The sequence below is a fragment of the Lycium barbarum genome, chromosome 4 (genome assembly GCF_019175385.1).
Source record: "Lycium barbarum isolate Lr01 chromosome 4, ASM1917538v2, whole genome shotgun sequence".
Classification (NCBI taxonomy): domain Eukaryota; kingdom Viridiplantae; phylum Streptophyta; class Magnoliopsida; order Solanales; family Solanaceae; genus Lycium; species Lycium barbarum.
The window spans coordinates 35862368-35923315 of NC_083340.1; the positions used below are offsets into that span (position 1 = coordinate 35862368).

The 60948-nt window shown below is 35.8% G+C and overlaps 2 protein-coding genes, 1 long non-coding RNA gene and 1 pseudogene across 5 annotated transcripts in view; 3 read left to right on the plus strand and 1 right to left on the minus strand.

Annotated features, from left to right (window-relative positions):
* The window catches only part of LOC132635869 (vacuolar-processing enzyme-like), a 6708-nt gene extending 651 nt beyond the window's left edge, over positions 1-6057 (minus strand). Inside the window, exons 1-8 of the mRNA XM_060352453.1 lie at positions 5747-6057; positions 4371-4535; positions 4133-4289; positions 3218-3303; positions 2890-3089; positions 2598-2646; positions 2026-2235; positions 1343-1549 (exon numbers count right to left, since the gene is read on the minus strand). Coding sequence (XP_060208436.1) covers positions 1343-1549; positions 2026-2235; positions 2598-2646; positions 2890-3089; positions 3218-3303; positions 4133-4289; positions 4371-4535; positions 5747-5926 — 1254 coding nt within the window. The 5' untranslated portion in view covers positions 5927-6057. The remainder of the gene's footprint in view (positions 1-1342; positions 1550-2025; positions 2236-2597; positions 2647-2889; positions 3090-3217; positions 3304-4132; positions 4290-4370; positions 4536-5746) is intronic.
* Positions 6058-21743: 15686 nt separating this feature from the next.
* LOC132637414 (lysine-specific demethylase JMJ25-like) lies at positions 21744-27843 on the plus strand (annotated as a pseudogene).
* Positions 27463-29604, plus strand: LOC132635870 (uncharacterized). 2 transcript variants are annotated; one of them, XM_060352455.1, is made up of 5 exons: positions 27463-27627; positions 27712-27879; positions 28001-28105; positions 28251-28412; positions 28490-29604. In XM_060352455.1, exons 3-5 carry the CDS (start codon positions 28058-28060, stop codon positions 29180-29182), a joined length of 903 nt encoding a protein of 300 aa, XP_060208438.1. In that variant the 5' UTR covers positions 27463-27627; positions 27712-27879; positions 28001-28057; the 3' UTR covers positions 29183-29604. The 2 variants fall into 2 exon arrangements, with proteins under 2 accessions (XP_060208438.1, XP_060208437.1); XM_060352454.1 differs by having other exon boundaries at positions 28001-28165; positions 28490-29596.
* Positions 29605-36837: 7233 nt separating this feature from the next.
* Positions 36838-40419, plus strand: LOC132635871 (uncharacterized). Of its 2 annotated transcripts, none has more exons than XR_009580788.1 (2): positions 36838-37665; positions 38310-40419. It is a non-coding gene; the product is annotated as an uncharacterized LOC132635871 (long non-coding RNA). The 2 variants fall into 2 exon arrangements; XR_009580787.1 differs by having other exon boundaries at positions 36838-37657.
* The last annotated feature ends 20529 nt before the right edge of the window (positions 40420-60948 follow it).

Below are 60948 nucleotides of genomic sequence, written 5' to 3' on the forward strand. Positions count from 1 at the left end.
CCCCTGGCGAACAAATATACCCCTGCCATCAACAAAAGTTTACACTTGTACCCCTATTTGGATGGAAAACCCCAAATCAAATTAAATTACCTGATTCTAAAAAATTACCCAATTTCTTCCACTACCCGACCCGGCCCCGATTTCATCTTCTTCTCCAAGAAGAATGCTCAAAATATTTGAGCCAATCTCCTTCAATTCTCAATCAAATGAGCTCAAATTTGAGATGCGACTTCCTCAAAATTCAGTGAACAAATCCCAACCACCAATTTCTTCAAACAAACATTGATTTTTATTTTTTTTTATCACCATTGAACCTTAAGCTTCACTTTACCAAAAAGAAAAAAAAAATCTCGGAATTGAGATACTTATAGAGAAGCTTAACACTGAACTCGAAATGAACTTGTAGTCTCAAGATTGCGAATTTTACCTCAAAAAGAAGTATTAGCTTTGTTGGCAAAGAAAACATTTGGAAAGTGTCGTACTGAATTTCGTCACTGAGAAAGCTTGTTAGTTTCTTTGCTGTTCTTTTGTGAATCAAAATTAGCATATATTTCCACCTACAATTCCATTTGGCATGATATGGGAACTTGATGCATTCTTAAACTCAAGAATCAGAACTGAAGAACAGAGTAGCAAATTTGTGAAATTTAGGCACTAGCAATAATGAGTTATACTCTGTGTTAATGCACTTTTGATTTATATTCCTATGCAAAGAAGTGAATTTTATGAGGTATACTTTCTGCAGCAACTTGGAAGTAGATCTTGGATCTGAAGAAAATGCTCGCATTGTCTATACTGCATTGGCTGTTGATAAGGAGGTAAAGTGTGCTACTGAGATTTTTTAGTCGTTGTAGCATCTGTTTCATTCCAACTATTGCTTCATTGTTAATTCAATGTTTTGTTTGAAGAAACTGGTGGTTGGGATTTGTTCACTGAATTTTGAGGAAGTTGCATCTAAAATTTGAGCTCATTTGATTGAGAATTGAAGGAGATTGGCGCAAATTTTTTGAGCATTCTTCTTCAAGAAGAAGATGAAATCGGGGTTGGGTCGGGGCGGGCCGGTTGTGGAAGGAATTGGGTAATTTTTTTAAAATTAGGTAATTTAATTTGATTTGGGGTTTTCCATCCAAATAGGGGTACGGGTAAACTTTGTTGACGGCAGGCGTATATTTGTTCACTTTCAATAACGGAGGATAAAGTTGGCTAATAAAATAAAATAGAGGGGTATATTTGACCCTTTTCCCTTAAAAAAAGACCTCCCTACCCCCGAAGTCATTGTTGCATTAGGTAGGTGAAGATTTGGAAGGTAAATGATTTGAATAAAGATTTAGATTATGCTTACAAAGGATTTAAGACAGTCCCAATCATCAACAAGAGGCTCGCCAGTAGGTCGGACTTTATTCAGCACCTCAGGACCTTTCTCAATCCCGAATAGAAGCTTTCCAACAAGTGCAATGCTGTCGTCTATGTGCATTCTGTGTGACATAGCTTCAGTCAGCTGCTTCTGGGCTTCAAGTTTCCTATCTGAGCCTTGAGGAGCCTTGAGGAACTACCAATATCCAGAAAAGAATTGGATATTAGTTGCATCTAATGATAAATATCCAGATGTATGATTGATCAAATGAAGTGATAGACTGATAACTACAATAGCTGTCTTCACTGATTAACAGAAATCATGAAACTAAACCAAAACTAAGCATTATTATACTATCTCTTAGATAAACTCATAAATATTTCCTCCTATCAAGTGCATCTTGATTATAAAAGTCTCTGACCCATAATAATATCTCAAACCATGCTGTTTACCTTTACTTGTTAATTAATCCAATATTCAATAGCTTATAGGGTAAAAAAAGTTGAAGCAGGGATCTTATAATAACATATAACAGAAAAATTAGCTGCACTCATACTATTATGCAGTTCCCTTGATTTAGTAACACAAGTGAAGTCAGTCAAATAACTTGAAGTTGACATTTGAAGTATTACATCAGAATATTACACTGCATAAAGGAGCTTAGTGCATACCTTGTCCCAGAAATGCAAGAGATCTGCATCACGCTGGTTAACAGGCTTTGAGGATAGCATTGAGGAATTCTCATCCAGAAAAGTGTAATTATCATTTGCGGGATTGGTCCCCAAATAAAGGGAAAGAGGATCATCCCTTAGCTTCAGATCACCATATTGCATGACATGGGAACTTGCATGCGCAAACGAGTTGGCAGTTCTCCTTTTAACCTACAAAATCAGGATGCCCGCAGAAGGATGTTCAAAGGCCTCTTTTTTTCTAATTTGTTTAATAACTGTGGTGTCATGGGCCAGCTTGTGTGCACCTCAACTAATTCCACGGGGTATAATGTTCAAAGGCCTCTTTTAAGCAATAATAGAGCAAGTGCAGATCGTAAAGGCATCTATAATATCCCCTAGTAAGGTTTGTCAGCTATTCTGCTTACCACTTAAGAAGAGCCCCTTCTCAAACCAAAATAATTGAAAAACTAAAGGAGACAGAGAAGCCCAAAATTCCTTTCAAGTCCACAAACACACTCGTCAAGAAACCTTTTCTTTTTTCTTTTTTAGTAAAGTCATCAAGAAACTCTTACCAGCTCATATTGCATTCCTAAAGTTTCTGCTTGGGGATTGTGTTTTTCACTGTTCATGTAGACAGATCATAGTTAGTCAATAGAAGGCAGAATTACATTACATAAACCATAAAAATAACCACCTAAAAGAACTGTAAATCGTAATCTTCCAAATTTATATCATCAAACCATAGGAAACAAAGACATGCCACTTGCATAGGCAAGTCGCCTGCTCACAAACTAGTAAGCTGTAAACAAAAGAGGAGAAACGGAAAGGAGGTCGGAAAGAACATCAAAAAGCCTCTGGAAATACCTGTCTTCCATCCAAGAAACAGCGTACAAGTCACCCAAGCAGGTCTGATATTCTAGAGGAGGACTTGGATAGTCTCCTGGACAGTAGGTTCCCCAACTGTCTTCTTCAGCATTTGATGCTGTTGTTGCATAGATATTAAGACCTTCAGGAAGAAGGCCCTCAAATATACTCCCAGACTCACAAGCTTCAATGTAAAAGACCTGAAGATCATTTAAGGGGCATAACAATAAGTATACTGCGTCAACCGAATTGATCACAAAAATCTGACCCTCCACGTATAGAAAATTGAAAGTGACAGAAGGAGAAAGAACTGACAAAAGTGACTTACTAAGCTCTCATATGTCCCTGACGCATGTTTCCTTTTCAAGACATCAATTAAATCCTCAGCGTAGAGATAAGGGCCACTAGGCATCCCTGGTTTGTGAAAGTATAAGAATAAGAGTTGCAGACTTATAGTAACTACCAAACCCATAAGCATAAAAAATAATAACCTACATAGTCATTGCTCTATTCCTAATAACAAGTGACCTGTCAAAATAAATATATAGTCTATTCAGTCCACAGAACTACTCCTACAGTTTGATTACTCCTACGCATGAAACTGAATACCATGGTGTGTCCAAATACCAAGCTTATTGCATAACAAGGAAATTGCCTAAAAAACTCCAAATTGAGAAGAAAAAGGGATGATAGATAGAGTGTGTTTCAACTTTCAAGCCATAGATTCTGTCACGATATGTAACTAAAATATTGAAAAATTAAACAGCAAATTCAAACTCGCTAGTAAATACTCTGTTCTATTATATATTCTGACATTTTTTCCTTTTTATTTTTTCGAAAAGTATGACAAGTTTTTAATATTGGAAGCTCCTTACTTTGAGCTTCCCATTCTACCCTTTAACGACATGCTCTTACAGTCATAGAAATGTCATCATCACCACAAGTTCTTAGGGTACTTTTAGTATGTGTCAAAAATCCTTTCTTTCTTAAACTCTAAGCTAAGTTAAATACCGCCAAATAAAATCTAACGGAGGGAGTAATATCTAAAGCAAACAAGAAACAGAGATAAAGCTAAGTATATCCTATATTTTATCCTACACAAGTGAAATAGAATAGCAACTGAACAAAAACAAAACTGCCTCCTTTCAAGTAACCACACTTTTGTTTTTGTCTAGTCTTATAGTGATAATGTAACTAACAGGCACTAATTGAGAGGTATCATAAATTCCATGCAGGAACTAACCAAGCACCCCAGGACCACCGTGATCACTGTAGAAAATGAAGATATGATCATTTGGACCACTTTCCACCACCTTCCCACTGCCTCCAGTAAGAGCGGATTTGTTCCCAAGGATAACAGCAAGGAAGTTGTTGACTGTAACATGATGCCCCGTATAATCCTGCCATAGGGAAATATTATCAGAGTAGAGTAAAAATGACAGTTTAAAGATTTTAGAGGTGATTCATGCCTGAGAACCTACCTTTGGAACTCCTTTATAAACGTCCTCACCGCTAGGGCTATTTATGATGATTCCTGGCCTAGGATTCTCAAAATTATGAGCGATGTCATCATACATAAAAACAATAATATTCTCATCCTTGAGGCCACCTTTCTTCAACAACTGATATGCGTGGCAAACATCAGCCTGGTACAAAAGATAAAAAATTGACAAGGCTTGTTAGCAAAGTAGAAACAAGAGGTCATAAAAAACAGTGCATTATTCCCATAACACCAGCATCTTCTGAGGTCCATTTTAAGTTTTCTTCCATGTCTAACCAAATAAATCAGTATATCTACTATTATGGAACAAAAATTAGTCTTTCAACTGAAGCAAAATCAGACTCGCCTAATGGGCCAGAAGGTAGTGGAATTATGGCATTCTAACTGATCTCGATACAAAGTACTATTCAAGCTTTTCCAGATAAAGACAATGTTAATTTACAGTATCCCCAGTGTACTATTTGATCAAAAGATTCTATATTCACATTAGTAATGAGCTAATTCAAAAGAAGTCAGATGTAGACACATTTGCTCATTCAGTAATTCACTTCTTCCAGTAGCAAAGTCAGCTAGCTGGCTTCAGCCACCATTAACCTATTTCCCTTGCTGCTTCTCCAGAGTCCGATCCGTCACAATTGCTACCTCATATGTTCCGATTTTTCCATGAGTCTAGTTATTTTGGTAGTGGACAGATTGCAAAGGGTATATACCTGAGCGGGCGCCATTGGAACGGGTTAAAGGTGCTGAAAGTCATTGTAGGCCTTTAAATTTCAGTTTCGACGACTTCAAGGCTAAGGAAACCTAAACTAATTCATTTTGGAAAAACTACGATTTGATAGTACAGTTCTACAGCCTATGATAATTCAGGAACTAAAATCAGAAGTAGGAGAGCAGAACTTAGAGCCATTTACCTTCACACACACACACACAAAAAAAAGGCAGGACCACACTTTTATCTTAAAAGTCCAAGCTTACAACTTAAACTGAAATTCCCAGAACTCTCAAAGATGAAAGAACTGGAAAAAGGGTTCTTCCAATAAGTATTCTATAAAATTCACAAAAATAAAGTATATAGCACATATAATTTAGGCTTTATCTTAGTTTAAGTAAATTACAAATATGTTTTTTTTCATACTACCTTCAATTAACAAACGGGTCTTACTGGTAAGTGTAACTAATAGTGACTTCAAAGCTAGTACAATCATTTTGACTTGTGTTCATCTATTTATTTGACTATTCTTGTTTGCTACTCAATCATTTTGTCTTCCAAAAAAGAAAATCCAAAAAAAAACAAAAACAAACTATATCAAGGTAAAAGCTAAACTATGGCAAGGGAATAATTTAGAGTAAGGTAACCTGGTGCCTGTAATTCCAGAAACCTCTTGATCCAGCAAGCAACACAGCCCATCTACTACCCATGGAATCATCATATCCACCACTGAAAAACTTTGATGCTTCAGATGGTAACTTCAGCACATCACGGCCGTCAACGGCGGTGACAATTGACAGTCCAATGATGAATAGAGCACCAATCATTGTCAGATACAATCAACTACTACTAGTATAATTAATGAAGAGGACCAAGAAGGTTAACAAGCTATTTTTTGAAAACGATAAGCTTATCACTAACTCTTAAATATGTCAACTACTACTTTCTAGCCAGCAGTACGAATATATTCGGAGCCCGTTTGGATTTTCAGCTTTTTTAATTTTTTTTTTTTTTTTTTTAGTGTTTGGCGGTTAGCTTAAAGTCATTTTGTGATTAAAATAAGCTCAAAAAAATAATTGGGCCTATTTAACTTAGCTTATCTAAAACAGCTGAAAATAGCTTATAAGCCAAAAAAAAATAAGTTAGAGTCTTGTTTGGATGGGCTTATGCCTATAAGCTGTTTGCAGCTTATAAGCTAAAAAAAATAAGTTGGAGTAGTCTAACTTATTTTTTTTGCTTATAAGCTGCTTTAGATAAGCTAAGTTAAATGGGCCTAATTATTTTTTTTTGAGCTTATTTTAAGCACAAAATGACTTTAAGCTGGCCAGCCAAACACTTAAAAAAGCTGAAAACAGCTTATAAGCAACTTATAAGCCAATCCAAACGGGCTCTAGACTATCCAACTTAATTTTTTTAGCTTATAAGTAAATCCATCCAAACAGGCTCTCAGTCCGCAACTTAAATGATCCAAAAGTGGAAGTGGAATTTTGATCCCAAATAACTCACCAATAAAAAGAAAAAGTAAAGTTACAAAAGTGACAAAATTAGTATTGCGCAATAATTTTGTGCGCAATAGGGGTTTAATAAATACCCAGCAATCTCTTCCCTACCCGATCAGTCCCCCATCTTTTATGCCCATTAACACCCAATTTTCGAGGTTTCAGGTTCTAAAAGTGTAATTTTCGTGTTATTTTTTAACCCAAAAATTAATATTCTCGGTATATTCAAGTCAAGAACAAGTTTCGAAGCTTGGATTTCGTACTAAAGCGTCATAGAATTCGATTTCAAAAACTCAAAAATAACCTTTAATCTAGGTATCCTAAGCGTGATTAATGTTTAATAGCCGCGGATTTCAAAAAAAAATAAGCAATTTTTTTGTGAGCAATAGGGCTTCATTTTAAATTAAAAAAAATTATTTGTTAATTATTTGATTAGTTAATTGTTAATGATTTATTAATTTTAAATTATTTGTTAATGATTTGTTAATTGTTTGATTATAGGAAAATATACTAATCTCCTAATAATATCTTTGTTTGTTAATTATCTAATTGTTAATTTATTTATTTGTAAAATTGTTTAATCCATGTTAATTATTAATGTACTAATTAGTTATCTAAATGTATGTGTTAATCTAATTTTATTTGCTAATTAGTTATATAATTTTATGTGCTAATTAGTTATATAATTTTATGTGTTAATGTGCTAATTAGTTATCTAATTAATTATCAATTGTTAATTAGAAATAGTTAATCCTTAATACTATATTTGGTAGCTAATTGTAGTTAGTATAATAATTAATTAACAATACTGTATTAATTAGAAATAGTTAATCCTTAGTTTAGCATTGAATATCCTTAGTTGGGGATTAAAAATATCATTAATATATATTAGTTAGTTAATTGTAGTTAGTATAATAATTAATTATTAATTAGAAATAGTTAATCCTAATTTAGGATTGAACATCCTTAGTTTAGGATTAAAAATATTATTAATATAATATTAGTTAGTTAATTGTAGTTAGTATAATAATTAATTAACAATTATTTAATTCGCAAATTTAGATAGTTAATATAATTTTCCGTTAGAGGATTAGTTAGTTAGTATAATTTTTCGATAAAGGATTACATAATTAATATTACATGTTATTAAAAATTATTAATACAGATACGACACCTCCATGGATCCCAACCTTCATCCAGACCTTTCGATCTATTAGTACTTCATCTACAGGATAATCATAGGTCCCAGCTATTATGGGATGAGGTTATAGATTCTAGTACGTTGTTCCGTCCCTGTAGGGTGGAACATGCGTGGAATCTTTTAAGGGCTTGGCCCCCACATCCTCACTTTTTAGATATACTTTATCGAGCCAGTATCTATCATTGCGTCGTTGCTGGTCGGATGGCTCTTGTGACGGCCATGGTTGAGCGATTGAAACCGGAGAACCACACATTTCATCTCCGCACTGGTGAGGCCACTATCACGCTTCGGAATGTGGAGGTCATGTATGGATTACAGGTAGATGGACGCCCGTTATACATTGAGGAGCCTCAGCCACCGCCGTCGTATCGGGAGGAGTTGACTAGGCTCACTGATTATGTGCCCCAAGAGGGTGAGATATGGGGACAGACTCAGATGTCGATGGTTGCCCTCTGTACTCATTTGCACCCCTTAGACATCGAGCATCCTATTACAGACAGCACACCTTAGGTGGATGTCGATCGTCGTGCCCATCTGTACTTACTCATCATATTCAAGGGTATCTTGTTCCCGAACACATCGGGTTCCCATGTGAGCTTAAAGTATTTGCTATTTCTAGAGGATCTAGGCGAGTTGGGATGTTATAGCTAAGGCGCTGCTGTTCTGGCTTACCTGTATCAAGCATTATGTCGAGCGTCTATGGGCGATTAGAGGGATTTTTCAAGATTTCACATGCTCCTCCAGGTAATATATTTAAGTGTGTATAATTTTATTCTAAATATAGCTTTTTGAAACGATGACTAATAAAATATATTTTTAATGACCCTTTCAGATATGGGTGTGGTCTAGGATGAGGCCTTTTCAGCCAGTAGCTGCGCAGCCTCAACCTGAGTTTGTTACTGAGGGCATGCCCTACACGCAGAGATGGACGGGAAGCGTAATCCGAGATGTGGATACGCACCACAGACTTTTTCATTCAGGAGGGCAGACATGGTAAGTTTTTTTGATTTTACATTATTATTTTCTTCTTCTTCTTCTTTTTTTACTATTTTTGTCCTTTATTGTTTACTAATTCACTATTTTTTTTTTTACAGTTTTTTATATGGAGGCCGTATGATAAGATTTTGGATCAGTTGCAGGAGTTTTGTAGGGCTGGTGAGCCCATGTGGAGGTCGCGATGTATGTTGATACACATGAATATCGTTGGGGATCACGCGCCCTACTGCGTCTTACGATAGTTCGAACATGTATAGGATATACCTGAGCCGAATTTTTAAGAGCACGACCAATATATGCGGGACAAGCATGCGGGCATCACTCCTGCATACTTGGTACTGACAGATCACACACAGCTTGATTGGCGATCCCAGGACGCGTCATCCAGATGGTCGAGGATATGCAGCACTCACGAGATAGTATTAGGCGTTGGTAAGTTTACCCCCACTTAAATTTATTTAATCATCTTATATATTACGTTACAAATTTATTCAATCATTAATATTTGCAAACAAATGCGGCTACGGACCGTACAGACGATACGCTGGGGGCATGGACCATATGGATTCCCCGGGACAGCGGGATTTATAGCCCGGATCGTTGAGCTAGCCGATAGTGATATGCGACAATCATAAGAGCTAGGACGTATCCATAAGCGTGTTCCAGAGATCCCGTATCAGGTGGCGGGTGGTCGTGATCATGCTCGTGGAGGCGGTGGTGATAGAGGTGGTGGTGGCAGAAGGGGGTGGTGATAGAGGTGAGGTGAGGAGACAGCTGAGGAGCCCTCTCATCAGCCCTCTCAGGAGCCCGTCGACACACATGTTTGATTTTTTACCAAAAGATAATGTATTAATTAAATCTAAATTAAAATTAATACTAATTGTTTATATGTTATTTCAGGTTCATCCTTCTGCGCCTGTGGACTCGTCTCCTGATGAGATGGACCCGTCTCCTGATGCTGATGAAATTCCGATCGTACATAGCGCACGTAAACCCCAGAAGAAACATATTATGCTCAGGGGCGCAAGGAAGTGAAAGAATGATGCTCATGACATAGAGCATCCTATTATTAAGAGAAAGAAGGGGGATGGAGATGATGGTGAGCGTGGTGGGGATCGCCTTAGGCCTAGGGTTACTCTAAAGGCTCCCACATGTGGGACTGATTAGAGATTGTGTATATGTAAATAAATTGTACATTTTATGTTAATATTATATATATAAGGATAAAAATATATATTTACATTTTATGTAAATATATATTCTTGTATTATTTTCTTAATGATAATTAGTTATCTTAGTCTTTATTATAGTTTATTAATAACTTGTGCGATGTTCTAAATTAATTATGAAAAAAATCTCGACATATTCCAAATAAAGTAATGCCTTGACTAAATAATAAAACGCTTAAATCAAAACCTAACAAAATAAAACACTTAAACCTAACGATATTAAGTTTCCAAACAAAACTTACATCGGGATACTTTACAACCCCTAAAACGACGATCCAAACGTTTAGATATGCTTGATGTATTGAGCCTACATTATTGTTCGCAGAAAAAGATATCAAGTTCTATATAAAATATTGATATTTCGGAGTTTTGAGACATGACTAATCTTTGGTTTTTAGTATGGAAAAAACGTGAATTTCAAAACTTTGAAATTATACAAAGTGTGGTGAAAATAAAACTAACCCCTATTGCGCACAAAATTAATGCGCAATAGAACTTAACTGTAGCCGTCACAGTTAACTCCTATTGCACACTAATTTGCGCAAAAGACACTTTTATAACTTTTTTTTTGTGTGAATTATTTTGGATCAAAATCCTATTTTTGGGGTCATTTAAGTTGCGGACTCAATATATTCACGACCAACAAGCTATTACCACAGCTTTACATCACATTTAAGAATCTCGGTAAAATAAAGGAGAGGAAGATATATACTCCATTTAGATTTTAAAAAAAAAACGGCGGGGGGAGGGTTAGTGACTTTATTTTCTTTATTTAATATTTGCTAGTCAATCAATGAGATGCTTTGTTGCTTGCTCTTCATGGGAGTTAATTAGTTACTCCCTCCGCTTCAAAATAAGTCCAATTTTACATAATTAAATGATGTTTTTTTTATTTTTATCCTTATATAAATAAAGAGAATTTTACATAATGAATAAACTACTACTTTACTAGTACCAAAGAGCTACATTTTTTTCAATTAATTTATTAAGGATAAGTTAGTGAAAATACATTTTACTTTCTAGGAATAAATAGTTTTCTTAAGGGGTGCCTCGAAGCTAAAAACACAATTTATTTTGAAATGGAAGGTGTACTTAGTACTCCACGCAAGCGTTCACTAGTATTTTGCACATACATAAAAAAAAAACTAAGGTTCTGTTTGGAAAGCCACCTGGTAATTGGAATTGGTGTAATTACACAACTTAGTAATTTACAGTATAGTAATTACGACAACTTGTTTGTTTGTCATAACGTAATCATTGTGTAATTATAAGTGTATTGTTCAGTTGTACAAGCGTAATTACACTATTAGAGTGAATGAAATCCTACAATTTAACTAGAAGGATTAAGTGCGAAAAAAAATCAAATACATAATTGCGAAAACCGTACAATCGTGTTTCAATTTTAATAAAGTAATCCACGGTTGAAATTAATAAAAAAATATTTATAGTACAGCTGTTTTCTCAGACGTAAGTGGAAAAACTTTAATTATAACTTTAATAAAAATACATTAGATAAAGCAATTAAAGACTTGCAGACACGTGAATAATGAAGTTTGAAACAATGATAATTTTACATACTTAATACTTTGATATATAAAATATATTACACTTAGCTCTTTTTTATTTCGACATATACGTATAAAATTTGTTACAACTAACTTTTTTTATATTGACCGCACATCGCGGATACGAAAATTAGTAAATAATAAGGTGAATTTGATAACTAGTATAAAAAGCTTTACTGTTTTATAAAATAATAAATTTTAATAATTTACCCCTTCAACTATCCAAAATAATAGAATTTATAAAAAAGAGGATAAAATCAGAGAATTGAATAAGAAAATAAGAGAGAGAGAGAGAGAGAGAGAGAGAGAGAGAGAGAGAGAGAGAGAGGAATGAAAATAAAAAATAAATAAAAGTGTGATAAACAAGAAAAATATAGCAAGAACTAAATAATTAACAAGATAAAATATAAACAGAATGATAATAGTAAGAGCAAAGTAAGACAGCTCTTTCTCGTCTCCTTTTGTGTATCCAATCATTGGGTATACTAGGCAACACAAATAAGGGGTCTTTGGGGGCATATAAAACTCCTTAAATGAATTTGATCTATAACACGATAATATAATAGTAAGTGAAAAATAAAAATTCACGTGCTATTAAGATCTTGAAATTATATAATTGACTAGCATTTAGAACAAATTAATGACGAATTAATTTAATTTGTTCTGAATGCTAGTCAATTTTATATTTCAAGTTCTTGATAACACACAAATCTTTATTTGTCACTTTAATGTTATATTATTGTGTTATAGACCAAATTTATTCGGAAGTTCTACTTGGTTATTAGAATCCAACAGATTCTTTATGTGTTCGTGAAAGGTCTTTTAGAAGCTATTGTCTCCTTTCGTTATTTCTTTCGCAGTTACAAATACTTTCATTTGATCGCCTAACCTGCTAAAATAGTCATAATTTTTTATATATAGAAAGAATAGTCCAAATAATAAATCTTTCCTCATATTTGAAATTTAGAATTCGAGCTCTACAATATTCAGTCACAAATCATAACAAAGATTCGTCAATACTGGTCATTTTAAAGCATGTGCACAGTGATTTGCAAGATCCATACACAATTATGCTTTAATATGTAATTCTGATCAGTTGAAAGAAAAATTAAAGAGAAGTTATATATAACTACAATACAGTTTAAGAAATTAAAATTGAATCAAATTCGTATGCATACCTCCCAGAGATAATCAAATCAGAAGAGGATAAAGATTGCTACCACTATTGGGAATTACATGAACACCAAAGCTCGGAAAGCTACATATGACGGCAATATTCTTGGCATTTCAAGTAGAACTTCTCATTCTTTTATTGATGTGAGGTACACGATATAGAGAACAAATAGCAATTTTTGGGAACAAGGATTAAATGGCTCAAATTTAAACAGGCAGGCAGAAGAATTTTTTTTACATCCCTGGCAAGATTGCAATTATGCTCTATTATTTCGTTCAATGGTTCGTGTTAGGCATATACGTGATGTGCATTTTTATAAGATTAATGAGCAAAATTTAACATATTAGGTAGATAGTAATCATTAGTGCTAATTGATAAAGGGAGAAAATAAAAACAATTATAAGCATTTAATAGGATTTCATTAAATCAAATACCCTTTATTCATATTTTAATTATCTATAATTCATTAGAATATTTCTAGAATTTTGCGTTATAGGAGTTGAAGAGCCCTGAAGATGCTAGAAAATATTCTTTCCAAATAGCTGTTTATTATAGGTATTATTTAGCATTTAATAGGATATATTTTAATATCCACTAATAAATTCGTTTTCGCAGTCATTAAAATCTTACTAAAGTTCATGAAATTATATTTATATTTTTTAATATCGAATAGTAAAATATAACCCAAAAATAAGTTGTGAAAACGTAAAGTTTTACACTCACATTTATTCATTATTGTATATATAGTTTAAGTGTATTTAACAATAATTGGGGCTTTTAGTTGTAAATGCACTATGAATATTTTGTTTGTTTTGAGAAAAGTACAAATACATTTTTTTCTTTAATCTCAAATTCTTGCATAATTTTTGGAACTCCACCAGTAAATAATGTTTTTATTCCTCGTACATTTAATGCTTTGACCTTTTGCTTGTATACTGTAAGTGTACAATTATTGACCTACATAATGTTCTTTAGTTTCAGTTGGTACTATCTGATTTTGTTACCTTAGAAGGTTGAAATTTATACTTTTGTAGCTAGTTTCAAATTTAACATGTCATAAATAAATGAGCAAAAAAAGAGAAACAAATATTGTTACATTAACTGTATTTATTCCATCCTGTTGAGATGCATTGAACTTTCTAAAATGATTCCTATTTCTCTCTTTCCCTTTGGTTTTGAATGGATTGAAGAACATATTTATATACTAATAATTTAATTACAATTTATCAAGCGTGTTTTTAAGGAGTCCGTATATGCATGTATACCGTATTACTTATAATCAAATGTCATATTCTTACACGAAAGTGTCATGTATCATTAGGAATTTATTAGAGAAAATTTCATCACAATACAACCCATAAATATACATTGTAACATAGTAGCCTAAATACAACATTTCAAATATGTAGCCCAAATACATTAGGCCCAGATTCGAAAAAAGGAGGTTCTTTCTTTCTTGGGATTCTTACCTGGTGTAACTAACATTTACTAGGTATTTATCATTAGTAGCTATAGTTTAAAATAATTACAATACATAGCTAACTTTGAATAGCTAATTACAATTCACATCAAATCTGAGTGTATTTACAATTCTTCCTCCTCCACCATCTTCATTTCTCATATCTGAGTATTTCCTCCTAGCTTCTGCGTCTTTACAATTCTTCCTCCTCTCCACCATCTTCATTTATGTTACTATGTTTTTCTCCATTGTTTTCTCGTTCTTTTTTTCATCCATTCATATACATGAACTCTTGTTCTATTAAGTACGGAATCAAGAAAATGACATCCAGGTTAATATAATCGGGACTTTCGTATGGAAATACAGAATTTTAAACTATTTTTATACAATGGGATCGAAGGGATTCTCTCTTTTCTTGAAAATTTTCAGGACCCATCAAAGATTTTCAATAATTGTTTGAAGTTCTTGGTTGTCATGGTTAATAGGGCGTTGAGTGTTAACTTTGGTTAAATATGTCAAGATTCTATAGATTCTGTCCATCGCGGCGGCGAACTTTGCCGTTGACTGCGGTGGAAAAGAAATGTTTGAAGGCCAGACGACGGCGCCATTGCCGGATCTGAGGGTATTTCTCATATCTGAATGTATTTCTTAGATCTGAGTATTTGTCATTGTTGTTGCTTGAGATGTATTTGTTTTTGTGTTGAATACGTAAAAGGAAATGGTTTTTGGTTGGATTCGTACCGGACGACGGTGCTGTTGCCGGCAATGGAAAATCTCCGGTGGTGTATCTCGAATCTGAGTGTATTTTTTTCTGGTATATCAAATTTGATTATATTTTTTTTTCGTGTATCTCAAATCTGAGTGTATCTTTTTTTCTTATATCTCAGATCTGAGTGTATTTCATTGTATTCATTATTTTTTTAGTATAAAATATAGTGTTTCTTTATGTATTTTTTGCTTGTATTTCGAAAGAGATTTTTACAAATGAACATAGTGAATTTTAAATACAGCTGAATATCCCTGTATTTTTTTGCATTTATGTTGTTTGAATACAACCGAATTTAAATACAATAAGTTGAATACAACGTAAAAGTAGTTACGAATGAATACCGTCAAATTGAATACATCCGAATTGAATACAGCGAAATACAACCGAATTGGAATACAATCGAATTTGAATACACGTTACTATAGCTACGAAATGTAATTAGCAAAAGTGTAGCTATGCCTTTAAAAAAATAAAAAAATAAAAAAGTTTAATCATTTGTGTAAATTTCCCTTTTTTCTTGGTCGGGCCATTTGTCCTTAGACAAAGAGTGAATACCCATTCAAGCCATTATCGTTAAGATTTAATAACAATACTCCAAACATTTATTTTTAATCTTTCTAAGGAAAAGGGCCTAAAATGCCCTCGAAGTATAAAATTTGGTATAAAAATGTCCTCCGTTTACCTTTGCGCTCTAAAATGCCCCTGCTATTGATAAGTTGGTATTTTACAAAGTTATCTCTTCTTTAAACTTTAGATTTTTGCTACGTTTGATTGAAAAAATAGTGCATTTAATATTGTTTACTTCCACTTTACATGTTTTATGTGATTTAGAAGTGATCGGGAGGAAACCAAGTGAAAACGATGCACAAAAGAGCCAAATTGAAGAAAATGACAGAAGTGGCTAGAAGCACAAAATGTGGTGAGAATTGCAAATCTGAAAAATCTGGAAATAGCGGCTGTTTTGGTCTATCAGATTTTGATGTGGGAATATTTTTAGGGTTCTTACACCACACTTGGGTGTTGAAGATTTGGTTGAGCAATTTTTTGAACCTTTACTTCATTTCTTTGTATTGAATATTTAAGTGTGTAGTATTTCATTCCAATGCTTGAAACTTGTTTATAGAAATATACATTGTTAAAGTTTTGGGTTGAAACTCTTGTTGTGCTTATGTATTGAATGATTTTTATTTCTAATGAAGTGGGTCTTTGTTTCTTTAATTAATCTTGTTCTTTAATGTTTCTTAAGGGATTAGCTAACCCTAGGACTTGCCCATTTACTTCGATTTGAGCTCGGTAGAGAAAAATTGAGGTTGGAAAAGATTAATTAACAAGGATTTGGGGCTTTAAACCTCATCTAATAACTTGAGCTAGGAATATAAAAGTTAACTTGGGATTCAATTGGTTGTGTTTAATATTACACTCTAAGGCTTGGAAAAGTATAAACTAAAATTCATTGATTTGGTTGGAAAATCGTGAAATACATTGGATCGTTACTTGAGAGCATTTTTCTCTTGTATCCATGCTTGTGGTCATAGATAATTTTATTTGCTTTCTAGGTTAGTTTATCTTTGTTAGTTTTAAATCAAAAAACAAATATTGAAAAGTGTCTGGCTTAGCTTTACTTTCTTAATCGCCTTTATATTGTTCTCCGTGGGATTCGACCCCGACTCATAGTTGGGTAAATTATATTGCAACGACTATATACACTTTCTCTTTGAGGAGTGGATTTAGACGTTATCAATTTTGAGATTCAAACTTTAACATATGAATGTTTGCATAAACAAGATTTACAGTGATGGCTAGTTAATGGTGGCTCAATGGGCCAATTGGATGTACGGTGTTACGGTGGTGATTTTAATGGAGGTTTTGGGTTGTTTCCATAGAGGAAAGGACGATGGAAATTAATGGTGGCTCACTGGCGGGGACGGATGTTGGTACATTCACCATTTTAAGTCAAGGAGGATTAGGTGGATTCAGATTTTGTGTTGGGATATAATTAGTTTAGGTTAACTTTAAAACCAACCAATTAAAACGTGCCATGTAATAAATAAAAAATATAATTATTTTTTCAGAAAAGGGCCTAAAATGCCCCTGAACTATGTGATTTGGTACTCCGTCCATCTATTGGGTTCCCTGCCGTTAAAAATAAGGGCAATTTAGGCCCAATAGGTTGACAGCAGAGGCATTTTAGAGCGTAAAGGTAAACGGAGGATATTTTTGTAAATCCCATAGCTCGAGGGCATTTTAGGCGCTTTTCCGATATTTCGAAGTTAACATACTTCTTATTTAATATACTTTTTACTGTAAAAACCTCCAATCCCTGAATCAATAAATAATTAAACAAAAACTTAAATTTGTTCCTCGAGAATTAATATGCAAACCTGATCGTCTCTGAGCAAAGTCCTAATTGCAAAACATTGCAACTGACATCACCCTTCTTGGAAACCAAAAACTAGAATTTGGCAAGCATACTAAATGGATGAGACGTATGCAACTAACCCACCAAATGGATCACTAACAAAGGGGACCAAGTAAAACTCTGCATTGATAACTAGATTCCTGCTATAGGTAATGTTAGGGGAATCGTTCAAGGACCTTTGAATAACAATGAAGAATTCACCTAAGTTAGAGACCCATGCGTAAAAGGTCATTGGAACTTGGACATCTCCTTCTCTCTCCCTAAATCTGTGAAGGACATTATCGAAGGAACCTTTGCCCCTGCTACCACCACTAATGAGGACAAGCTTGTCTAGACACTTAACAACATATGCCAAATTCAGTGCCAAGAGTGATTACACTCTCCTTGACAACAAGTCAAGAAAATACCACTACCTAAATGAGAAGAGCTTTACCTGGAAATTAAAAACTCCAAACAAGATCAAAACCTTCCTCTGACTCTCTCCATGGCAGACTTTCCTGCAGCCAACATCTCAACATAATAGGCCTGAACGTTGACCCACGATGCAAATTTTGCACTACTAATGAAGATTCCACCCTTCACATATTCTTCTTTTTCCCTAATGAAAGGAAATTTTGGCTATATCTTCATCAGAGATGCACTAACAATGCATGCAAAGCAGACATGGTTTTTAACCCCGATGATTGACAGACAACTTGGAGAAAACTTAGAAACCGAGCCTTCAATAATATACTGAACTGGGATCATATTCTCCCCTTCCGCTTCTAGTATGTTTGGATCATTAGAAACTTAACCCTTTTAACAACGAAATAGACGATGTTCATGTTAATAACACAATTTTTAAGACACTTTAATTTCACCTGTTAATGGGAACCAACGGTCAAAACACCACCAGCACAAGCCATCTCAGTGAGATGGGAGCCCCCTCTAGAGGCACCTATAAATTGAATATTGACGGGTATGCCTTAGGTAACTCTAGTGTAGAAGGCACATGGGGAGTGATGATGAATAACACGACATTGGGTAATTGGTTTTATGCAGGGATTACCTTAGTGCACTAATAACATGGCTGAAATTCATGTATTGATGCAAGGTTTGGACTTTGGATGTTACACTTTACACCACTGGAGGTGGCGACAGATTCCACTGAAGTGTTTACAATACTAAAAAATAATAACCTAATATATGAGCCAATTGCCTTTGAATATAGGTTGTCGATGACCAGAGGCGGGAATTCAGTGATCACACACATACCTTCCGCGAACAGAATAGAGCGGAGAATGTCCTAGCAAAGGAGGGAGGGATCTAGGAGAAAACTTTTTGGAAGACCAAAGATCTTTGTAGTTCCTTCGGTATTTGCTAACGGAAGTGTTTGAGCAAACATTTTAGGAACTACTTTTGAAAGAAAATTAAATATCTATAATAGTAATGTAGGAACATACGATATTGAGCAAGGCACCTCTGATCCCTAGCCTCTTTTGATCCTGGCTAGCCATAGCAGGATTGTTAATATTTATTTATTAACCAAAAAAAAGATAGTGAAGATAATTGTGGAAAAGACAACAACCTAAAGGTCGATTTCATCGAAGAAAGACATTATAAGGGGATTTGTATGTGAATGATGCGGCTATCCTCATTTAACTTTGATCGAGGGATGATGAGGAAATCTGTACTTCTATAGCTCGCGAGTTTTGAAGCCTGCTAAAGCAACGTAAAGAAATATTTGGAATTTTTAAAAAATTATACAAGTCAATGTAATATATTGCACCCACGTAATCATATTTAGTTTACATTCATGTAATCAATTTTTTCGCTACATTGTTTATACATCGGTATACAGCATTATGTACAACAACAACAACAACAACAACAACAACAACAACAACAACCCAGTGAAATCCCACATCGTAGGGTCTGGGGAGGGTAGAGTGTACGCAGACCTGACTCCTACCAAGGTAGGACGGCTGTTTCCGAAAGACCCCCGGCTCAATAAAAGCATAAAAAGAAGTCAGATACGGTTAGATAAGGTTAAGAGATTCGGATAAGAGATTTAAAGCGATATGGAAATGAAATAATGCAAGCGACACAGATAATACAGGATAATCAGAGCACAGAAAATAACCGATAATAGCAGAAATCAGAGCAGATGACACAGGATAACCAAAGCACAGGAAATAACACATAATAACAAATAATAGCAGAAATCGGAGCACAAGGAATTATATTGCAATAATGCGACTACTAATAAGAACGGATAACGAGACTATCTACTAGCCTTCTACCCTAATTTGGATCCTCACAGCATTATGTAGTATTATGTAATTACTATAAACATTGAATCAACCTTGTATAAAAATATGAAATTGTGTACAAGAGGTGTTTATATACTTTTTTACACTGTTATATAAAATTATACAAAAAATGAGTTTCATCTCCTACGAACTTCAACCCACGAAAACATCACCAAATAACTCAAATCTTCACCGAATAGCTTCAAATTTTAACCACAACTTTAAATGACATTCCAATGAACCCTGATCATTAATTGTCAACAATTTCAACAAATCACAAAAATATGTGAGTTTAGATGCTTTTAAAAACCCCAACAATAGAGTTTTTAAACTCTCACTTTAATACACCCGTCAATTTTAAATTTGTGATGATAAGCATGAATATTACTCTCAAACAGTTTCTAAGCATAAAAAAATGAAAATTATAATCACAAATTAAGAAATTGTTATCTTTATTCTATGTATCTGAAAATATCAACAAAATGGGCAACACAGTGTAAGATCTTAAAATATGAGCTCATTTTGGTTATAAGCTCAGGCCAAGTGATATAGAGTGTAAAACTCTCAAACTATTTTATAGATTGTGACGAATCAGTTTCAAACATAATACTTCATGGTTACTCTGAACCCCCTTTAACGCCCTTTACTACCATGCCAGGAGACTTACTTGTTTCAAGAGTGTTCAACATTTCATGATAGTAAGAAATAATAGAATTTGACGTGAATATTATTTTCGGCGAAGGGTGTCCGCTCGAACGCCCTTGAATGACTGTAGCTGCTCCGTCACACTCTTCTATTGGTTCACGTGAAAGGAAAATATATATTTTCTTAAGAAACTGTAAAATGAGCAAGTTGAGTGCATTCATACATGCTACCATTACTCCATCACTCTCTTCTATTGGTTCACGTGAAAGGAAAATATATATTTTCTTAAGAAACTGTAAAATGAGCAGTTGAGTGCATTCATACATGCTACCATTACTCGGTATCTGCCATTGGAAAACTCTTACACATCGTCCTTTGATCAACTTATAAACAACACAATAAAAAAGAAATATTATAGATAATTTCGTCGAAATTGATAATCATAAATCCGATAATGATTCAAAAAATTGAATAAGCAACAAATCATTTTACCTAATCACCAAATGAAATGCCAAAAGTGATCCTTATGATTTGGCATACCCAAAAACATAACATAAAAATAACATGATGGTCACCTCCCTCCCCTAGTCCCCTTTACTCTTAACTATTTACCCTTCATGCACATTTACATTTTTGTTACTAGTAGTTTCACCCAAAAAAGAGGGGGGAAAGGTAAACAAGAACGATAAGAAAATGGAGGGAAAATTATACAAGAAAAAAAAAGAAGAGATTATTTTATTGAAACTGATTTTAGTGAATTTGTGCTGGAGTTTATATTTTATCCATTTTGTTTTTCAGTATGTAGACTCAACTTGTTCATTATTTTTTCAAATTATTGTCCTTCCACGTGGACCAATGTAAGAGTGTCATGTGAATCTTTATAATAGTGTGTTTTTGAGATAAATTCAATGAGTTAGGAGTATTTCTGGGCCTTTAAAGCTGATGTTGATGGTATGGTATTTATAATAGGATAATATTTAAGATAAATTCACTGTGGCTTAAAATTCACGGTAGCTTATGGCTTTGACTTATAAATCAAAAGTGTTAAAGCTCCTCCCCTTCCCGATAAAAAATAAAGTTTGCTTAGCCATTTGCATATTTCTTAAAAAAATACTAATTTTTAAATAAAAATAGGTAATTTAATTAAACTATCCTTAATTAAATAGATATTAGGATTTGATACACTTAATAAGAGCAAATATGAAAAAGTAAAGTTAATTTTTTCTTGATTTGCTAAGTGAACTCTTTTTTTGATCCGGAAGGAGTATAATTTAGAAATTCTAATTTTTGACTTTTAGCTAATTTTTGTTATCTTGACTTAAAAATATTTTTTTATCTCACCCAAACACTATAAAAATGCTTAAAAAACCATTTTTGACTTAAAAGCACACCTAAAATAAGCCAAGTTAGCAGTATCTGTTGGCCTTTTTGGTGCAGATTATTACAAAATTAGTTTTTGAATTATGAACAATAGTTTCATGCCACAACCCAGAAAAAGGCAGTGCTCCGAAGCTAACAAATCATGCGATCGGTAATTGGCCGTGGGCACCGAGAGCGCATGTTAGCACCGATCCTACTTGTTTCCTAAGAATAGGCGGGAACAAACTTCCCTCCATTTCTGCATTTCCTTAAGCCCTACCCTTGTCGATTCTCTTGATTCCAACACAAAACGCCCGTTAGTCTAGGAGAGAATGGTGGAAGCGAAAGAGGAGAAATTGGTCAAAATGCGCCGTGTCCGTAGTAAGCGGGCTAGAGACAAGTTAAGTGAATATACCCAGGAAATGGCTGTCAGGGATGAAGAATACCACAGTACAAGTAAGAAAAGAAGGGGTCAAAGGAAGACGCTTGGCAAGAACACAAGAGAAGTTGTTGAAAGTGATAAGGAAGAAAAAGCTATGGAAGATAGTGCATCAAAACCGAGTAAGAGAGCTAGAGTGAAGTTATGTGAAAATCTTCCGAAAATGGCTGCCTGGGATGAAGAAGACCGCCATACAAGTAAGAAAACAAGTGGTGGTCAAGGTAAGAAGAACACAAGAGAAAATGTTGAATCTGTAAGTAAAAGCCACAGAAGAGAGAGGTCGAAAGACGCCATTGTGGAGAATGGTGGAGATTCTGCAAAGGAAAAGGAAAAAGAGATAGTGCAAGATAATGCATCACAGCCCCGAAACAGAAAGAGGATAGATGAGAATGTAAAAAAATCTCTAAATGCGTAGACTTGAAAAATGATGAAACGTTTAAAAAATATACAACTTTTGAAAATTATTACGCCACGTAGCCCAATATACAATATTATAAAAAGCATATCTTTTTCGCTTTTGCTAGTTTCATTTTTATACTGCTTAGAACTGCTTGCCCTTATCTGACATTTTTCGTCATGTTTTGTCTTGAGCCGAGGGTCTTTCGGAAACAGCATCCCTACCTTCCAAGGTAGGGGTAAGCTACCCTCCCCAGACCCCACATTGTGGGATTTCACTGAGTATGTTGTTGTTGTGGGTGGGGAGGGGGTTGTGAGGGGTCGGTTGGGATTTTTGGGGGGGACATTATACATAATGTATCAACCTTGTATAAAGTGTATAATAGTGTATAAAAGGTGTTTATACACACATATGAGCTAAATCGGGTAACAAACTCAAAGTATGGGCTACATGGCTTAAATATTTTCAAAAATAGACATAGAGCGTGAATTTCCCTTTTATTTTATTTGTCTGGAGTATTATCTTGGTTTTGAATTAAAAACATGGCTGGGGTGAGATTGGGTCCAATATGTGTCATCAATGCCAGAGGAATGACAAAGGAAGGGTTGTTAGGTGCACCAACTGTAAAACAAAGCGATACTGTGTTCCTTGCATGACCACATGGTACTGAAAACTTTTACTAACTTATATTATTGGCTGTATTTGTTTACGCGAGTAACTGTCTGAGCTTTTAATTGTAAGTTGAACTTGTGTAGAAACGATACTCTGCTCCTTATGTGTTTATTTGAGCAGTTTGTCTCTTGATGAGATATTGTTTATTTTGACAACTGATAAGATCCTAAGCATGATGAGCATTTTAACAGCTTGAAGCTTTATATATTGCTTAATATTGTCGACTCCAACACCAATTATTATTCATTCATGTAGTTTTCTTTTGTTTTTTCTCATGAGTGCCCTTTTCCCTTTATGACTAATAATAGGTACCCTGGGATGCTTGAGTAGGACTTTGAAACGTCCTGTCCTGTTTGTCGTCTAAACTGTAATTGCAAAGCATGCTTGCGGTTGGATGGGGCAATAAGGGTTGGTTTCTTTTGCTACTCCACATATTTTAAGTTACAGTCAGATTTTGCAAGTTAACATTACATATAATACCCTCTTATTGAAATTTCTTCCAGGCTTTGATGAACTTAAAATTTGAGATTGGCAAAGAAGAAAAGGTTCAATATTCCATTTTTATCGTGCAAAAGCTTCTGCCTTTTTTGAGAAGATTCAATGCAGAGCAAGTGATGGAGATGGAGAGTGAAGCTAAGATTCAAGGTTCTATTATCTTGCTTAAAGATTGGATAGCATAACAGTTCTATATGTTTTTCATTTGATATGCCATATGCTTTTCATTTAGGCAATCGTAAGTATGCATTTAAGATTCTGTTTGGTGATATCTCATTGCACAGCTAGATAACATAATAAATAGCCCTTCTCTGCCATATATTTGGTCAGGGTTGAGTTTGAAAGGATCTGAAATGTTAAATAGAGAATGTTGTAACATATACTTGGTATTTCCTAGATATGAAAAAATAGTTTTGTGTAGTAGGTAGATAGATGCTAACTTCCTCCAAGAAAAACAGAATGCGTAACGCAAATGCGTAACTCATCTTCAGCTGCCTTCTATGGTTTATTTGGGCAGGAGTACCCGTATCAGAGTTAAAGCTTCAAAAGGAAAAGTGCTGGAGGAATGAGCGAATGTACTGGTAAGCACGAAAGACCTCTTCTTTCCATGTCAATCTTTTGGAATGATGTTCAAATAAACTGAATTGAGCAATGTTTTGTGCAGCAACAACTGCAAAATATCCATTTTTGATTTTCACAGAAATTGTTCCAGCTGTTCCTATAATCTCTGCCTTACTTGTTGCCGGGAGCTTAGAGATGGGCACTTTAAGGGAGGTGAAGAAGAAGTCATCATGAAATTCACTGACTACGGGGATGCTTGTTTGCATGGTGATACTGGATCAGATACCAGAACTACAACTTCAAGAAGGCCTAGGTTTTCCAAGTAGATGGTTGACAATGATGCTGTGGGAAATGCCAAGTTTGCGTTTGGAATGGAACCTGGGGATAATGGAGGGGTTCGCTCAGAGAGTTCTGGTTGCCCTGCTGGTGAATGGAAATCCCATGAAGATGGTAGCATTCCTTGTCCACCAGAGAATTTTGGTGGCTGTGTTAAGGGAATTTTAGAGCTGAAGTGCCTGACATTATTAAAGTCAAAATATATGGTCTCTGAGTTGTTGGAAAAGGCTGACGATATTTCCAAACACATGCATGAAATGCCTCAAGGATCATGCTTATGTAGAAAAACAGTGGATGAAAATGATATGCAGAAAAGTAAATTGCGCAAAGCAGCATATCGTGAAGATTCTGATGGCAATTATTTATACTGTCCAGCAGCTAAAGATCTTCAGCGGGAGGATCTGAAGCATTTCCAGTGTCATTGGCTGAAAGGTGAGCCTCCGATTGTCGGCAATGTGCTTGAGACTACGACAGGGTTGAGCTGGGAGCCCATGGTTATGTGGCGAGCGTGTCGCCAGATAAAGAGTTTAAACCAGCCGCTTCATTTGGATGTCAGCGCTATCAATTGCCTTGATTGGTGTGAGGTAAGTTTAGTCCTTGCCAATGATGCATGAAGCAAAATTCTGGGGTTGGAAGGTGTAACTCTATGCCTATTGTTATTACTATCTCTATTTACTGTTTCAGGTGTACTTTCTGAGTCATCGATTTATGGTTTTCCTTGCTTGAAGTTTAGCTAGACAGTAAATCATCTTAGTTAAAATTGTCCTACTCTAGTTGCATTACACTATTGAAGAATCTCAACATCTTTGTTGTGTCAGCTCTGGTTGGATGACAATATAACTGGATTGCAAGTCGAAATACAAGTCAATTTACAGCTTAGATCAAATTCTAAGCACGTAATGCATGATACAAAGTTTATTCCGATGATTGTAATCTTAACACTATGATTTTTAGCTCAGAGGAATTTAATGGCAATACCATTCAAACAAAAAAAAAAAAAAAAGAAAAAAAAAAAAAAGGGAATTTAAAGGCTCTACTTTATCTCTCCAGGGTGGGATTTTCAAGCATCCATTTTGGTGTTGTCATACTAGCAGCAATTTACTCTTGGTGCTTCCTTTTATGATGGATAATTCATTTTGCTTTTTATTCATTTTTTTTTTGAACTAATGAAATACTATTTAATTCATTAGGTGTTTAATGCAGTAGGTAATTCTATTTATTCTGCATGACTATCTTACTCTTTCATCAGATATAGTTTTTCTTGAGTCCAGTAAATTGATAGACTACTTTTAACCCATTATTTATTGCTTAGTACAGTTAAGCATGACTTGATTAACTTTATTTTCATTTTGAAACTTCATGAGAAGCACCACTAACCGCTCAATTCTTTAGTTAAAAAGTGCTAAAAAATAATTAACGTAGCTCGCGATATGAAGAATTAAGTTGATGACTCTATGAATATTAACTAGGTCAACTCAAATGGGATTTGAGCTAGCATAAAGGGAAGCATCTATTTGTGTTTAGTATTTTTCGCTAATGAAGTGCACAGCTAGCTGCAACCTCAGCAATTTCGGACCAAGTAGCAGTGTTACTTGAGCTATAATTGAGCCTGTGAAGTGCAGTGTTTCACAAAAGCTTCTGGCCCTTTTAGCCTTCTTAAGTACAATTTATTTGCTGTTAAGTGATACCCATATAAAACATTTTGCTATTTCTTTGATTACTGCAGGTAGAAGTTAACATGCACCAATTTTTTAAGGGATACATGGAAGGTCGACTTGATAGTGCTGGCTGGCCCCAGATTTTGAAGTTGAAAGACTATCCCTCATCTGATTTTTTGGATGAGCGGTTACCTCGTCATTCTGCTGAGTTTGTTTGCAGCTTGCCCTTTAAGGAGTACACACATCCTCAAAGTGGCTATCTACATCTTGCTGTCAAACTGCCACCAGGGTCTTTGATGCCTGACACGGGACCAAAAACATATATTGCTTATGGAGTTCCCCAGGAGCTGGGGCGTGGGGACTCTGTGACTAAGCTGCATTTTGATATGTCTGATTCGGTATACTTAGTTATTTTATGTTCTTTGGCCATATTTTTCTTCTCTATTGACTCTGGCTAATGCCAGTTAAGAAGTTTCTTGAACATGTGGACATACGCATGCTTTGCAGTTATTGCAAGGGACTCTATAACTTTGACTTTATTCAAGCTAATGATAAAACAAGTCAAGTTGGAAAAACTGCTTTCCCATCAAAAAAGAAAATGAACATCCTGAAATGTATCCCATAAACTGAAGTGACTTTATGTTCTCTAATTTGGTTGGATATATGCTAGAGATTTGGATAATGGATGGTCATAAATTCTGTTGCACTCCCCAAAAGAGATGTTTGATCTCTGTTTGAAGAGTGCCTTCTGATACTCCTATGTAGTACTCTAGACAGGATATTAATGGTGAACAATGTTTGTCCTTATTATATTGTTAGGCTGCATCTTTTTATTTATCTATTATCAAATGAATTTCAAGGTGAATGTGCTGACACATACACAAGGAATAAACCTGACACCTGAACAACTTTCAAGAATAGAAAAAATTGAAAAGAAAGCATGCTGCCCAGGATAAAAGGGAATTACAAATGGCTGAGGACATATCTAAGCTCAACGAAGACCAGTCTTTGCTAGGTGAGATACCTGATCTAACTGAAGTTCAAGACTTCATGAACTACATATCCAAACAAGAAAAAGAAAGCAATATTTGTGAACTAAATTGTAGCAATCAATCAATTGATTCATCTGCTTCTTTTACATGGTTTTCCTAGATTTATCTTTAGATGTGCTACAATCCATATCTTCTCCTTCTTAGGCCATGCTACAAGCAACTTCGTCAACATCCTCGGACACTGTGGGACAGTCAGAGGACATGGCACCAGCTGGAAGGAAAATATGTTCTGCTATCGAAGATGAACTGGTTAGGACCGCTCAAGCTGATTGTCGAAGTCTTGTTTCAAATGATCTTCTTTCTGCAGAAAAGGTAGTAGAGTTATCCTGGCAGCTTCTTAGTATGGTTTTCCTGGATTTATCTTTAGATGTGCTACAATCTTTATCTCCTTCTTAGGCCGTGCGACAGTTAAGTCCGTCAACATCCTCGGACTCTGTGAGACAGTTAGAGGACATGGCACCAGCCGGAAGGAAAATATGTTCTTCTGTTGAAGATGAGCTGGTTAGGACCGCTCAAGCTGATTGTTGAAGTCCTGTTTCAAGTCATCTTTTTTCTGCAAACAAGGTAGTAAAGTTATGCTGACCTTCTTTTGATAACCAAAAGAATGAATCCTGATTTTGGATCTGGGGTATGGTTTTCCTGGATTTATCTCTAGATGTGTTACAGTCTATCTTCTCCTTTTTAGGCCAAGCCACAAGCAACTCCACCAGTATCCTCGGATGTTGTCGGACAGTCAGAGAACATGGCACCAGCCAGAAGGAAAATATCTTCTGCTATGGACAATGAGCTGGTTAGAACTGCTCAAGCTGATTGTCCGAGTCCTGTTTCAAGTCTTCTTTCTGCAAAAAATGTAGTAAAGTCATCCTGACAACTCCTTTAATATGGTTTTCCTGAATTGATCTTTAGATGTGTAACAGTCTGTCTTTTCTGTTCAGGCCATGCTGCAACCAACTCCTCCAGCATCTTCGGACATTCTGGGACGGCTAGAGGACATCGCACCAGCCATAAGGAAAATATTTTCTTCTAAAGAATATGCCACCACCCCTCAAGCTGATTGTCGAAGTCCTGTTTGCAGTCATTTTCTTTCTTTGGAAGAGGTAGTAAAGTTATCCTGACAGCTTCTTTAATATGGTTATCCTTGATTTATCTTCTTCTCTACCTGTGCATTAAGCAGGATCGACCCGAGGAAAGCACATCTGTACCTAATCAAAATCAAACTCCAATAATTCAAGATGTGAACTCAACTTTCAACAAAGTAGAATCATTCCTCAAGTCTATCCCGGAGGAACTTTTTCTTTCACTATCAGGTACACCAATTTCTAATGTGGAGTCTGCAAAGGAAATAGTCAGACATTTTGTTGGAGGACCATTGAAGATGTTGGTGGACCCAGCTAATGAAAAGGCATTGAAGGATGCGATTAACTTACTGAACGAGAATCTCTCGTCATTCACTGACGAACAAGCCAGGCTGTTGGTAAAGATCAAACATATATTCCCTTCGATGGTTCAAGATCTGAGGGACTCAAGCCAGACCGAGTCTAGTTGCCAAGACTTCTTCACTGATCTTGAGAAGGACAGAAAAACTTTAGCTGACTTTAGGAACACTGACTTGGAATTGAAGTTGAAGTATGATCAAGAAGAGGCTGAAGAGAAAGAAATGGAAACTATGCTTATGTTCCTTAGGAAGAGGAAGGCTGAAATTCTGGAGAAAAGACACGAATTATCTGTAAAGGCTAACGACATTATGTCTTCAGCAGAAGAAAAAACAGGTAAGATTGAAGACACCAAAATACTGTTGGTCAAGGCAAAAGAAAAAATCGATAGCTTAAAGAGGCAATGGTCTATTCTTAAATCTGTGCATCTGTAGCTTCCCAGATTACAATACGAATTTCAACTGACAAACCACATTGTTTCTGTGTTCTTGAATTTGAATTTCAGCTCTTATAATTGTTGTATAGGGCAATGCTTGTGCTAATCCGTGCATACTCTTTTGGTAAAAACGAAAAAGAAACGGGATTTCCCTGAAGGGACATCTTGAATGGGCTAGTTTTTGCAGTCAATGGCTGAGTGTAGAGTTCGGTATGATGACAATGATTAATATCTGTTATATATGAAAACTGTTATGAAATATAGAATGGATGTCCACTACACAAATATAATGCCTCTTTCATTATCTTCCACCATATTAATGGTTCTTCCATTATCTCATATATTGAATGCATATGTAGCACTATAAATAGAGGCATAAGTCTTCATATGTAATGTACTTGAAACACATTTTGGAAGAATAATAAAATCTCTCCTCTTTGTCACTCTATGTTTATAGTTTTCATCCTTTAATATTATTACTCTTTTAGCTTCATTTTATAACACGTTATCAGCACGAGACTCTGCCGTTCCGAGCAAATACTTTAAAAGCCTCGAAGGTATTGACTTTCTATTTCCCTTTACTAATGACAAATCTTACTAAACGTGAATTTGTAGTCTTAGATATATCCGGCAATAGCTATATGTCTTGGATTCTTGATGCCGAAATTCATCTTAATGCGATGGGTCTGGCAGACACCATCAAAGATAAAAATGAGGCATCAAACCAAGACCGTGCCAAGACAATGATATTCCTTCGCCATCACCTTGATGAGGACTTGAAAATGGAATATCTCACTGTTAAAGATCCTCTTACTCTGTGGAATAATTTAAAAGATAGATATGACCACCTGAAGATGGTCATACTTTCACAAGCACGTTTTGATTGACTCCATTTAAGGCTACAAGATTTTAAATCTATTAAAGCATATAATTCTGTCATGTTTAAAATTATTTCTCAGTTGAAATTATGTGGTGAAAATATCACTGATCATGATATGCTGGAGAAAACATTCTCCACTTTTCCTGCCTCGAGTATGCTCCTGCAGCAGCAATACCGAGAAATGAAGTTCAAGAAATATTCTGATCTAATCGCACATCTTCTAGTGGCTGAACAACATAATGAATTATTAATGAAAAATCATGAAAGCCGACCCACTGGTACTGCCCCATTCCCTGAAGTGAATGAGGCAAATTTTCGCCATTCTAGGTGTGGAAGAGGTCGTGGCCCCAGTCGTGGTCGTGGCCGTGGTCAAGGAAGAAATTTTAATCATGATTCTCGTTTTGCACCAAATAATACCCTTCACCACCAGCAGTGTAAAAGGAAGGATGAAAAGTATGAAACTGGGCAAAAGAAAAATTCAGAAAATAAATGCTTCCGATGTGGAGGAAAGGGGCACTGGTCACATACCTGTCGTACGCCAAAGCACCTAATTATGCTGTATCAAGCCTCTCTCAAAAGGGCAGAAAAGGATGCCCAAGCAAATTTTATTTCTGAAGATAATGTTGAGCCCATGCATCTAGATGTGGCAGATTTCTTTGAACTCCCTGAAGGAAAAATAGATCATTTGATCGGTGATGGATCTGTAAAAACTTAGATATTTCATACGTGTCATTTGTATGTGGTTATGTTTCCATGTTTATGTAAATAAAATGTGTGTAATGCTTTGCCTAATCATAATATCTACTTCGGTATTCACTTTATCTATTATTTCATTTTGAAGAATCTATGGAAATTCCTCAAATTTTATTTGGATCAATGACCAATCATGAAGATATTTGTGTGATTGATAGTGGAACAACACATGCCATATTCAAAGATGAGAAATACTTTTCTCACTTGCGTAGAAAAAGGGGAAATATTAATACAATTTCTGGCAATTCGAAATTGATTGAAGGCTCCGGAAGAGCTACTATATTTCTGACTAAGGGGACGAAACTTGCTATAGAAGATGCATTATTCTCTTCTAAATCCCCAAGAAACTTGTTAAGTTTCAAAGATATCCGCCGTAATGGATATCACGCTGAGACATTAAACGAAATAAATGATGAATATCTTGCCATTACAAAGAATGTCTCCGGCCAGAAATATGTTTTGGAGAAATTGCCAACTTTGTCTTCTGGTCTGTATTATGCAAAAATTAGTACAATTGAAGCACACTCGATCGTAAACCAGAAGTTTAATGATTCAAGTACTTTTGTGCTTTGGCATGACCGAATAGGTCACCCTGGATCAATAATGATGAGACGAATTATTGAAAATTCAAATGGGCATCCACTTAAGAACCTGAAGATTCTTGAAAGTGGTGAATTTTCATGTGCTGCTTGTTATCAGGGTAAGTTGATAGCTAATCCATCACCAATGAAAGTTGACATTGAATCCCCTGCTTTTCTAGAACGTATACATGGGGATATATGTGGACCTATTCATCCACCTTGTGGGTCATTCAGATATTTTATGGTCCTAATAGACGCATCTTCAAGATGGTCTCATGTGTGCCTCCTATCGTCTCGAAACCTGGCGTTTGCGAAATTATTGGCACAAATAATACGCTTAAGGGCACAGTGTCCGGATTATCCCATTAAGGCTATACGCCTTGATAATGCCGGAGAATTTACGTCTCAATCTTTTGATGATTATTGTTTATCAGTAGGGATAAAAGTTGAACATCCTGTAGCACATGTTCATACCCAAAATGGCCTTGCTGAGTCATTTATTAAACGACTACAATTGATAGCAAGACCACTACTTATGAAAACACGGTTGCCCACTACCGTCTAGGGACATGCTATCTTACATGCAACATCTCTTATTCGTCTCAGACCGACTCATTATAATAAATACTCCCCGTCACAATTAGTATTTGGTCATGAACCAAATATTGCTCATCTCCGAATCTTTGGCTGTGCTGTATATGTGCCTGTAGCACCACCACAACGTACTAAGATGGGCCCCCAAAGAAGGTTAGGTATATATGTTGGGTTTGAATCACCCTCTATTATTCGCTATCTTGAGCCATTGACGGGAGATTTATTCACTGCCCGATTTGCAGATTGTCGATTTGATGAAACAAAATTTTCACAATTAGGGGGAGAGAGAAAAGAAATCAAAAGAGAAATTGTGTGGAAAGTTCCATCACTATCTCATTTTGATCCACGTGCCCCCATATGTGAACAGGAGATCCAGAAGATCATTCACTTGCAAAAAATTGCAAATCAAATGCCAGACGCCTTTACTGATTTGAAAAGGATAACTAAGTCACATATCCCTGCAGAGAATGTGCCTATCCGAATTGATGTCCCAAAGGGAAAATCTACTAGTGTCATAGCCTCTGAATCTCATGCATGCCTGAAGCGTGGTAGGCCATTGGGTTCTAAGGATAAAAATCCTAGAAAAAGAAACACGAAAAATGATCAAAATGACACTATGAAAGAATATCATGAAGATATTCAAGATCTGACTAATCCTGATACTCCTGAAGATATTAGGGAACTCGAGACTCAAGTAAATAAAGAACTATCATTGAGTTCTTCTGGTGATGGGATAAATTTGAATCGATTAAAGATTATGGTGGATAATGTTTTTGCATATAATGTTGCACTAAATATTATGAAAGACATTGACGATCAGGAACCCCAATCTGTCGAAGAATGTCGACGAAGATATGATTGGCCAAAATGGCAAGAGGCAGTTCAATCAGAATTGAATTCACTTGCCAAACGTGAGGTTTTGGGACCTGTAGTCCAAACGCCTAATGGTGTAAAACCAATTGGCCATAAATGGGTTTTTGTGCGAAAAAGGAATGAGAGAAATGAAATTGTGAGATACAAGGCACGCCTTGTTGCACAAGGATTCTCTCAACGACCCGGTATCGACTATGAAGAAACATATTCACCCGTTATGGATGGCATAACATTTCGATATCTCATCAGTTTAGCTGTACATGAAAACCTTGAAATACATCTGATGGATGTGGTTACAGCTTACCTTTATGGCTCACTTGATAATGAAGTCTATATGAAAATTCCTGAAGGATTTAAAATGCCTGAAGCAATTAACTCAAAGTCTTGGGAGATGTATTCAATCAGATTACAAAGATCGTTGTATGGTCTAAAACAATCAGGCGCATGTGGTACAATCGCCTCAGTGAATACTTGGTAAAAGAAGGTTATATAAATGATGCCATTTGTCCATGTGTTTTTATTAAGAAAACAAAATCAGAGTTCGTTATAATCGCTGTTTATGTTGATGACATAAACCTAATTGGAACTCCAGAAGAGCTCCAAAAGGCGATTGAATATTTAAAGAAAGAATTTGAGATGAAAGATCTGGGAAAAGCAAAACTTTGTCTTGGTTTGCAGATTGAACATTTAACAGATGGGATCTTTATCTATCAATCTGCTTATACCGAAAAGGTTTTAAAACGATTTTACATGGACAATGCGCATCCTTTTAGTACTCCAATGATTGTTCGCTCACTTGAAGTGAGTAAAGATCCGTTCCGACCTCAAGAAGAAAATGAAGAGCTTCTTGGTCCTGAAGTACCATATCTTAGTGCAATTGGTGCACTTATGTATCTTGCTAACGCTACAAGACCTGACATAGCGTTCTCTGTTAATTTGGTAGCAAGATATAGCTCTTCTCTGTTAATTTGCTAGCAAGATATAACTCTTCTTCTACACGAAGACATTGGAACGGAGTTAAGCATATATTGCCATATATGAAGGGAACTAGCGATATGGGTTTGTTTTATACTAACAAAGGTAGTACAGATCTTGTTGGTTATGTAGATGCAGGTTATTTATCTGATCCACATAAAGCTCGATCTCAAACAGGCTATCTGTTTACATGCGGAGGTACTGCTATATCATGGCGATCCACAAAGCAGTCCATTGTTGCTACTTCTTCGAATCATGCTGAGATAATAGCTATTCATGAAGTAAGTAGAGAATGTGTGTGGTTGAGATCAGTGATACATTTCATCAGAGAAAGATATGGCTTTAAGTGTGATACAAAATTACCCACAGTATTATATGAAGATAATGCTGCATGCATAGCTCAATTAAAAGGAGGATTTACAAAAGGAGATAGAACGAAGCACATTTCACCAAAGTTATTTTTCACACATGATCTCCAGAAGAAATGTGATATTGATGTGCAACAAATTCGTTCAAGTGACAATCCTGCAGATTTGTTCACCAAATCTTTGCCAACTTCAACTCTTGAGAAGATGATATTCAAGATTGGAATGCAAAGACTCCGACATCTGAATATTGGTCTTCGTCAGGGGGAGTGAAATACGCGTTGTACTCTTTTTTTCTTAACCAAGTTTTGTCCCATTGGGTTTTCTTGGTAAGGTTTTTAATGAGGCAGCTCTCAAAGCGTATTACTAGATATGTGTACTCTTTTTCCTTCATTGAGGCTTTTTCCCACAGAGTTTTTCCTAATAAGGTTTTTAACGATACACATCATCTATGAACATCCAAGGGGGAGTGTTATGAAATATAGAATGAATGTCCACTACACAAATATAATGCCTCTTCCATTATCTTCCACCATATTAATGGTTCTTCCATTATCGTCCACCATATTAATGGTTCTTCCATTATCTCATATATTGAATGCATATGTAGCACTATAAATAGAGGCATAAGTCTTCATATGTAATGTACTTGAAACACATTTTGGAAGAATAATAAAATCTCTCCTCTTTGTCACTCTATATTTATAGTTTTCATCCTTTAATATTATTACTCTTTTAGCTTCATTTTATAACAAAAACATTATTTTCGCTTTTCAATATTAGAAGGGTGTTATGACTTTCAAATATACCCTGGATGGAAGTTAAAGTATATTTTTTTTGTATAGAGAAAGTTTCATTTTTGTTCTTAATTTATAAGATTCGTGTATTGTTGTGCTTTTATCCATTTATGCACGGACTCTAGTTTTGTAATAATTTTCAGTGGTACCTTGGGTTGAATCCTTATACTTTTTATGAATAATTACGTTGCACAAGATCCTTTAGTGACACAAGGGAGCAAGAAATCTGAACTTTTCTATTAATCAAGATTAGAGTTTGAGTGATCTGTTTTTAGATCTAACATGTGCAAGTTGACGTCAGTTCACGTAGCAATTACGTACCATGAAGGGCTTATTTACAATTGGTTCCTTCTAGTGTGAAATATTATAGGGGTTTTCTTACCCAATCTTCCAAGTAAACGTGATTTTGTTGTCTGAAGCAGTATAATCTTTGTTTACAAAAAAATAGGATCTTTCTTATGAATATTGTCTACGAACATATACGTTCCTGATTCCGATACAGATATTCATGATGGCCATAAGTTCTACTACTTATCTCCATAATAGCCATAACGGGGATTGCTCCTTCAGAGTTAGCTAAAAGCGGGTTATAAAGTTTATCTTGATTGCGAAACCCTAGCTTTGGAGAGAAGACCTTGTTCTGAATTCTTGATGAAAATCTATTGATTCAAGATGAAATCTTGTTGGAATCTGTAACAAGAGGAAGAAAAAAAGAGGAGACAGAATATTCTTGATTTCATATATGCACAAAAAGCATTGCAACGTACACTTTAATAATAAAGACAGCCAATAAAAACATAAAAGTGTCCACCTCTAACAACATGAGGGACTTGGAAATGAATACGTAAGATAACCTAGGGACCTAAACAACATAAACAGAACTCATACTCAAATAAAAAAGAGACTAATATGAACTTCTCAGAATCTTGAATATAATAGTTACAAATTGCATTTGTGACAGAATTTTTGTTTGGGAGTAATAGTTTAATAGCATTAAGAACTCATCTTGGGTACTGGAGAAGGTCATTTTGTGGTTGGGAGAGACGCCTTGCACTTGATCCTCTGGAACTAATCTTCTTTATTTCCATTCATTTTATACCATTTTTCTACCGCCCAACGCCATGCAACAGCCACCTCGGCCGTCCCTATTTTTCTAACATGAAATCCTTCAGTAAAACACCCATAATGTCTTGTAAGAATAAAAACAGTTTGAAGCATCGAAAACTAACCTTCAAGGCTTTAAATTATATACAGATCATAGCTCAATTTATGTTATGTCATGTGCGACTATGGTTGTATTCTTCTCCTAAACATTTCCAACCTGTTCCAAACGACCTTTATTCTCTTATAAATGGACTACAACCTCATAAACATAAGACTTAGGTATTACATGTCTTTACAACCTTCTGACCATCCCTTATTCCCAACTTAGATACTGAGCGAGGATGTAATACTTGATGACAATTTTTAGGGGCTCTATTGAAAACATATGGAGCTTGAATATCAATTTTGGAGTGGTTTGGAGATGATTTGAGGCATTTTGAGCAGATTTTCATATTGAAAACTCGAGGTTGAAAACAATTCTATCTGTGCGTATTCTCTATATATCCATGTATAATGCTTTGTATCTCATGTATATCATGTAATCAGTGAATATACATGAAAACAGTGTGATTTTCAATGACATACATGAGGTACATGCGTGATATACATTGTCGTGTGTTTGTGAATGTCAGACTTCTAGTTTTTGTTTGTTTTTTTTTTTTCTTTTTTTTTTTTTTTGATAAATGTGGTGGAGATGATTCTTGAGATGAAGTTGACCAAAGAATATATCATAGTAGGCTTAAGTTATCAGGAGCCCCTAAAGTTGTCCACATATTCCATTAGACACTTCAATTCAGACTTGTACCTATTGAACACCTATATCATTTCAGATTTAAACCACTTAGACACTTTTTGTTGACATGATAAAATGCACACAAACAGACGCGGGAGAGGTTTTTTTGGCCAATTTTTCTTTTTTTTTTTTTTTTTTTTTTTTTGCAACTCTTTCCGCCACCTTCTTTGCCAGAAAAATGGAGGAATTAGTTATAGGGAAAATTGATAGGAGCATTAGAGGGATACACGGCCAAAAATTAAAAAAAAAAAAAAAAAAAAAGGTGACCGGGGTCGTCTTCTTGATAGAAGTAGGTCGTATTTCTGACGGAGGACTCACGCTCAAAACAGAGAACCATCATCAAAACTCCGTCCACCACCACTATCGTCTTTGGCGCACTGTGACCCTTTTTTTTTCATCTACTTCACATGATCTCCATCTTAAACTGCCGTGAACCATCTTTCTCGGCCGTGAACCCTCTTTCTTGGCCCTCATCATCATGTCAAACACCAGAATCCCCACCAGCGAATCAAATCCAGCCAATAGCACCTCCCCCTCTCGTCTTCCCAACAAAACTAAATCTGAAACAAACAAAAAAACATATCTGATACAAGAAAAAAAAATATATTTGAAACAAAAAAGATAGATCTGCAATGGGAAAGAAGACGTAAAGGGAACATAAAATGGAAGTGAGGAAGAAATATGCTACGGTCAGCCAAGGAGGCGACGACAGTGATGTAGCGGCTGATGGAAGGGGTGGTGACGACTGATTAGATTAGGTTAGGGTGTAAGTTAAATTTTATTTTTTTACTCAATTCTTCTTTTAATATTTTTTAGGACCATCTGTCACATGTCCTCGTGTAATTGGTCATTTTGTCACCCGCTATTGTATTGTACACATTTTTTATTTTTTGTTAATTGCAAGTGTCTAGATGGTTCAAATTCAGAGTTCAAATTCCCCAAAATTTTCTCACTTTATTTGATCATGAAAATTGAATTTGGAAAAATACCTAAAATCCTGTTTTCACTTTTTTTTACTTTTAGTACATTCAAACAATCAAATATTCTTCACAAAAATTATAACCAAACACAACTCCAACTCCAATATTTCAAAAAAAAGTAAAACATATTTGATTTTCATGGCCAACTCCTACTTAATTGCAACTGTATACTTAAATTGATAGGTAAATATTGATGAAGTTATTAAGTGGTCTTTCTTGAGAGACTCGATTTAATACTCTAATTATATTTTACCTGCCATATTGTTAATCTTATTTTAAGCAATTGTACATGAAAGTTCTTTCAATAGTACATACCTTTGAAGTTGGGAATGCAAATATTCAATTTTGAATATATAAATAGTCTGTTCACCTGGGATTGATGGGTTTAATAATCTGTTTTTTAAGAAAGCTTGGAATGTTATACATGCAGATGTCGGCCAAGCAGTCTAGGAGTTCTTCTAGAGAGACATTATATTGAGAGCTGCAAATGCCACTGTGGTTACCTTAGTGCCAAAAATTCCACAACATGAGAAAGTTAAGGACTTTAGACCTATTTCTTGCTGCTCCACTATCTATAAGATAATATCTAAGATCATCTCTAACAGGGTTAGAGCAACCATTGATGGGATTGTGGGTGCTAATCAGTCTGCATTTATCCTGGTAGAGTAATATCTGACAACATACTGTTGAGTCATGAACTAGTAAAGGAATACACAAGGAAGTAGTTATCTCCAAGATGTATGATTAAGGTAGATATTCAGAAAGCATATGTATCTTTGGAATGGTGTTTCCTGCAATAGGTATTGAGGGAATTGGGTTTTTCTAGCAGAATGATCACTAGGATTATGCTATGTGTTACCACTGTCAGCTATAGTTTCCAGATTAATGGAGTGCTAATTGATTCTATCTAGGCCAAGAGAGGGCTAAGGCAAGGGGACCCTCTATCCCCTTACCCGTTTGTTATGGCAATGGAATATCTCAGTAGGTGCCTCAATACAAAGGGAGAAACCTGGATTTAATTTTCATCCAAGGTGCAAGAAACTGGGAATCACCCATTTGTGCTTTGCATATGACCTTTTGATGTTCACTAGAGGGGAAAGTTGTTAGGAGACAAGTTCAACATTTCTCTAATGCATCTAGATTGAAAGCAAACCTAAGCAAAAGCCATATCTACTTTGGTGAAGTTGATAATGATACAACAGAGGGTATTCTGCAATGTATGGGATATGAGCTGGGGGTATTGCCTTTCAAGTATCTAGGGGTACCTTTATCGAATAAGAAACTATCTGTGCTCAATGTAGACCACTTGTAGATAAGATTACTGCAAGAATTACATCCTGGATGGCTAGGGGACTGCCGTATGCTGGTAGGCAACAATCGGTTAGATCAGTTTTGGTAGGCAGTCAAGCATATTGGTCTCAAATGTTTCTACTACCTCAGAAGGTGATCAAGCTCATTGAAGCTGCTTGTCGAACATACTTGTGGACAGGGGAAGCAACAATGTCAAAAAAAGCCTTGGTGGCTTGGGAGAAAGTTTGTATGCCAAAGGATGCAGGTGGGTAAATATGATTAATTTGAAGTTGTGGAATCAAGCAGCTATATGCAAACTGCTATGGGCTCTTAGTTTACAAAAGAAGACATTATGGATTGCTTGGAGTCATTCTTACTATATCAAGAACCAGCATTGGCTTACTATGGAGGTGCCTAAACAAGCTTCCTGGATGTTCAGGAAATTGTTCCATATGAGGAAATTCTAGAATACACTGGAAGTAGAGACCAAGATACTCAAGCAAGGAAAATTTCAGATCAAGGCTGCCTATAAACAACTCAGAGGTAAACTTCCAGTCGTGCCCCGGAGGGATTTAATATATCACAATGCAGCTTGTCCCAAACATATTTCCATTTTGTGGCTTAGTTTGCATGCTATACTGAAAACAAAGGATGTTTTGTTGAAATGCGGACTGCCTATTAATGGTACTTGTGGTCTATGTGGTGACCAGCCTGAAACCCAACATCATTTACTGTTTGAGTGTGCTTATTCTTATGAGGTTTGGAGGCAGATACTGGTATGGATGAAATGGCACAGACTTATCTTACCATGGGATCAGGAATGGAGGAGATGGGTGCAGCAGACTAGGAAGACAAAAGCTTCTTAGGGAATATTGCTTAAGGCTAGTTTTACAGTAGTGATTTATGAAGTGTGGGGAGAAAGAAATGCAAGGGTGTTCAACAGCAAGATGACAACTGCAACCAAGTTAATACATAGTATTCAAACTATATTACGCACTAGAGTAAGGAAGAATAGGAAGTTATTTGAGTTTGTAAGGGAATTGTAGAGGATATTTGGTTTGTAGGAGTTTTTTTTGGTTTCATTGTTCTGTAGGTAGTATTTAGAGAGCAAACTGGTGGCTTGGCTCTGGTTTTTCGATTCTTGCACTTGGTAATTAATAAAATGACTGTTAATTGCCAAAAAAAAAATAGTCCATTCAATAGAACCAATCCACGTCAATAAAAAAAATCAAGCAAATAATCATTTCAAACTTTGTTGCTTCCATGTAAATATTACCCCCTCCATCCCATATTACTCGTCCACTCTACTCTTTACACGCCCTTTAAGAATTCATAAATAAAAATGTATTTTTAGCAAATTAACATTATCTCTCTTCAATTAATTGTAATACTCTAATCAATATAGTTACTTTAAAAAATAATTAATACTAAGAGCAAAGTAGGGATTCATTAATTAATTCTATTTTAATTTTATGAATGGACAAATATTTTAGGACGAATATTTATAATAATATGGACAATTAATATGGGATAGACGAGTAACAACAATGTGTAATAATAATACGGGAGATACTACAAATATTAAATGAAAAGGCTGTGAATGCTGTCACGACAGGATAGAGTAAAATGGGCCCACATGGTTTAGGCAAAGTATGCATCTTTTGAGGGGACAACAGGGTCATAAATGTTACAGAGTAGTTGGATTTTTTGTCTAACAGGAGAAAATGTACACGTATAAAGCAGCTAAATACAATAGCCTTAAAGCACAAAAAGTAATAAAATACCTAAAACACCCTTTGCAGGCAAGTAGGCATGTCGACAATCTCCTGCTTCCCTAGGCTGTTATATATATTAGTGGTAATTCATTAAAATATGCATACGATATATGATGATATACGTTCTATACATGTAATATACATTATTGCTGGGAGAAAACTTCAATAATTGTGTAACGAACTAGAATTCTCAACAAAAGTATATATAATCTGATAGCCAAATTACAATTATAATACTCAAACTATCGAATAACAATGGAAAATACTAAAATGAAGCAACTAAGGATAGAGATAAGAATGGGGATGAAAAGTTAGACTTTGAGAAAGGGGATGAGAGGAATAAACATTTTCTTCATACTAAGCATAGTCCCGTTTTGCTCTCACAAACCGCTATTTATTAACTCGGATCCCAAACATAGCCACTTAATCTGATATTGGGTTGCTTCGCCAACACCAGTCCAAGCCTATTCATAACAATACATTCGGCCCCAATAAGAACGTTGTCCTCAAGGTTCGTGTCACGATCCAACCCGCCATGACTGGCACCCATTTAAAACCTAGTGGGCGAACCAACATACAAGACACCTATCCATTCAATCCGGTTTTATATTAACCAAACTAAACGATTATTACTCATTTAACAACAAAAGAACAAGTAAATCATGCCATAAATACTGAAATAAGTGTGGAAGTTCTAACTATTATAATCCCCAAAATCCGAAAATCATCGTACAGGACTCTAAGCTAAAAACATGTGTAAGAATCTGAAGTCTAACAATTTAGTAATCCATAATGTCCAGAGTACAAAAAGACATCATAGGAAGAAGATCTTCGGGCGGCCTGGCATGGGAAGAAGCTCACCCTAAAATCTGTCAACAAATATCCTCCACGCTAGATGTGAGGACGAGCAACAATCTCTATATCAAAATCTGCACTCAAAGAATGCAGCAAGGTAGTATCAATACAAACACTATGTACCGGTAGATATCATAGGCCGACTAAGATTAGTATCACGCATATTTCGTAAAATTGATAGAATAAAACAAGTCAGTCAATAGTCATGAATATCAATAAATCACAGCAAGTCAATCAAGAACAATCACAATCAAATCACCAAGATGTAAAGCATCACAATCACGTAAGTCACAACGGAAATAAATTTACCACAATAACCTCAGTCGCTGGACATATATGCTAGCTGATGTCTTAGCTCAGTAGTCATGACCTGCAAGGGACCCATGGTCAGGTTTGATTCGGTTTGACTTTTTTAGTTAAAAGCAAACCAAAACAAGAGTGGTCAGGTTTTTCTTTTTAAACCAAACCGAGTCAAACCAAATCACTAGTCGGGTTTTGTTCGGATTATCAGTTTGATGCGGGTTGTCGGTTTCCTTTATACATCCCTACTAATTACACTGCATTTAAGGATTGAAAGAAATAAAAATACTCAAAGGAATAATATAAGTACTAGTTAAAGATCCAACAATGGCTTTGTAGAAGAAATTTATCAAACTAGAGAGAGAAGGTAGAAGACTTTACTTATATCTCAAAACTCTCGAATGTCACTACAATGAAAATGTGTCAAAGCATCCCTATTTATAATACTGGAAAACCAACATAGACTAGGACTAGAAAAACCTATTCCAATATGGATTTGATAAATAAATCCTAACTAGACACAAATTAAATAAACTAAATCCTAAACAAATTAAGTTTCTTATTCATGGTTTATTTTAGGCATAGCCTCCCTTAAACCAAGATCTTCAAACTTGAGCGTGCCATTAACAATATCATATCTTGTAGAAGTCAACCACCTCAGACTCTCGAACAATTTCCTGAAGTATGTAGCATCGACAAAATTGTGGGCGTTGTCTTTAGTCAGCTTCAGTTTCTCTTCAAAAAGATTCAAAGTTGACTTTCTCCATGTTAAACATCTTCAAAGTATCATGAGTATATGTCATAACTGTTACACCCCGGAAATTTTCCGTTAGCATGTGCAAAATAGGCTAATAAGGATAACATATGTGTGTGGCATTTTGAAGGCAAGTAATAAGGTCCCGTAGATTGGTATCGAGGAGTTGAACAACTTTTACGAAGGTTCCATAAGGATCGGAAATGAGACCAAGTCAAGAAAATAAGCTTCAGTGAACTGGGAGTATACGGTCCATTATACGGACCGTAAAAGTGTTTTACGGTCCATTATACGGACCGTAGAAGTGTCACAGAAGAGGCTGGATGAAGGGTGAGTTTTATGGTGTACTATACGGACCGTATAACGGTTTGACGGTCCGTAAAATGAATCATCAAAGTGTCACAGAATGAGGTTGAAAGAAGGTCGATTTTACGGTGCATTATACGGACCGTATAACGATTATACGGCCCGTCAAATGGATCGTCAAATGGTTACAGAAAGGGGTGATCTCTGGGTCCATTTTACGGCCAGTTATACGGACCGTATAAATTTATACGGACCGTATAACGAACCGTATAATGACATCGGGATTGAAGTTGAATTTTATAAAATATGATCCAAGTCTCATTTTCTTCATTCCCACTTTCTACTACACGATCCTCTCTCTCTCTAGAATATTCTACACTCTCCCAAACCAAGAACACAAGTAGAAATCTAAGATCAAATTCATCAATTCACCATAACCTAGTGCAAGAACACATCAAAAAGGATTATTTGAGTCAAGAAATTCCTAGAAGGAGGACCTAGGGTTTTGTTGGAGCGAAGCATTTCAACTCAAGGGTTGTTCAATCACCATCCAAGGTATGTTTCATGACCTTATTAAGTTATTTAAGTGTTAGAAACATAGGAAAAGCTTGAATTGTAGAAAGACATAGAAAAATGGGTGAATAGTGCCACCATTGAGTGATGATGGAATTGAATCATATAAGTTGAAGTGTTAAGGTTATGAATATGCTAGAAATGATGATTTTACCATGAAATAAGTATTAAAGGTGTGAAAACACGATGATAAGCTAGGTAGGAAATTATGGAAAAATTGGAGGAAAATGGTGAAATGTGATGAGTCTATATGAATGATGGTTGTTGGTGGTAATGTTGTGGGTATTATTGTGAATGCTGGGAATTGATATAGACGATGGGAAAAGTAGAATAAACAAAGGAAGTGCTGCCCAATTTTCTTTATAAAATAGCGACGCGTTCTTATAGCCCACTAACTAACGATAATTCGAATTCCCTTATGAAGGTAACGACGCGATATTGCAGCAGAGCAAGTGAACGGTATTCTAGCTAAGCGACCAAGGTATGTGAGGCTAGTCCTTTTCTTCAAATGGCATGAATCCCATAGCATAAAATCCCCTTCTTTCCATGAGCTAATAGATATGATATGATAATGCTAAAGCGATGATTATGTCCTCATTGTCTACACTCACCTCATGTACTAATTCCTTCGAGGTGAGGCAGAATGTCAGAAATTGCTCCATAAAGAGATCGGGGGATCACGACCTTACGTCACCCCGGTAGAGTACAAATGATCATGAGCTCACGCATGTATTATGATAAGATAAGCATGTTTTTAAAAGTATATGATGATAAGTATTTTATGTTAAGCATGTCATGATTGCATTTACACCGCGCCTAGTTGGCCGGGCAGACACCGCTTCGGCGGGCGGCTACACGGATACACCATGACCCTCTCGGGCATGGGCAGACACCACTAGTCGGCGGCATGAGATGGTACCCCGGACGCGGAAGGCCTGGACGCGGGCTTATATTATTGGTGATCACACCGTTCCGACATGGACGGGTAGCTTGCATGATATGTATACATGATATGATAAAGAGTATGAGTAAGACAACATACATCATCCTTCCTATGATTATGATTCAGCTTCACATGTTCACTTTGATGTTCATTAGGTTGTTATTGTTTCTCTCTTCATTATTTATGCCTCTTATACTCAGTACAATGTTCGTACTGACGTCCTTTTCTTTGGACGCTGTGTTCATGCCCACAGGTAGACAGGGAGACGAGCTAGATCCAGAGCCATAGGGGCAGTCAGCTGTTGAGAGCACTCCATTGTTCGGAGGTGCTTGTGATTTCTTTTGTGTATACGTACATATATATATATATCCATTTTGGGGCATGACGGAGTCTTGTTCCGTCCATTGTATAGCACGTCAGTAGAGGCTCGTAGATGCGCAGTGTGGGTTAGATGGTTCCACAAGATATTACTATATGTATATACTATCTTGATAGCCGTATGGCAAATGTATGTAAAGCAAGTATGTTTCTTGTAAAGTATGATTTTCACATGTTTCGTCTATAAATTCTGAAAGAAGTATTTAATGAGTAATTGAGTATTAAGAAGAGCGGTGCTCGGTGGTTAGCCCCGGGTACCCGTCGCAGCCCCTAGCCGGGTCGTGACAATGACCCAATTTACTGATTGTGCAGGCACCTACCTTATTATCACTAGTAGGCGAATCCTTACCCGTTAACCCATTAGTTACTAGCCAATTTCAACTTCTTTAATCACTTATACTTAAACAATAAATGAATATGTGAATGAATAAATAGTCTACCAAGTCATAAATAATAAATGATATAAGTGCGGAAGTCTAACTATTACACCCCCAATATCTGAAAGTCATCGTACATAGACTCTAACCAACAATGTCTAAAGAATGAAATATATGTCAAATATAATAATAAATAATGTCTGGAATTTAAAGTAGACATTTGGAAAGAGAGATCTTCAGGTGGCATGACATGGGTAGAAGCTCACCCTCGGATCTGATTGAGCAAACTAGCTTTAAGCTAGAGATGTGGTCTGGATGAAATCTCTATAACACAATCTGCACTCAAAAAGGGTGCAACAAGGTAGTATCAGTACAAACCAGTAAGCATCATAGGCCGACTAAGATTAGTTCACGTATATAAGCATAAAATCAACAAGATAAACAGATAGGCACTTAATACTCAAATCCAAGTCACAAAATATCCCATAGAGTCACAGCCTAAGATGAAACTTCTAAACCACAAGTCTGTCAAGTCTCAATAATATCACCTGATAACCATAAGTCCAAGTTCTATCTCTAGGTAGAGTCACTAATACACAATTTAACTCAGTCAATGGTCATATTTATATCACAATAGGCATTCAACATCCATACCAAAATCAGAACCAAACGAGCATATAATAATACAGAATAAAATATAATGATGTGCAATGCAATGCACAAGCCAATCACTCTAACTGTACATACATGCTAATTGGTGTTTTTTTCCAATAGCTATGACCTGTAGGGAACCTATGATGTCCATGTACCACTCGCTCCGAAACTGACCTCGGATCACGAGCCCATAATCTAGGTCACATCCTCACCCCTTATCAAACGTGCCCATAATCTAGGTCATATCCTCACCCTCTGTCAAATGTGCCCATAATCTATAAAATGTGTCTTTTCATATATATATATATATATATATATATATATATATATATATATATATTACATCACTTTCAATGATCGATTATCAAGTAGTATATATCAATAGTATCACAAGTTCAACAAGAAGATTATATTAACTTCTTCATTAATTTCACATCACTTTGCATCACGTATGAATGCATAAATGAGTGTAAACAGGGTAAAACAATGCAAACAAAATAACAATGAAGGTACAAGTCACAAACCACAAGTCATATCAAGACTTAGATAAATCAGCTCAACCATGAAATGGATCATACCAACCATCTCCACCAACAAAAGGGTCTATGTCCCTCTTTACTTCCCAACATAACACGTATACCTCCCAACTAAATCTTGTATCACCAAGGTGCTCCATTTTCTCATATGACATCATCAACACCAAGTCATAATCCAATATTAATATGCGTATGGATGAGAATGTAGGCCATGCACGATATCGTTGTCAATAGTAAATCATAATCAAGATTTCATATGAGTATTATCATAAGTATATATCACAATCCATGTCTAAACTCATGATCCTTCCTTTCTTCGATGATATGTTTCACAATAAGAGAGAATTGAGTGCAACACGTATTACAGCACAATAATTTAGGTGACAAGTCTAATCATAATGACAGTGCAACATGCCACCATCAATAACAATCAACTTAATAGAAATCCATCCCGAATCACCACAGTATGAATACAACTACACCTCATATTTCAGTACATAAAGTAATGGCAACGACATAAAGCAATGGCGACGAGCCCACAAAATTAGAAGTCATACCAATCTAGCTAATATCCAAGCAAAACACCATGTTTGAAGACCTAATCATGCTTTCTCCCGTCAATTCTACACAATACATATGTTTCGCTAATCAAAGTCTAACTTAAGTAAATCGTACCCAATCTCGATTGCAGAACAAGAGCCACAAACTACTCCACACGACCTTTCTGTTTCTGAAGCACCTTATAACGGTCAAAGTCTAACAATAGAATGCTAAGTAAGCAACAAATCATGTATTTAAACAAGGACAACAATTTAAGGAAGAAGACCCACTTACTTCTACCCTTTTCAATGGATAAAACCATCCTTTAATGGTGAGTTTATCATAACTTAGCTCTACAATCATTAACCTTCAGTTCATGGGTTTCTAATCAATTTTACCCTTTCAAATAGATTTTAGGACAAAGTTTCTATTTTTATTATAACCCTAAGTCTCAACATGCAATTTCAACCACAAGAAAGTAGAAAGTGATAATCTATACTCCTAGATGATTAATCAACAACAAAATCAACAACCCATCAATTATTTAAGGGTTTACTAATTGTAGGGTTCTAGGATTTTCACCCACCATTTATGGACCTTAAACTAATCATGGAACTTGAAGAAGAAAGAAAAAAGGAACAAATAGAGGTGGGGACTTAACCTTCAAAATGCTTTCACCAATGAATGGAATGAAGTTTGCCTCTTTCTCTCTTGAAAACTGACTTTGGGGTCTTGTGGGTAATGGTTCGGAGTTAGAATATAAAAATAGGGTTTTCTGCCCCCGTCGGTCACTGCGGCAGTCTCGTTATGGCGGCCTTGAGTCAGCTACAGCAGACCTGCTGGAACAGTCCGCACAAAATGGTCATAACTTCCTCATACGGAGGCGAAACGCGATGATTCTTTTTGCTATAGCTTCGTAATTACAATACAAATCTAATGGTTCAATCCTTACACAAAACAAAGGTCGATTGATCAATATGGATCCCTTTCTATCCAAAGACCTACAACCAAAACATTGAATATGAGCACGATAAAACCCAAACCCATCCAAACCTTACCAAAACTTTTGGACAAGTTCAAAATCATCATATTAACTTGTTGGAACTTCCAAAACATTGACACGGGGTCATCCTAACCTGACGTTGATCGTGGTCAACTCTAACTCGTTAACTTAACTAGTTTCTCCATCGACGACTTAATTTACACTCGATCCTTGCGAGAACCGATACAATGATTTCATTAAGTCATAGATCATACTAACAAAACTTGGGGAAGGGTCAAAAAGGGTAGATGGGTCAAAAATACTATAACAACCAGGCGGTTCATTACATCAGATACCCATTTACAAATCGTTGATCCCCGAACGAAGAAAGGGAGTAAGAAGGTTGACGATAACCCAAGAACATGTCTCAAAACAACACAAACGATTTCCTTAAGCCTTAAAACATCAGTTACCTGAAACTTGCTTCTCACTTGTCGCTGATCACGAACCCTCACGAAACTATGTCATATCACTTAATTCATTTTATAGATGCCTTTCCTTTAGCATACTAATGATCACATCTCTTCCGAAATATGTAAGACAACAACCCCACAATGTACACTAACCTAAGTAATCTCAATTTCTAATCAAATCACAATCATCGTTACCATCTAATTATTTCTCTAACCCCCTCAAGGATACCACAAATCACAAGTCATGCAAACTAGTCGAGTCAATCCTGGAGATAGTAGCATGCCACCTACTCTGCACCCTAGAGTTCCCTTAGCTTACTCAACTAGAAAACCAAAAACTTTCTGAATCCAGCCTACCACATATACCGTCCTATTACTACTCTGACGTATATATACGAAGGTGCCTTTGCTCGAATTCCCTTAATCTAAATTTTCGAAATGCTCTCTACCACTCGAGTTGATTCAACCTTCATCACAAATTTACCCCTACGATGCCTTACTTGTCTAACCAAAACACCCTTAAACATTCGTGCGATTATCCCTTTTTGTGCGATTAACTAACCGAATAGTAACACATGTAGTAGTAGGAACTAGCCGAACATACACAATAGGTACAAAGCTCTAAAAAAAATCCCCCAAGTATGTTAGAGAATGATGGAATGAATAATAAGGGTTTTAACTTAGGAAGTACGAAGAAAACTGCTCGTCGTCTACTGCGGCGGTCAATGGTTCGCTGCGGCGGTCCCGCTGTGGCAGATATCCCAATGCTACAGCGGACCCTGTCACACCTGACTACCCGCGTCGGCGAGCTGTGCCCCGCTATAGAGGAATCCCTTCTGCTGTAGTGGTCGCCCTTTAACCAGTGTGCTCGATTTTCCACTAAGTTTTCACTCCCTATCTTAACTATTCATCCAAGGCATTACAACTACAAACTAAACATGCAGGTAAATGTACAAACATACTACAGACTCACCTGTGGCCTCGCAATTCCCAGTGGAGGTCTAATTTATCACGTCACCCTCACAATTCCTAGTGGAGGTCTAATTCCCAGTGGAGATCATGTAACCCTTCGTACCATCTCTCCCATTTCGCAAGAAAACCCACAAATAAGCGAGTCTCAACCACCATTCCACACAATAGAAACCTCAAATCAGAACTGAATACTGAACTTAGTCACACGTCCGAATCAGGAAGACACATCTGGTACCATATCAAGTCATGTCGTAACAAAACCGCTCGCATGGGAGTCTAGGAAACGAGTTTCTCCTATCTGTGGAAGAATAAGACAAGGAAGTGTAGATACCAATTGGAATCGACTAAATACCAATTTGAATGAAGTAGCACGAAAGAATGGAAGAAGTGAAATTTCCTAAATGTCTTATAGCGTCTCGCAGATAAGTACGAAGCGCTGCGCACCTATCCACAAGACTCTACTAGACACGTCCTTTATACAACGAGATTCACAAACCTAGGCTCTGATACCAACTGTCACGACCCAAATTACTAATCGTGTGGGCACCTACCTTATTATCACTAGTTGTCGGACCCTTACCCGTTAACCCATTAATCACTAGCCAATTTCAACTTCTTTAATCATTTAGATAGTCAATGAATAAATAGTCTACCAAGTCATAAATAATAAATGATATAAGTGCGGAAGTCTAACTATTACACCCCCAATATCTGAAAGTCATTGTACAAGGACTCTAACCAACAATGTCTAAAGAATGAAATATATGTCAAATATAATAATAAATAATGCCTGGAATTTAAAGTAGACATTTAGAAAGAGAGATCTTCAGGTGGCATGTCATGGGTAGAAGCTCACCTTCGGATCTGATCGAGAAAAATGGCTTCAAGCTAGAGATGTGGTAAGGATGAAATCTCTGGAACATAATCTACACTCAAAAAGGGTGCAACAAGGTAGTATCAGTACAAACACTATGTACTGGTAAGCATCACAGGCCGACTAAGATTAGTTCACGTATATAAGCATAAAATCATCAAATTAAATAGATAGACACTTAATACTCAAATCCATGTCACATAATATCCTATAACAGAGTCACAACCTAAGATGAAGCTTCTAAACCAAAAGTCTGTCAAGTCTCAATAATCTCAACTGATAATCACAAGTCCAAGTTTCGTCTCTAGGTAGAGTCACTAATCCGTAATTTAAATAAGTCAATGGTCATATTTATATCAGAATAGGCATTCAACATCCATACCAAAATCAGAACTAAAAGTGCATATAATAATACAGAATAAAATGGAATGATGTGCAACGCAATGCAATACAATGCACTGGACAATCACTCGAATTGTACATACATGTTAATTGATGTCTTTGCCAAATAGCTATGACCTGCAGGGGACCCATGATGTCCATGTACCACTCGCTCCGAAATTGATCTCGGATCACGAGCCCATAATCTAGGTCACATCCTCATCCCCTGTCCAATGTGCCCTTTCATATATATATATATATATATACATCACTCATCACTTTCAATGATCGATTATCAAGTAGTATATATCAAATAGTATCACAAGTTCGACAAGAAGATTATATTAACTTCTTCATTAATTTCACATCACTTTGGATCACGTATGAATGCATAAATGAGTGTAAACAGGGTAAAACAATGCAAACAGAATAACAATGAAAGTACAAGTCATAAGCCACAAGTCATATCAAGACTTAGATAAATTAGTTTAACCATGAAATGGATCATACCAACCATCTCCACCAACATAAGGGTCTATGTCCCTCTTTACTTCCCAACATAACACGTATACCTCCCAACTAAGTCTTGTATCACCAAGGTGCTTCATTTTCTCATATGTCATCATCAACACCAAGTCATAATCCAATATTAATATGCGTATGGATGAGAATGTATGCCATGTAAGATATCTTTATCAACAATAAATCATAATCAAGATTTCATTTGAATACTATCATAAGTATATATCACAATCTAAGTCTAAACTCATTATCCTTCCTTTCTCCAATGATATGTTTTTACAATAAGAGAGAATTGAGTGCAACACGTATTACAACACAACAATTCAGGTGACAAGTCTAATCACAATAACAGGGCAACATGCCACAATCAATGACAATCAACCTAACAGAAATCCATCCTTAATCACCACAGTATGAATACAACTACACCTCATATTTCAGTATATAAAGTAATGGCAATGAGCCCACAAAATCAGAAGTCATACCAACCTAGCTAATATCCAGCCAAAACACCACGTCCGAAGGTCTAATCATGCTTTCTCCCGTCAATTCTACACAATACATACGTTTCTAGAATCAAAGTCTAGCTAAAGTAAACCGTAACCTACCTCGAATGCAGAACAGGAGCCATGAACTACTCCACATGACCCTTCTGTTTCTGAAGCACCTCATAATGGTCAAAGTCTAATAATATGATGTTAAGTAAGCAACAAACCATGTATTTAAACAAGAACAACAATTTGGGGAAGAAGACCTACTTACTTCTACCTTTTTCAATGGATGAAACCTTCCTTTAATGGTGAGTTTATCATAACTTCTATCTCTATAATCATTAACCTTCAATTCATGGGTTTCTAATCAATTTTAGGACAAAGTTTCCATTTTTATTAGAACCCTAAGTCTCAACATGCAATTTCAATCATAAGAAATTAGAAAGTGATAATCTATACTCCTAGATGATTAATCAACAACAAAATCAGCAACCCATTAATTATTTAAGGGTTTATTAATTCTAGGGTTCTAAGATTTTCACCCACTATTGATGGACCTTAAACTAATCATGGAACTTGAAGAAGAAATAAAAAAGGAACAAATAGAGGTGAGGAATTACCCTCCAAGATGCTTTTACCAATGAAAGGAATGAAGTTTGCCTCTTTCTCTCTTGAAAACTGATTTTGGGGTCTTGTGGGTAATGGTTCGGAGTTGGAATGTAAAAATGGGGTTTTCTGCCCCCTTCGGTCACTGCGGCTGTCCGGCTACGGCGGCCTTGAGTCCGCTACAGCGGACCTGTTGGAACAGCCCGCACAAAAATGGTCATAACTTCCTCATAAAGAGGCGAAACACGACGATTCTTTTTTGCTATAGCTTCGTAATTATGATACGGATCTAATAGTTCAATCCTCACACAAAATAAAGTCATTTGATCAATATGGAGCCGTTTCTAGCCAAATACCTACGGCAAAAAACAACGAATACGAGCACGACAAAAGCCAAACCCATCTGAAACTTTTCGGAACCTCACCAAAACTTGTGGACAAGTTCAAAATCATCATATTAAATTGTTGGAAATTCCAAAACATTGAAATGGGGTCAGCCTTACCCGACATTGACCATGGTCAACTCTAACTCGTTAACTTAACTAGCTTCTCCATCGGTGACTCAAAGTTTACACTCGAACCTTGCGGGAACCAACACAATGACTTCATTAAGTCATAGATCATACTAACGGGAGTTAGAGAAGGGTCAACAAGGGTATATGGGTCAAAAACACTATAACGACTAGGCGGGTCGTTACAACATATTTTTTCTTCTTTTTGTATCCCTTAATGACTAGTCTTGATTTAAAATCATCTGCTTCGTCAATTGATTTATACTTGGTCTTATGCGCCCGTTCAACTCTAGTTGACCTTTTAGTACGTGGTAGAGCATGATCATAAACAAATAATTTTTTACACTCCTCAAAATATACAATATCGGATAATGGCTCAAAATTGATTGCGTCTTCAATATCCATAATCATGCCCGTCAATTTTTGATCTAGACCCTTAATTATTTATGCTTCTATTTTGGGTAGATCATAAAAATTTTTCTCTTGATGAACTTTTTTGCTTCTTTCATCACTAGATTCATCTTCTATACCTTCAAATAATTTTTCTTGTGTGATAATGAGGGTACTTGTAACACTTCGTACCTTTAAACTAGGCTATGATTCATGATTTGAGACTTAGAATATCAGACTAGAAGTGTTGGAATTTGATTTGCTGCAGTTCTGCAAAATCTCATTTTCACGACCAGACATAAGGACCGTACTTCTAGTTCGTATAAGGCGAGTCTAAAAATCCCAGTTTCTGCCAAGTTCTTGAAACGCTTCAATACAGACCGTATAATGATATACGGACAATATAATGTTATACATATCGCATTTTCAATCCGTGAAACTCATTTGGGAAATTTCAGTTTCTAGAATATTATTCATTGTTAAATAAGGTCAGTTTATATGGACCGTATAATTTTCCGACTCAGTTAAGTATAAATACGTCATGTTTAGTTCTTTTTTCACTTTTCACATTCTCCAAGCCCTAGCATGAAGGTTTTCTTCTCCCATCAATCCAAAACACCAAGGTAAGCCTATTCCAATCATTCTAAGTCAGTTATAACATGTGTTCATGTAATCTAATAAGAAAATCATTGTTCCTAACCTAGGGTTTTCAAGAAAACCCATCTCAAGGCTCAAGGTTTAATCTTTTGGAATTCTATTGCAAGTTTTGGAGGATTACCAGGTATGTAGGGTTTCTATCTATGTGTGGGAACATCCTTGTTCTTCCCCACGCTACGTTCTTCCATGATTATACAAGTTACACCAAAACTAGGGTTTTACCTATGTTCATGATAACCCTAAGTACATGTACTATGATATACTATGTTTGTATGATTACTTCGTTATTGTGTTCTTAATAGTTCCTTTTGGTTATTGAGAATCTGTCCGTGATCCATGAAAACCCATACTTTGTATTCCATGGGTTCTTACGTGCAAGTTATTAAATATTATGCTTACTTTCACAAATATCCTACATGTCTACACGTTTTCATGCAAATAAATTATATAATCTTTATCCCTGATTATGAAACAAGATATCCATGTTATACTAGAAGTCATTTTTTTCACGAAATTCATGGGTTTCTCAGTCAACTATATCATGTTCTTATTTTTGGGAGTTGCACAGATTACCGAGAAGGTCTTATACCTAAAACTATGTATGCCAACATAGTATAAGGATTGCTCGACCCAGTAGGGCGATTCCTTCATATATTTCCATTGAGGGATATAGATCCATTCATGTCATGTTCATGTCTTGTATCCTGGTAAGGTACAAGATGACTTAGCTGATCGGCAGAGATCAGATGCCACGTACTAACGTGGTGGTTACATGTCGGTTATCCTAATACTCTCCTATAGATATTTTACTCATGTTATTTATATTTATGTATTCATGTTCATGCTCGTGACCAGGGTTCAGTTTCAGTTTCAGTTTCAGCTCTTATTATTTTATTTCATGTACCATGTTTATTTCGTTCAGTTGCTTTACATACCAGTACATTCAGTGTGCTGACATTCCTTTTCTATTGCCTGGGGGCCTGCATTTCACGATGCATGTACGGATTTATAGGACGCCGCATTTTCTCAGTAGGATTTACTCGTATCAGCTTATCAGTGAGCCCCATCTTATTCGGGTTGTTATCCTTATTTATTTTCATCTCATGTTTAGCAAGTTAAGGTATGCTGGGGGCCTTGTCCCAACAAGTATGTTTTACAGTTGAGATTCATGATAGAGGTTTCATAGACTAGTTAGTAAGTTATGTCAATACTCAGAGTTGTGTAGCCATCTGTTGACACCCAATTTTGTCCCACTTTTCTTTCAAATATTTATTTTTTGATAGATTAAGAATAGTTGTTTGCACTTTACCACAAATTTTATCAGTTTTCTATTAATACCGTCGCTTTTCTCATTATTATTATTATTATTATTATTATTATTATTATTATTATTATTACCTGTATTATTACAATTCGCGTTATAATCGTTTCAGCATTTTTTACCGCATTATGCACACATATCGCATTTATTTACTGTTGAACTTTTCAAATATTATCGCACGGTTATTATGACGTTTTATGATTTTATTTTTTATCTGAGCACTAATAAATACATACTTTTATATTAAATAATATTTTTGCACACGGAGGTCATTTATGCAAATTTAGAAGCCCAAAATAGCACAAGAAGAAAATATATTTTAGCCCATCCGCCCCAATCAATTTATAAACATATTTTCGGACCAGCCCATATCATTTTTAATTCACCTAGCCCACATGTTAAACCCCCAGCCCAAAATATTCGGTTGACCCGGTCCATCCCCTTATTTCATTAGATCAACCCTAAACCTAACCACTCCGCCGCACCCCCCCCCCCCCCCCGCTCCTCCTTCATCTCTCCTCCTTCATCTCTCTCTCTTCCTCGCCACTTTTAGCAAAAACCTAGCCTACCTTTAGCCATGGACAGAGTTGTCCACCCCTTTCCCGTGCAAAAACTTGACGCGCCCTTTCCCCTCCTCCCTCTCTCTCTCTTCAAGAACAAGAACGGAAAATCGCAGAGCTCCTTTCGCGAACCCAGACCGTGCATGGACATTTTGAGGAAAGGCAATTAATGCTCGTCCTTTCCCCGTCAGATTTCAACCATGAAAAGCTCTCCAACGTTCAGATTTAGGACCAGCTTTGACTCGACTTTGAATCTCGGTTTTAAAATCCCGCCCAGATATTTCAAACCCAAAACCCTAGCAGTTCCCCTATAAATAATTGCTAGATTGAGTCGTTGAGGGAGAGGGGGTTGGCCGCATAAATCCCCCCTAAGAAAAAAAAAAGTAGTTCTTTTGAGCGGCTAGAATTCCTTGAAAATATTAAGTTTGGAGTCACCCAAAATTCCCCAAAATATTAGTGCTCAATAGTGGTGATAGTTCTAAAAATCAAGTCAAAATACTAAGCAATTTTTCTGTTTTTCGTTGGCCTTGTTTGTTGCTGTGAATCCGAGCATACGCAAGTTCGAATTTGGTGGTGTTCGAGGTATATCGGAGGTTCGAGCCCCACTTCGCTGCACTGGAAGGTAATCCCCTTTCGCGTTTATTTTAGTATTTGTATGATCTACCTACTGCTTGTGTTAAGTGTTTATGTTAAGTGTTTACATGCTTATTTCGATTTAATTAAGGTTTGGCATGTCTCTGTAATAGGTATTCATACTATGTTTAGGTGGTTTAGTTTAGTTTAGTCGCGTCATTTACTATTCGGACAACCTGAAGGTTAGTTGTTTTGTTGGCTAAAATATGCTGAGCGATTAAGTTTAATTAGCATATATGGAGAATGTATTTTACATCAACTGACTTCAGCATACTTGTTTAGGTACAGTAACAATTTAATCGAACAAATACATATGTATAAAGATTAACCTGGGTTGATTTGTTTAAAGCATGGTCTGTTCAAGAATTGGTTAGTTCATATAAATTCATGATAGTAGAAAATCGCTAGGTTTAGTACATAGTTGGTTCTGAGTTTTACTTTAAATGTATATTAGCTCAGCTTTGTCCGTTTGTGCTTAAATGTCCGAGTGCTATTTATCAGTTTAAGCATGTCAAAAATGAAATTTCATATGTCAAGAAAACTAGCCTGATTCATATAACATGGTTTATCGAATTCCGATTCTGTCCTAATCAGTATTGTTTTCTTCATACAATGTCGAGTTAGTAGCAGGCCTTAGTTGTGTTTTTGTTAGTCGTGTGGCTGGTTCTGTTTCTGCTTTTTTGTTTGTTTGTGGGGCTGGTTCTGATTCTGATTCTATCCTCAATAGCTCTGCTCTGCTTTTTGTGTTTTCTCTTTTCTTTGAAGTTTGAAATCATGATTCATGCCTCTTCCCTGTTTCATCATTCGAAACCAGCTTGAGTTATTTGGTTTGTAAGTTTGTAAGTATGCTCATCATGGTATATTAGGAAGTTTGTATACCCTCCTTTGGCTTTGCTTCTGGTTTGAGATTCAATCCAATGCCCTTTCTTTCCTCCTTTATATGTTAACTAAAGAGTATTTATGCTAAAAGATTTCTTTTTTTTCAAATCTGCCATTGAGAATGTAGATTGATAGAGTTAACTTAAGATTGCAAGAAATATAATCTTATCTATTTGATCAATCTTGAATATTTGCTGCCAGGGCAACCTGTGCACTTGGACGTCATTAATTAGGTATCAGTTTCACTGCTTGCTGATTTCCCAGTAGTTTACATCCTAAGATTCTTTTTTTTTTTTTTTTTTAAATTTGAATTCCTTAAAATATAGGAAGTTGAGCTTCTTTTCTCTGCCTTGTCATTTGAAGTTTGTCTTTCTTTTAAAACATAAATTGATCTTCGCTTAAACTTATAAATATGACTAAGTCTGTTTGGTTACCCTGTACGAATCTTTCATATTTGTGCCTTGCAAGTAGAATGGATTGATTCTGTATATTCATGTATATTAGTAGTATACTTTCATTGAAACACATTAATGGGGAGGTTGGATCGGTCATTATGAATTAAGCTTGAACCCTCCCCGGTGTTAGGCATGCCTGGGATTCATGAAATCCCTTGGAACTTGTGCAACATCGGAAAGACGGGGGCGAAAGCTTTCCAATAGTAACCGACTAGACATCCTTATGAATGTGTATACGCGAAATATACTCGAATATACGTAATATATACATAAATTATTTATTTTGAAAAACTGGAACTGCCCTATTGTTTTGAGCCTACTTTACTGTATCTTTTTGTATTTCTAACATGTTTGTGGGCCTGCCCCATTCTTATGACTGTTATTATTTTAATTGGGCTTGAATCCATTTTTTATTTGACTGCCTTGTTTAATACCTGGGCCTCACTGCCCATTTCATTCGTTTTATATGTTATCAGTTCGGTGGCCAACTTTTTTTTTTTTTTTGGGCTGAGTGTTTCGTTCATACATGAATACTTGTCTTTAAATTTTCCACGTGTGATGATAGTACACTAATCCTTTTCCTTTTCATTTTTTTGCATGACCACCGCATACGAGTCCGAGGGACTCGCTCTTCTCCCGAATTCGGTGTTGGGCTAAAAGCCCAACACAATCTATCTTCTCTGCCCAGTTCTGTCCACAGCAGATATAAAAAATATCTGGGCCGAGGCCCATATCGCACAAAACAGAATTGCAGCCCATTTGAAGCAGTGTTAAAAAATGGGCTGAGCCCATTCCAACAGCAGCATGACCGACAGTCCTAAAATGGGCTGAACCATTTGATATTATTTGCTCCTTCATTTTATTTTGTGCATTTATTTTGTATTGTATGACTAACATTTTGTTTATTAACTTAGATGAACCTTAGCGATTTAGTGGGTTAGTTTTAGAATAATGGGTAGTTAATTTAAGGAAACCAACAGTTAATTCCATAAGATTTCATCCCCTTTTTCTTTTTTGTTAAATTATTCATAGTATCCATAATAGTTATTTTCATTAGAACAATTGACTTTCAAACGGCGTGAACATTTATAAAAATTAAAGGATTACTTTTGTATCTCTATTATCTTAGAAATGGGAAATCTGGTAGATATGCCAATAGGAATTCAAGTATGTTTTATAAATAATTTTTCAAGACTTATCCAATTATATATATTTTTAGCTGAGCATAGTTAAATAAATTTAGTAAGAAGAGAAAGAAAACTCATCACTCTTTGCATTCTATTTATAAAATAAGTTTAGATTTCCTACACCACTATACTCATATAATGTGATTTTATCCCAAGTTTAAATTGGCTAGGTCTTCTCTTAAAAGCTTCTATTTATATGCAAATCGTTATATTTTGCAAGTCCCACTTTTAAAAATAACATTATTATTTAAAGCTTAGCAATATTTATAGTTTATTTTAAATAGAATTTGAAGTCTCGTTTTGCGCAAATTATCCTACCAGTCTTGTTTTTAAATAGCATTATTGTATTTAAAGCCTTAACAACATTTATAAGGATTATTTTAAATAGCATTATTATATTTTCCTTTAAGATCTTAGCAATATTTATAAACCATTTTCTAAAATTTAAGCACCATATTTAACATTAATTAATTAACCTAAGTTTGGTCGGACAACCGTAGTTAACGGATCCTAGAGGATGCCTAATCCCTTCCCTTTAGGATAATTAGAACCCTTACCTAGAATTAAAATTTAAGCAGACCATTAACGAGGTTTAGTTAGCTTTACCTTAGTTAATAATTAGGTGCCCTAATTCACCTTAAAATCAATTAGGTGGCGACTCCTTAAAATAAAGCAAAATAGGAATCTCCAATATGTTGTACTCTAATTTTACCCCGTTTAAAAGTGGGTATAACACCATCTTTGACTCAATTTATGATATTTACGCATTCACTTTTATACAAGTATTTTATTATATATATTATGACTTCTCATGTTTTATTAAGGCTCGTTATTTTTCATGTTATATTCCACTCACGTTTATGCCCCATGTTGATTCAGCAAGCCATGTGGTTCGCTCTGTCACGTGCAGTCAGGCATTGAGTGTCGTGTTATGCCCAGGCCGTGGTTTGGAGCGTGACAATACTTCTACTCCTTTTTCAATAGCCCCACCTTTTATAGACCAATCATGTCTATTACATATCTCATTACTTAAAACACTAGTAGCCTCTACCGAAAGAGCCTCTACCGAAAGAGCATCAGTTCCAACCAAATAATCGTTTTTAACCATCTCAAAAATTATTGATAAATCAATTTTCATATTATTGGAATATGCTTTGCAATCAAAGACATCTACACCACAATAAAAATTTCTTTTACTTTCTCTTCTTTTCTCCACTATTTCTGAATTCTAGCCTTTTTCATTTATTTCTGCTAGATTCGGTGACTCTTCTTTTTCTTTTGGTTGTTCATCCTTTGTTTGCAATGTCTCATCCACTATGTCATATGTTTGTTGATTTAGGGACATCTCATATGTCGCCAAGTCATCCTCTAGATCATCAAGTCTCAAAGTATTAAGGTCCTGCGTAGCCTTAAGAACTGTTTTCTTGGTCTGAAACTCTAATCTTAGAGACTGCAATATCTTTTCAACAACTTTAACTTCCTCTAATACTTCTACATTGGCCTTCATATCATTGACAATTTTTGTAATTCTTGTAAAATATTCTTTGACAGATTCTGTTGGTTTCATCCGGGCCAACTCATACTGTCTCCAAAGCTCTTGAAGTTTCTCTCTCTTCACGTCTTCAACACGTCTATGTGATTTCGCCAAAATTGTCCAAGCCTTTTTTGCTGATTTTTCATGCAAATATTCGTCATATACATGCAATTCGACCTTACTTTCAAGGTAGAGCACAAGTGAAGGACCTAACAATGGCTTTGTCGAAGAAATTTATCAAATTAGAGAGAGAAAGTAGGAGACTTTACTTAATAACTCAAAACTCTTGAATCTCACTATAATGAATATATGTGTCAGGGCATCCTTATTTATAACACTAGAAAATCAACATAGACTAG

Coding starts and splice junctions, on each gene's coding strand:
- LOC132635870 (XM_060352454.1), top strand. CDS start 28,058: ATGGCACCAGCCAGAAGGAAAATATCTTCTGCTATGGACAATGAGCTG. Junction 28,166..28,250: donor GTCTTCTTTCTGCAAAAAAT/GTAGTAAAGTCA, acceptor TTTTCTGTTCAG/GCCATGCTGCAACCAACTCC. Junction 28,413..28,489: donor ATTTTCTTTCTTTGGAAGAG/GTAGTAAAGTTA, acceptor TGCATTAAGCAG/GATCGACCCGAGGAAAGCAC.